This window comes from Glycine soja, chromosome 7 (genome assembly GCF_004193775.1).
Source record: "Glycine soja cultivar W05 chromosome 7, ASM419377v2, whole genome shotgun sequence".
Taxonomy (NCBI): Eukaryota; Viridiplantae; Streptophyta; class Magnoliopsida; order Fabales; family Fabaceae; genus Glycine; species Glycine soja.
In genome coordinates, this window is record NC_041008.1 from 12764594 (window position 1) to 12836682 (window position 72089).

At 33.3% G+C, this 72089-nt stretch overlaps 1 protein-coding gene and 1 long non-coding RNA gene across 2 annotated transcripts; one reads left to right on the forward strand and one right to left on the reverse strand.

Moving 5' to 3' along the window:
- Positions 1-4384: 4384 nt before the first annotated feature.
- LOC114418750 lies at positions 4385-7672 on the reverse strand. The gene is made up of 3 exons (XR_003668089.1): positions 7604-7672; positions 4792-4847; positions 4385-4575 (listed from the first exon to the last, which is right to left on the reverse strand). It is a non-coding gene; the product is annotated as an uncharacterized LOC114418750 (long non-coding RNA).
- Positions 7673-15742: 8070 nt separating this feature from the next.
- Positions 15743-24193, forward strand: LOC114419765 (probable WRKY transcription factor 12). Its single transcript, XM_028385541.1, has 4 exons — positions 15743-16314; positions 16521-16597; positions 17249-17410; positions 23860-24193. The coding sequence occupies exons 1-4, from the start codon at positions 16003-16005 to the stop codon at positions 24020-24022; spliced, it is 714 nt and encodes a 237-aa protein (XP_028241342.1). The 5' UTR covers positions 15743-16002; the 3' UTR covers positions 24023-24193.
- The last annotated feature ends 47896 nt before the right edge of the window (positions 24194-72089 follow it).

Consider the following 72089-nt stretch of genomic DNA (forward strand, 5'->3'; position numbering starts at 1 on the left):
TAAGATTTTTCACTCCCGGTTGGGAATTTTTTATTTAAGAGAGGAAAACTTAGATCTTAATGCTTGTTAATTTGTTTTTCGTTTTTTTTTCTTTTTGAGAAATTGTTTTTCGTTTTCAGTTACTAGGTCAATTCGGCTGAATGTAAAAAAAAAAAAAAATAGTTGATTTCGTCTCTCTCTATTTTTCATAACCATAAATCTTAATTTTCTTTTTTCATAACCAATTAACCTTATTGAAAATGTGAAAATTCTCATTGGCATAATGCTTAGCCATGGAATTAGAGAGTTAGCTAGCTTAATGAAAATTGAGATGGTTTGGTTTATTAAATAAAATAAAATATTTGAGCAACGTATTTTTTTAAAAGTAAATGGGACTTGAATATTTGATAGAAATTATACGTATCATCTATCATTATGGTGAAAAAAACTCTCCATTTAAGAGAACTTGAACTATTAATTCTATTAGAATCATGTAAAAAATTAGTATGTGCGGTAAAATTCTCTTTAAAATTAATAACTTAAATTAGTTAGAAATCTCAAATTAATCTATAACAACATGTGTCATTTCATTCATATTATACTTCAAAGATTTTAAGTCTCAATGTTTATGAATGAAAATAAAAAAAGAGAGATGACAACATTTTACAAGCATGACAAGATGATGAGATAATTTATTCCAATAGGAGTGTATCCGCATTTATGGAAGTAAGATATAAGTATTATAATATATATATATATATATATATATATATATATATATATATATATATATATATATATATATATATATATTGTCTTATTGTAGCAATTGTTGAAAAAACAAAAAAGTGAACAACATAAGAACATTTCGTTTTCAACATTAAAAGCCAGGCGAGGCAAAGAGATCTGAATGAAAAATCTACTTCACTTTTTGGATACAACCCCCTTTCTGCTGAGGATTCTATAAGTCAGAAGAACAACATAAAATGTTAGAGTATGGAAAGGGCAAAATAATATATATATATATATATATATATATATATATATAGAGAGAGAGAGAGAGAGAGAGAGAGAGAGAGAGAGAGAGAGAGAGAGAGAGAGAGAGAGAGATTAAACTTATATTGTGGAGTGAGTTGGGAGGGTCTTTTCAAAGAGAGAGACAAACTGTAGATGAAGTAACCGGTGAGAGAGCAAGTGGAGAAGAAGGGAAGGATGATAGTAGTAGAGAAAAAATGGTTATAATTACAGGTTTCCTTTCCTTTTTCAGAGAAGGGTGGTCTCTGAGTGGACACATGTGCACGTATTGGAATATGATTTGGCAAGGATTTGAAAGCCTGTGTTTTTTGGTTTCTTCATTCTTTCTTTCTTCAAACTATGTCAGACATTTTTTGACATGTATGCTAGTTTTTATGTACCCCACCACTTATTTATCTTTAGACTGCTAATATATGCCTCCAAACCCTTCAAATAATATCCTAACTCGATCTGTCTTTGTTCCTTTTCATTTAAGATACTCATACTAAATGCAATTACATATTTAATATTTGTAAGGGTTTATTTAGTTGAAAACAAGAAAAAGTCACAATTAAAAATGCAAATATTAGCCATCATAGATAATTGTTTTGTTGTTAACAATTTATGCAATTTCTATATGAAACTAATCGAGTCAGAGGGTCAAGGTTGCATTGAATCGGGATCATAAGGGGTTATTATTTCACGTGGCGGCACTTTCTTTTGCATTTTCAATAGGGGTGTTTGAGTATTTTATTTAATGTTTTATATTGCTTTATGAAATACTTATATTTTTGGTTCTAGTATATCTTGTAGCATTGATCCATCCTATTTTTTTTAGTAACATTTACTTTACTTATAAAAATAAACAAATAAATAAATAAAGGAAATCAAGGGTTACTCAATTTCTTATGTTAAATCCACTGAAAATCTAATAGCTGTAAACATAGATACCTATACTATAGAGAACATATACATCAATTTAAAAAAGAGAAACTACATCTTTTCTTATAAAATAAAAAGAGTAAATAATATATTTATTGATAATATAATTTTTTAAAATAATTCTTATCTAATTACAAATCGTCAAATATCATAAGTTTCATATTTTCATATATATAATACTATAATTAATTTTAAGATCATACCAATAATAAATTTTTATTATTTGATAGTATAAAAAAATTCTAGATTCACGTTGTATAGATATTAAACTTAATAAAAAAAGACTTTTTTTAAGTCTAAAAGAAAAATATTTTGGTGGTACGGAAAGAAACAGTAGTCAATGAAAAACTATTTGTCTTCATTATAATTGAGGGGAGAAAAGCAACAGTAAAAAGTAGTAGATTTTGATAATGGAAATTTGACCTCCTACATGCTTGATGGAAATTAAGATGCTATTCTTAGTGTTTTTGACTGTTTCTCACACATTTTATGAAACAATATAATTGATCTAATCGTAATCATGCTTACTTAATTAAGATATATGAATGAAGATATGCTTTAAGGGATGAGGACTACTTAGGTACTTAATTATTTAGTATAAAATGTCCTTTTCTTATGATTGATAAATTCTGATTCAATAATACTTCGGGGAATTTTGAGTATAGTGCGTCTACTGTGTAGCATTATAATTTACATCTTCTCTGGGACCTGCATTTTACGGAGAGTTTGGAGAGAGCAATCCCTTTAAGCTATCTATAAGAAGAAAGCATTATAACATTTTGGTTTTAATAATGGATCTGTTTGGTAAATGCTGGATATGGTTTTCCAATTACAAGATTGGATTCTTAGTGTTGGTAAAAAAAAGACATTGATAGTTCAATTGTATATATGACTCATCATATATGAGGAAATTGAAAATCGAGACCTTTCAAGAAACAAAGCTAATTAAATGAGTTTATTTTCCCACGATATAGGAAAATGGTTTCTCCGGCCACTTCCTCTATCATAGGATTCAGCATAATGCATATGTGTAAAAACAGGTCAATGATGTACCAAAAGATAGTAAAAAGATTGAATGATGATATTTTATTTTTGTGAATAGAAAGAGCTAGTGATTATACTAACACTTTTATATATCAAGCACTTTCATAATCTATGGTAATTACATTTCTCTTTTTTCTTTCCAAGAAGACGTTAAGGTAGGCGGGTAGTTTTTGGTTTCTTGCAAATCATAGGTTGGAAAATTTGATTTTTCATATTTAATAAGAATTTAAAAAAATAACATTTTTTAGAAAGGATATTTTTTTATCAATTTCTCACAAAAACTTTCTCGTGAGAAGGTGATAATATTACTTTTTCGAGTTTAATCTTTTTTTATTATTGTAAAAATATCATTTTATTTTTTATTAAATTATTTGTGGTAAATAATTAAAAAACATTAAAAATATGCCTAATTCTTTGATATTTAAGAAATTTATTCAAAGATTTTCAATGATCGTCAAATAATTTTTTTCATTCTCAAAAAACATGATCTTAGGATTCATGATGATCCCATGATTCATAATTCCCAAGTATGGAAAAACTTCTTTCCTACTAAAGGTTTCCTAAGTCTCTAATAAAATTTGGTATTCACCAAACTTTTCTCAAAAAGAAAAAGAGAACAATAATTCGATACATTCCCAAGTTTAGCACTCCATGCATTGCGTGAATTCAAGCTTCACTACTAGAAAAATTGGATTTTAAGTCGGTTCTTATGCCCATGTCACGACGGTTTTCAACCGTTGTTAATGCTAACGTCGTAAAATGTATAAGTTATTTTATGACGGTTATGAGAACCGTCGTTGTAAGTTTTGAATATTACGACGGTTAGAAATAACCGTCTTAGTATGTGCTAAATATTACAACTTAAAGTCTATAAATAATTTTGGGATATTAAGACAGTTACGAAGACGGTTGTTGGCATATAACCGTTCTTATGTCCATTGTCTACGAAGGTTATTGAAAAACCATCTTAATTCTAACAATCATAATTTACATTTTAAGATGATTTTTATGACCGTCTTTGTATGTTATGCCAATTTACGACGGTTACGTGAACTGTCTTAGATGGCATGTCAAGACTGCATACTAAGACATTTTACGGGAAACGTCTTTGTATGTTATGCCAATTTACGACTATTATGGGAACCGTCTTTGTAGGTCTATATTATGTTATCATTTTATGACGTTTTCGTGAACCGTCTTTGTATGTTTAATTTTTTTTTATTTTCTTCGTTTTATTGATGCATTTTTTTTTACATTGATCTCTGGTATCAATAAATTAAATCAGACCATGCAAATTGAATAATAGCATCAAATGAAATATGAACAATAGCATCAAATGACATGCATCCTACATATATAAGTCCATGCAAATTGAATATCCTTTTTTGAATTAATGATCCTCTAATGTATCCAACATACAAAGTTGCGAGCCATAATTGTTCTAATTCTTTGATGAAACCACAGGAAAAATGTACTTGTACATAATACAAATCAAATTTAGCAATTGTTTTTCCTAAAAGTTAAAAAGTAAGTTGTCCATTTCTGTCGAACTGTTGTGATGGCCTCCACGTCAAACGATGAGCCATCAGAAAACCACTACAAAATTAACATTAGATAAAATTATTAGTAACTAAACAAATATTAACCAAAGTTACAATTGTAACTCCATGCATTATGTTTACATTGTGACATAATATCCGCACTCAAACCCTCCACTTTGCACATTACTCTACATATAACATTTTTAATGGTTACTTAACATGCAACACTTAAAGATGTACAAACGGTTCATTACAAACAAGTACTGATTACCTTGGGTTCAACCCACCGAGGTGCACCTTGATTAGACATGCCTTCAAAAGAACAAACTGGAAAAAAAAATGTTAAAAGCCCAGAATATTGGGTTCAAAGAACAAGCTGGAAAAAAAAATGTTAAAAGCGTCTTAAGCAGGGGCAACAGAGGCAAACTTGTATAAAATGAACACACAATAACAACAATGATAAAGCATAGGTGCAAAATCTAAAAAGGAAGCACAATGTTAGAGTTGGGAAAGAAAAAGAAGCCTGAATTTACGTAAATCGAGTGTGATTACTGAATTACTGGATGGAATATTGTGATGGAAACATGTAACCATTTGGACGAAAGAATTCTAGCTCAACAGTCTTTTTGATACAAAATGGATATAAAAAAAAAATAGGTTGATAAATTATGTAGCTTGATAAGGAGGGATTTAGATTATGCTACATTTAGTTTATATTAGTCTGTATGACACAACACATAACATTAATTAAATGAATTAAAAAAAGTTATCTGAACATTAAAAATTCATGCAGTTGGAGTAAAATTTTCAAAAGTCGAAACCCCAACAAAATACCCAGCTGAGTTGGTATATATAAATTAAATACCTAACTATGACAGATCATACACGGTGAAGGTTTTTAGTAAACAAAGAAAATACATCTTTGTTCTGACGAGGCTGTGCAGTTCTAATTCCTATTTTTTTTTTACAAAAGCATTTGTAAGAAGCATCTTCCTTCCACTTGACTGGTCCCACAAAATTGGTAGTAACATCTACATAAAATCTATCATTCTACTCTCATATAACATTGCTATCCTATAACTTAAAAAAAAAAAAAAACTATTCAGCAAACATCATGACATGAATGATGGTGACCAGTTGGATGAACTAGTGTTTCACCAGCAGTCTTTACACGAGCACTGGCCATTGGAGAAACAATGAAATCCAAAAGAATCTCTCAGAAATATATCCCTCTTTGTGGCAATAGATGCATATTTTAGGAATGAATGGCAGTCCCCACAAAGAAGGAAACTTTACAATCCGAATAGGTTTTCCAGGCTTGGTCATCAACATCCCATAAGTTGCTGCCAATTTAGCATTGTGATGGAATAGAAAATTTTTCTTGTGATACTCCTCTACTTCATGGAGAACAAAGCTCGTGTCAGGTTCATATCCAATTTTAAGGCACTCTGTGATCATAATTTCCAAACCTCTGTGTATATCTTTCTCCTGTGGATGTGATCCATCTCTCGCATAAAATGTATTTATTTTCTTCTCACAAACGATCCAACTTTGAGCTGGGTGTTTGCAAAACCCCTTTTCTTTCATATCCTCCCTGACCATTTCAGAGCGGTCCCATCCTAGAAGCAGAATACAAATTTGAAACAAGTATAAATGTTGAAGGATCTTTAGGTTCTAGGGATAGAATATTCTGAGCAGCCCATTTTCCAATCAACGCATTCTTATGCAATCTACAACCATCAAGCAAAGCACGCCAAACAAGAGCAGAAGGCTGGAAAGGCATGTTATTGATAGTTTCTAGTGCTTCTTGCAGAAGACCCTAGTAACCCAAAACACTGATGAAGGAAGCATAATGCTTGGATGTGGGCTCAATTTGATAAACAGTTCTCATTGAATTAAACAAACTAAGACAATCATCAACCAAATTTAAGTTAGTTTTTATACATCAATTCCTGTACATTTTTGGATGAGAAAGAGAAAAGCCTCAATGAAGCCCTAAATCACATACAACTTCTTAAGAGGGAGTTAGCAAGAAAGGATGCAGAGGTAGGATTTTTAAAACATTGCTAATCATGTCTCTTGGATTGAAGTTTGTCGTAACAGATAAAGATTAATCTTTTTGGTAGGCTGTTTGACAGATTAGACAAATGAAACCTCATATTTCAGAGCTAAATTTGCATGCAGAAGCACAGGCCATGAAGTACAAGCAGAAATTTAGTAATTCTGTGGAATAAAATCAAATGATCTTGGTTGCTCATCTTTAATTAAATTTCCTTAATGCAGTCACTAATAATTGATGATCAGCAATGGGAGGAGATTCCAGAGAAAGTTAAATTTGTTACTTTCGAGTCTCAAGACAAGGTAATCTAAACTATGGACTAGATAGCATTGTTATTATCCTGGAGCTTAAGTTAACCTGAATTGCTTGCTCATTTCTGGAACAAGAGGTTATTAAGCTAAAGAAGCAGTTGAGTGAATTCTTTGAACAAAGTCAACTTAATAAATTTCAGATTTATTTTGAGAGGTGGGGTGGGGTTTGAGAATCAAATGTCAGATGGTAAATAGGGAGGTTATTAGCTTTTTGTCTTTGTCTAAGCTAAGTCACTTCCTTTCTTTGTGAGGCATCCACTCACCAAACCATTCAGCTTCATTGATTTAGGTAAGCTTCAATTTTATTCTGATCTATGAATTTTAGACACTACAGCCCCTAATCCTGTCAGTCATAGTAAGTCTCATTTCACCAGACTACATAGTATTAATCCCATCAGGACGAATCTAAGAATAAAGCAACTAAACTAAACCTCAAACTTTAGGTCCACTGACAAAAGAAATTAGTTTTTCTTAGTTATTATAAGGCAAAAAGGCATCATATGTTGGGAAGAATGGCATCCACCATCTAGCAACTTTTAATTTTATTAGCTAACTATTCAGACATATATAGGGATAACAGATGGTCACTACAAGTAGAGACTACATTACAAAAGGAAACAAGGCAGTCACATCTTCTCAGACAAGAAAAAGGACAATCACATCATCGAATAACATAAGCTTAACCTACCTAAGTAAGTAATTAACTCACTAACCTGCTTTCTTTGAAGTCAGACCAATGTCTTTGTTGCCGACGTTGGATCGAAAGCCCTGCTGGCAATCCTTGATTCAGAAGCGGAATTTGTAATAGAATCAATATATAATAAAAAAAATTAGCAGAATATAAAAAGTATTCTTTGATATTGCATCCTCGATCGTCTTTAAGTCGAGGTGTACATGTATTTAATCTTTTGGCCTCATAATGCTCAGAACAAGTCATGAATCAATTGATAAACACCAATGAATATACACGAACACGAAGATACTTGAAATCATGAGCAGGTTGACAAAGAAGCAGTAAGGTACATAAACTATATCAGAAAAAAAGTAGATATTTTCTATAAAAAAATAGTAGAGACTGTGAATATGGGGAATTTTTGCAAACAACAATATAGAAAGATTTATTTTGGAAATATAAAATCGGGTAGCGCTGAAAAGGCAGTGACTTTACCCCACTTGCAGGTAAGGTTGGAGGTCGCAGTTGCTTGTCGTTGTCCACGGTTGGACTCCCCCAACTTACGAATGATGAAATCAACCCGACCGATGGAACCCTCCCGACGTTGGATCAAAAGCCCTGCGAAAGCCTTGCTGGGAAGGTTGAAGTCGTCAGAAGGAACGAAGAGGCTGTGGAACAAAATCAAGCAGGGGTGAGGTTTGAAGAAAGGGCAAGAGGTGCTTCAACCTAGAGGTGCTGAGCTTTCAGCGCGAAAGGGATGACCGTGGGTTAGAAGAAAAACCTAGAGGCGCTGATGTTACACTACACACTTTGTCGTGGCTGCGACTAGGTTTAAAGAAAAACCTAGAGGCACTGAGGTTTCAGTGCGAAAGGGCAAGAGGTGCTTCAACCAACAGGTGTTGACACTAGGGTTAGAAGCTACAACCAAGGTTTAAGCGCGAAAGGGGAAAGAGGTGAGGTTCAGCGTGAAAGGGAAAAGAGGTGAGGTTCAGCACAAAAGGATTTGTTTTAATCCAAACCAATTAAGACGGTTTTTTTTAAACCCGTCGTAAAATTAATTGTACATAACATTCTAAGGCGGTTTTAAATAACCGTCTTAGATTTAATGTCATAAAATCCTATTATTGTTCGAATAATTATAAAAAAAACCACCGCACAACTTTCTAAGACGTTTGCCCAGCAACCGTCGTAGTGTTCGTGTCGTAAAATACCATTTTTCTAGTAGTACTTTTTGACTCATAAAAGTGGTAATAAAGCTAAAGACACACTATTCGTTATTAGTTCTCCATATGATTTGGAAAATGAAACAATCATAAAAATTGAAAAAACCTAACGGTTTTATCCATCACATGTTCGAATTCCTTATCGTGTATGAACCCTATTGTCTTTCACAATTCACTTATGCTCTCTCTCTCTGACACACAGTGTGTCTGTCTGTCTTTCAATGGCTCAACGTTTAATTAAATGATTAAATATAAAACAGTATACAAAGGCATTGGCATTATATAACATAAGGAGAATGACTCCAGCTCTCACACTACGTGGGTTAAAATTAAATGTAAATAATGGGACATTTATGGGTGAAAAAGGATGAGATAGACTCAGGTATAAAGTGAGTATAGAAGAAGGAAAATGATGTGAAAAAAATATCATGACATTAAGATGTTTGGTATATATGAAAAAATTCAAAAGAGAGAAAATGTTGCGAAAAAATTTATCACAATTTTTCTCACCCAATGAAATTAATTATAAATATCTTGTGTATTATCACAACTTCTGGAAATAATTAAAATTTGTTTAGTTAACTATAAATATTTCAGCAAATGTTTATATATGCTAAAAAAGTTCTTATATTTGATTTCAATAAAAAAAATAATTGATGTATAAGTGTTTATTTTAGAAACATCCTTTTTAGTGAAGTGACTATATTAGATATATTGGAACCATTGAAATAGAAAATGTCTAACTCCTAAAACATCTTATAATTTTGATCATAAAAATATATTAAACTTTGATAAGATGGACTGATAAATTTTATGAGCAAAGCAGGTTATGTATTTCCAATGCGTATTAAGGTATAAAGCTATGAACATAGACACAAAAATACGTTTTAGTTTAACCCACGTCCAATGCGCATAAGTGGACTTTCGTCCGATGCTTTCAAAAGAAATAGCATCCAACAGACTACGAATATAATGAAATTGTGTCCAAAGATTTTCATAAAACATATAACGTCCAATGTATTGTTTCCTTTTGTCCAATGTTTAATGAAAACCTACATTCTAATTTATATATTCACTTAAGTTTTTCATCCAAAGTTATCACATGACAAGCTCTTTACTCCAAGTTTTGGATGCTAAGGTTAATTGCTCTTATATATTCTTGATTTTGTGTATGCATATGTTATTCCTTTAGCTTTTTCCAAATATGCTTTAACATTTGAATTTCAAAAATTTAATGAAAAAGCAAAGTTTAACGAGTATAAGTATAATTTTTTTTTATCAAAAGCATTGTTACAAAGGGAGACTCATTCTAAGGAGAAGATTTGTAACACTCCAGAGAATATTACCTTTTGTCGGCTTATATTACAAAATTTTGAAAACTCAGAATGTGAAAATATTATAATTAACTATGCATAACAAAAAAACTAAAACTTAAACATATGTAGCATAATAAACAAATTTATACATAGCTTTTGGTAGTTATGTGTCTTACAAAACATGACCAAGCCACATAAAATATAAAATGAATTTTCATACATTGAGAGATATAAACAATGCTCTTCAATGCAAACTATGCTAATATCATTCTAGTGGCTCAGTTTGCAAAAGACTCTAATGCAACCTTGATCTTGTCAGTTTCATCACCCACACCCACAAATGGTAGTCCCACAAAATGGTGATAAAATAGCAAGGAATTTATGTTCATTGTCGATTAATGACTTTGATTTTAGCAACTGAATGATCCCTTACTATTCTCTTAGTGAGAGATTTGCAAGCGACATTTCCCTTACTAATTTGTGATTTTCTTATAGTATATATATCATATGTTTTCCCTCCTCTTCCATTTCGTACATCTGTCTTCCGATCCCTTTAATTTGTTGAGCTCTCAAATCTTCCACCTTATACCAAAATTAAGTCATTCATCTTTCATATGATCTTTTGTTCTGCCCCGCCCCTGGTGCATGCCCTTTTCTTCCTTACCACCTTTCACCACATTATTGCCCTTAATGTATACTTTGTTATTGATTTTTTTTATGTAGGTGGATATATATTTCAGTGTCTCCCTACATTTTTTTCTTGTGCATGTCATTCTCCTTTGTAAGTCAATCAGATGTGACATTTTCAAGAGTATACTACAAGAAATTTGTGTATTAGTGAGTGACAATTCCGTCACCAATACCTCTCTAATCTAGTCACCAATACCTCTCTAATCTATGACAAATGATGTTTGCGACAAAATTTTCCCTCTCTAAAAACAAGTTGCAAAGTAGCGACAAACATTATCCCTCACCATTCATTCTCTAATTGTGTATTCCTCCCTCGCAATTCCTTCACAAAATTCCTTGCAAATTGTGGTTGAATGCAAACATTTCCCTTGCTAATTAGCAACAACTAGACCCTCATTAATCCCTCACAAAGCTCTTGTTAGTAATTTGCTGCTAGTCTCTCACAAATCCTTCACTATTCCCTCACTACTTATGAAAGTAACTCTCGTATATTCCCTCACAAGGAATCCCTTGCTATTCCTACATAAAATGTTCCCTCATTATTAGCACACTATTCCCTCAAAAATGTCCCCTTGCTATCCCTTGTTGTTCCCTCGCAAATGACAAAAAAAAATCAACATGCTTTTGTTGAGATTCCCTTGCAATTTGATCACAAATGAAAGATTGGGCATTGTCATTTTTGCGCATGTATCCAAATTTATATAGAATTAAAAGAAATATTTTATTTATTGCAATTTACTATATATTTGAAATTAACATGTAAAATAATTGAATCTATATAATTGAAGTTAAATAAGAAAAGGATTAAACCACAAATAATTAAAAAGTGCAAGCAACAAAATAACAATATATATAATTTTTCCCTATCTAATGTTGAAATACACACATAGTCAAATACTAGAGTACATTGAAACCACTGGTAAGTATATGCAAATTCCAAACTAAGAGCGTAGAGGCGAGTGTCACAATAGGAGAGTCAAGAGAGGCAGAGGCATTTATGTCCCAAAGCTAAGGCAATCGAGTGTCGCAGTAGAGAGTCAAGAGAAGCTTACTTAGGTTTTTACTCAAATTTAAAAACTAAAGAACTTAGAGAGAAGATGAGGAAACATACCTCAGTGGAGCAAATGCAATTCCGACCTGACAAACGTGATGGTGTGCGACACGACGTGCAATGGAGGTGACAACATGAACCCTAGGAGCAGAGAACAGGGGGAACTGAAGTCTTATTTTTAGTCTAATTGCTTTTTGGTTAAAATGCAATAATGTGTGGGATAATTGAATAAGATTGCATCCAATGAGCCTATGGTCCAGACAAAAAAAATAAATTGGAACTAGTGACCTTTTATAATAGCTTTTATCAATCATAAAAAATAACATTATATCACAAATTTAAAATATAATCTATATGTTCAAAAATAGGTATTTATTATAAATTTTAATTATAATATAAATTTTATATTTAAAAATATTTTTTTTATTATATATGTTATTCATATAAAATAAATATTTATTCTATGTAATGTACACACTTGTTAATTTAAATTTTATATTATTTTATATCAAACTTAATTTATAGACTAATTTAAAAATGTTAAATATTATTTGATATTTATCTTATAAAGTAATTTAAAAATATAATATAGATAAAAGTATATAAAATTATATATGTGATATGATATAGATAATCTACATATTTTGATCCAAATTATTTATAAAAATATAATATTTTTTATATTTTATATAACATATAAATTACATTAATATTTATATTTAATATATATATATATATATATATATATACATGATTATTAATCTATGTTTTGTACACATATACATAATGTGTATATTAAGGAAAATAGAAAAGGTTATGAATTAATAATTAATTAAATAATAATTATTAAAAAAAATTGTTAAAACAATTTTAACTTCAGTGCACTCCGATAAATTAAAAGAAAAAGTAAATAAATTTTCAGTGTCGCCCTTTGTATATGAGTTTATAAACATATATTAATTAATAATTATTTAAAAAACAATAGTTAACTAATTAATCAACAATTACTTTTAAGAAAACACTTTACATCTAAATGTTTAGATCACTTATAAGTAAACATCTACAAAGACTTCCTTTATCAAATTACAAATAATTTTTTGATACATTATATTCCTTTTCTAAATTAATTTTTATTTCAATTTTTGTTTTCATAATATTATTAATAAAGTGTCATTTGTATTATATCAAATAATAATAATATAAATATATTTACAAATGGCAACATTTTTTTATATATCATTCTTTTGTTTATTTCATACTTTCAATTAGATTTTTAAATTATGATATGATCTAACTACAAAATATTTAATTTTTCACAAAATTAAATAACGGCAGAATTGTGAGGGATTAGGGAGGACTCAAAATTTAAAAATTTACTTTAAAATTTGAGACAGATTTGCGGGAATAATATTCTTTGCAAAGTGGGGAGGGATTGGCAAGGGAATCTTCAATTCTCTTGCTATGTTAAATCTTATTTTTGCAATGCATTTAGCGATAGATTTGCAATAAATATTTCCTTCACAAATCAGCGAGGGAATAGCGTGGAAAATATGTCATCACTAAGTATAAATTTTGTCTTCATTATTTTTATATTAACTTTAGCCAGGGTTTTTTGTGAGGGATTTTTCCCTCACAATATTATTTTTTAACTAGACGAAGGATTAACAAGGGAACCAAGTGACTTGACGATTCTCTCACTAATTAGCGACAAACTTGTGACACAAGGTTTCTTTCACCAAGCTGCCACTAATTAGAGGCGGATTAGCATTGGAATTTTTGCTCACTAATTAGTGAATTTCTTTGGTGCCATTAAAAAATCTTGCCGGTGGATCAATTTGGAATTTGAACAATTTTACCATAGATAGATGTTGTATAAGTTAAACAAATTGAATTTCAATCACTAATAATAAATTAATATATTTAATGCTCTTTATTTATTATTTGTGGCAAATGTTCCAGTGTACATCAAATGATTAAGTGTACCCTAGAAGTCACAAACAAATAAAACATACCTTGAAGTACAAGCTCAAGCAAAAAATTCAAGTCAAGAAAATGAGACTAGATCCAAGCAATAGATGAGAGTAAGATCTACTATCTCTAAAGTTCAAACTTAAAGTACAAAATCAAGTCAAAAATTTAACACAAGTCGTAATTAGACTAAGTGTGTATTTGTTTCTCTGGTGTACTTGTGGCAGCATGAAGCTTGAGACTGCTTCATTGCATAAGTAGGAATGTTGCTTCTCAAAACGTAAGTTTGGATTTACCATTCCACCAATCCAAACACTTTGAACTAGTTAATTGATATATGAGGAAAAGCATTGGAGATCAAGTCTCACATTGGTAAGTTAAAAACAAGTTAAAGAGTATACAAGCATGAACATCATGAATGCAAACTGCCTAGGCATTCTTAGAAAAACAAGTCGCTTAATTAGGCTAAGACCACTAAAACCTTCTCATACTCTTGATTAAGGATAACACACAAATTCCAATAAACAACATGATATAATAAAATTGATTTTTTTAAATTGTTAAACTAACTGGAGCTTTCTAAGAAAAAAAAATGTTAAAACACATTTTCTAATCCTTTCTAGCACATACATACATTTTCTCAATTATTTATTAAAATTTGTTAAAAATCACAAAATTGTATAGATCTTACTATTTAATGAATCTCATTCATAATTTTATAACTTTTAATAAATATTAATTATTAAAAAAGAGTGTGTCCAAAAGAATGTATTGTTAAAACACTTCAAAAAATAATGCTCAGCTTAAAGGACCATTAATAATTCGTGTACTAATAATTTTACCAATTAGGAATGCAATTCAAATTCAGCAATAATTGCCTAAAATATAAACCAAATTGGGTACTCACGGAGGAAAGTATAACATTGAGGTCAAAGTAAAAAAAAAATGGTTTCTCATTTGAATGGTTGCATTAGCAACTACGGTTTGGAAACAACGTGACAGGATCTCCCATAAAACTTTACGTGTTACACATTACCATAAAATTAAAACCAAAATTGGCTTCAGCGTTTCTAGATCATCTGAGTGCAAGTTGATCACGAAACTGGTCATGATTGAGTGTGCTAATCAAATTACAATTACATTAGTTTCTATCAATCAAAACATTTAAACCAATCAGCCTTTAGTTTTTTTTTTCTTTCGAAAATCTGACAAATTTAATATATTACTTCATGATAATTTTTTATACGTTTTGTGTTATTAATTTCTTGTGCGTTATTAAGTTGGTTCAATCCATGGAGCAAGAAAAACGCACCTTTCAACACCTTTAACTCTATTATATCTTCTATTTTTATATGTAATTAGTCTTTTTAGACAAAAAAATTTGCACACTTTACACAATCTTTTTCTATGAAAATATTAAAAATTGATATTTACACACCAGAACTTCCTACAGCATTTTTATACTAATTAACTCAGCACAACAATTATGGTTGAAGTGTATATTTAGTCAATCGGTTTGTAATTAATTACTACAATTTTTAATTTAATTAATATATATAGAATGCGTATATCAACCTGAAATTGTTCTAATTTATAAAATTGTCATAATTTAATCAATAATCTCAAATTCAAATTAAATCTAAATGTATAATTACATTAAATAATTAATAAAAAAACAAATTCATTCATATTAATCTTACTCAACTCAAACACAATTATATCATAAAAGATACATATTATCTCTAAAACTGGCGGGATGTGAAAGAATCATTTTCATATAAAAACGACAATACCTAGTTTCATTCTTCTGGCACTGTTTGAGATAGATTCCAAATGAAAAACACTTGTAGGACAATGCACGTGTAATTAAGAGAGAGAGAAAGATAGTGTGTACAAGACTTTGAATAGACTCCCTTAAGAAGAGGGGGAAAGGAATAATTTTCCAAGAAACATGCCCTTCAGAATTTAATTGGCAAACACAAACACCTCGTTGTTGACCAAACTACACACCTCAGAGCCCCAGTCTTCTGAATAACCCTCTTTTCATATTCTCCAAGGTCATATGGCCTAGAATTTGTGCTACACCAAAACTAGAAGATCCAGCTAGATAACAAGAAGATAAGACCAAGAAAAAACCAAAATCAAGGTGTGGTTTTCAAAACCAATTTCAAATTATCAATAAAAAGGGGGTATGGAAGGAGAGAGAGGTGTCAGTCCCAATTTTGAGCTCCAAGTTTCATTCACAAACACCCCTCAAGCGATCCATGAAATGGGTTTTGTTCAATTTGAAGAAAACCAGGTTCTTAGTTTCTTGGCACCCTCTGCTCAATCCCAATCTTGTCAGCTCTCTCAATCTCTAAACGCCGGCAGCAGCGGTAGCAATACTGCTGTGGCCGCTACCACCACATTCACCGTCACTGCCACCACCTCCGGATCCGGAGCAACAATTGGTTTCAGCCATAATGACCTTGTCTCCAGAACTTCTTGGAATAATAATGAACAGGTGGTTAATTACTTTATGATATCTACGTATCCATACCTATCTATTTATGTATTTATTTATATTAACTTTATGATCTACTACCTTATAATTAATTATCAGGTCTATTCATTTTGTTTTTATGTCCTTTTCAATTTTAGGGTATTCTTTTGATCTCTTTCCTTTGAAACAATTTTGCTTATATGGATGGTACCGTGAACTTTATTCAGGTGCGAACACTGGATCCCAAAGCTGTCAATGACGAAAATTGCACCGGAAATACTAGTGATGGTGGCAACAACACATGGTATATCCTCCTTGCAACCACAACTTTCTGTTTCTGATTTCAATCTCTCTCTCTCTCTGCATGCACGTAAATATTTAATTTAGATACCCAAGAAGATATTCCTTAGGTTTCTGTGAAGAATCTGAAGGTCTCTCTACAATATATGGAAGTGACTGCTTCTTTTTTCTTTCTGAACTTGCTTTTGTACTCCAAGTAATTCTCCCTCACTTTCTCTCTCTCTTGGGGTATGAGGAGGTGCAAGAGCTTGGTACTCAAAAGTCTTGATACTCATTGATACTCGAATCCACTAGTCCATCACAGACTTCACATATTCTTCAAATAGATCATCACCTTTTCTTCTCTCTTTTTTACCCCTCATATTTACTTTATTGTTAACTTCGTAGCTTAAGGTTAATTAATCTTGCTTTAAAGTAATTAAGAAAAACATGTTTAATTGAGAAGACATATAGAGTGTGTTTGTATAGACGTTGTCATATCCACGTTGAACGGAAAAATTACACTTTCAAAAGCAAAAAACCAAAGCAACTATGTTATAGCTTTGTCCTGAATGTTGATTTCGTGTTGGATTCAACTGTTTTTCAAGTAGACTTAGTTGGAGTTCGAGTTATATGAAAAAACTAAAATTATGATACTGTGTATATATGATGGTAGGTGGAGAAGTGCAGGCTCAGAGAAGAACAAGATGAAAGTGAGGAGGAAGCTGAGAGAGCCACGGTTTTGTTTCCAAACAAGAAGTGATGTAGATGTGCTTGATGATGGTTACAAATGGAGGAAGTATGGTCAGAAAGTTGTGAAGAATAGCCTTCACCCAAGGTAATATATATAATCCTTGAATTAACCCCTTGCTTTCTTGATTTATATATAGTTTTGCAAGTTCTTTGAATAAATTTGAAGATCATAAATCTTAGAGGATGCAAGTTCCTTATGAAGTTCTCAAACTTAATAGATTTTATGCAGTTTCGTTGTTAGAAAAATTGAGGTGTCTATATTATATTCTTGAATAAAAATCGATGGTTGCTTATATAAGTAATAATAATAATGATTCTTAACAATTCTTAAGAATTAATACAAGACAATTGTAAAAACTTATTTTGAGTTTTTAAAAAGAATCGCAATACTGGAGAAAATACTTGTTAAACTTTAAATTTCATGTGGCATTTAGGACATTAATTGCAAAAGTGAGTTAAGAACTTCACTAGCTGATTAATATGTTCTAAGTAAATTATATATATGATTATAACATCTACTAAAATATATTTATTCATATAATTAAGCATTTTCTTCCTTTCTTTTCCTTTAAAAATATCTTTGTCAAAATGCATATATGAAATCTATGATTGAGTGCACTGGCTACATGATAGGCATTATACCCGGAGAAATGAAGGTAAGATGTCTTTTTTTATGGAAAAATACATGTGTCGGTGGTGGAACAGCCAAATGAATCTAAATTCACAGATGAACCAAGTGCAATTATCCTAGATTTTGTCTCAAATTTTAATTAAAGACTGAAAACACCCAAGAGAGAGAGAGAAACTTAGCTAAAACTGAAGGAATGATTCAAGATGTTACTTTCAATGGACTTGTGAGCACAGAAGATTGATGGTACAGACTGAAACATAGGCTTTTTTCTTCAGGTAATTAAAAATATTAATTTTTTGGGGAAGTAAAAAGGAAAAGATATATTCGTGAGAATATTTAGTGGATTATTATTATTAGAGTTTTGACAATAGTGCACGCTATAGGGTCCCCTCCTTCGTCCTCTGTTCCCAAACCATCCAACGGTCATGGTACTTATCTGACCAACTTCTTCCACCCATGGCACCTATCACTAAAAAAGGCTTCACTTGCTCCTAAAGTTTTTCATTGTAACTCCTTTAACATTTACCTAATCTTTTCGAAGCCAATTTCTCTCATGGCGAATGTGAAAGAAAATCATATACTTTTCTTTTCTCTTTTGCAAAATGTGCCCTCTTATCATTTTATAATCGTTTCTTTCACACTATTTTTCCTTTTTTTTTTTGCCTTAATTATCATATTACAATTTACCATCATATTTGATTAATTTATAAACTCACAATCACATTACTTTCCTACATACTAGTGTATTTCATTTTATTACTCACGTAATATTATATCATTACTGTTTAATTAGGATGTAATTAGCAAAACCAAAGATATTAAGGTACCAGCCCGGTTAGCCTACAATAATTGACAAAGAAACCTTGTTATGACAAGTTTGTAGTCAAAAGACATGCATTATTACAAAATTTAATCATTTTAAAATTAAAATAAAGAAAAGATTTACTTGGCCGTAATTAAAAATATGTGTTACTACCATTTTAATTTTATAGAGATATTTGTTACAAACATATTTTTGTTTTCCTTCCAATTCAATGAGGTCCTAAACACACGTATGTAGCACCTTGCTTTACAGTAAATGGAGCATTGGATCATGTGTACAGTGGGCCCAACATGTATCTAAACACACTAATGATATGTTTAGATGAGAGAAGAGATATAACAAGAATAATGATGCATTTTTTTATTTAGTTGATGAAGAAAAAATTCACTTTTAAAATAAAAATAAATTTTTTGTTTTTCCATTTTTCTTTAATTCAAATTTCAAAATTTTCTTCCTCCCCTCATTTTCTTTCCTATAAAGTTAATTAGAAGGTAATAGTACCCATGATCAAAGATACAAGAGAATTATGAAAAGAAAAAAAAACATTCAGCCTCTACATTTTGTTTGCAAAAAAAAAGAAAACATATTAATATGATAAATTAAATTTTAGACCATTAATTTTTTGGGTGTATAACATGGGTATATTTTCTCAGTCTATAGACTAAAACAAATCTGTTTTGAAGAGTAAAGAAGGACAAAGTTTTTTTTTTTCTTTCAAAAAATTTAAATCTTTAAGAATTGAACATGATGTGGTGACAGAGATTTTTAAAAGGCTACAACAATGACACACATATACTTGATGGATTAATTTAAATATAAAAAACCTTAAAAGATTTTTTCTGGTAAAAATCTTTTAAGACTTGTAGTATCGTATTAACCATTAAGATTTACCAAAAAAAATATTAATCTTTAAAGAATCAAGTGGAGAATTTACTCTTTAAAATAAAATAGTCTTTTAATTTACCTCTTTTGAGTTGAAGCAGAATGACAAAATTTAGCTTTAATTTTTATTTATTTATAATAATTGAACACTGAAAAAGTCTACAATACTCACATATCTTACTCAATCAAATCAATTGACCTTGATAGATTTAACTAAAACAAAATAACAAGCAGAATTAAAGAGAAAATTAAGAAAAAGTTGTGGAGGTGTGTGTCAATTAAGAGATTCAGAGTTTGATAGATGTTTAGACTTTAATTAATAGAATTGTGCAGGCATGGATAATTTGATACGTTTGCAAGAGGGGAGTTATTAGTGAATAGGCTTCTTACACTATCATCAAATCCATGAATATAATAGATTTGTACGTTGATTTTATAATAATTATTTTTCGACTTATACTAACAATTTTTTTATTAGTTGATGATATAAAACATTTTACACCAATAATTCATTACACTTTTACTTTTATTTGAAAAAATTCGGTTTAAAGTTAGAAATTGAAGAATTGTTTTTAATGAAAAGACTATAAATTGAAGAGGCATATGCCTCTTCACTTATTCCTCTTTTGATATTTGTATTTAATGAAAAATCTGCACATATCTAATCCCTCCTTTTTCTTTTATAAAAAAAATTATTTCATATTTATTAAGAAAGATAATCTATTTCATTAAGTTGTGTTATTTTTAATTAAATTTTTTTTCTAAATTACCTAGAAATTAGAATTTGATAATAAGCACAACTTCATACTAAATAAAGGATATTTTAAACATAATCTCATTAAATAAGATAAAAATAGTTAAATTTCATTTATATTTGAGAATAAAATATTTGATTTTTTTTCTTATAAAAAAGAACAAAGAGTAACTAAAAAGTAATAACATTTGGTTTGAAGGTAGAAATTGGAGAGATAAAACAGAAAAATCATTAAATACAAATATCAAATTAAAGAGGGATATGTGCATATTTTTCATTCGCAATACATATAATGTTAACCTGTCAACCTAGATATGCTTGTTTGATGATTTTCACGTATAATTTAAAAACCAAAAGTAAACTACCTAACATATATACCAACACGACCTATTTTTCAACAAATTTGTGACGATAATGAAGCAAATACTAGTATTTGATGAAAACAAAAGTTACTTAGACTGAAGGTACTAATAATTTAGAGAAAGACCAACGTGGTGGCAACAAACATATACTTGACCCAAAACATATATCATGTATATGCTAATGTTGCGTGCATGGAAGAAAGTTCTATAGTTTTACTGGACTTATACTTTATGAACCAAAGCAAAATAGTTAAAGTGGTATATCCATTATTAATTACAAACCCAATCAAGAAAGGTGTGGTAATTTAAATTTGCTTCGGTTGCAGACCATCATTACAAAATTGTACTTAAAGGTATGTACTTAGAAATGGAATTAGGAAGATGAAAAAGTTATTTTTGGAATGGTCACTTCAGGAACATAGGAACTTAGGAACATTAACGTGCCATGTGTTTGAAAAGCATAAAAGATGACAGTGGGACTTGTTTGAATCTAACAACTGTAGTTTAACAACCGAAAACTTCCCGAAAAGATGCCGTACCAAACTTGGATTAAAGAAAGGAAAAATATAAATAAAGTAAGATAAGCTAGTATGTCGTAAAAAGGAATACCTGTCTGATCATCTTCATAACGAAAATATATAAAAGCATATTTAAATTTTGTTTTATGTCTATTAATTATTTTTTTAACATTGCCACGTGAATACACATTACATAATTTTAATTTTTAGGAATTTGTTTAGAGGGTGTTTCAGAACAGTATTGATTAAAAAGGAAAAATTAATGAAATTTAGATAAATATAAAATATTTCGTACATTAAAAACATAAAAATATTATTACTTCATAAGTAATTAAAAATATTTAATATATAGGAGATACTAAATACTTGTCCGAGAAGATGGTGTATGATTCTGAATGTAAAATCTTTTATACAAATATTCAAACAACATTTAATCATTTAATTATATCAGTTTGGTCATTAAAAAATTATATTGGTTAAAAAAAGTTAATCAACCCTATTTTTTTTCGCCCTCATTTACCTTACTCTCATCTCAAATTCAATTTTTCATTTTTTTTCCGATCACCCTCCTATGTTCCACACTCCTGACTTAAAAGTAACCCTCTTCAAAATCTAATCATCCTTTTTTTTTCAGTCACCCTCCTCCATCTCACTCCCTCATTTCAAAACCTAACAATTCTTCATTTTTTTCGGTCACCCTACAATACACCCATTCAAAACTCCAAACACATTTTTTTCTAGCCACCTTCCCCTTGTCACACCTCCATCTCAAAACCCGAAATCCCCATTTTTCTGTCACCCTCCTTTGTCCCACTCCCCATCTCAAAACTCTAACCTCCTATTTTTTTTAGTCACTCTCATCTGCTCTACTCACCAATCTCGAATCAACATACAGTTTCTTGAAAAAGAAGGAATGAAGGAGAAAAGCATAATTGATTTTCTTCTTAATTTTTTAAATGAAATGCTGACTCGACTAATTGCTTAAATTTTATTAGATGACATTGTAAATTGGTTTATAATTTCAATGCATGCATATTAAATTTTACTTCTTTACTAATGTTCTTAAGAAACTTGTTGATAAAACTCTAAATTTTAATAATATTTACAAGACTCAAATTATGATAGTGATCTTGATGGAAAATCAAGTGCGGGGGTGGCTGTGGTTAGTCCAACATTGATTAGGAAAGGAAAGAAATGTGACTTAAATATCTAATATCTTTAAGATTTTAGGTGGATATGTAGTGTTCAATTTCTTGGTAGTCTTTCTTATTAGTCCATTAACATTTCTGAGTGCTCCTTATTACTCCCCAACAAGTGGTAATATGTCCTGATACGAGGGGGAACAAGAGAAAGGTTAATTAGTGAGGTTGGTCAAGTGGTGTGTCTCGTTGGTGAATTAGAAATCAAGGGGAAGATTGTTGAAAAATCATGGGATAAAAAAGGACTCAATGAAAGATATGTAACCCATATACCTAGGATTTTATAAAGCATTTATTGGCAAGTTGAAAAATCATAATTTGTTTAATGAATTTGAAATGTTTTATAAATCAGTTATTCAACATGCTAATAAATGAAGAATAACATAAAACAAATTATGATTTGTTATATAAATTATTTTTTATTTGTAAAAAAAATTATAGATTTATCTCATTATAGTTATTCATTTATTTCATTAGTTTTGAATTCTTATCTTTTTTAAAAAAAATTGAATATTTTAAATAAAATATAATTAGTGTGAAGTATAATATTGGAGGAGAATAAATGAGAAATTTTTATTCAAATATTGAGGTTAAAATAGAAAAATAATAATGAATTATAAGATCAGATCCTACTTTAAATACGAGTAGTATTAAATAAACACTATAAATCAATAAGATAAGTTTGTTTTTAAATTGTCAGTTATTTTAATCAAATAAACTTATAAATTATTTAAATAAACTATAAATCAGTTAAAATGACTAGCTAGCTAAATACATTAATTACATGCAACGTTCAGTCATTACAGTATATGACATTTTTTTTATAGTGTATATGTGTCTCTAGGCAAAGAATATTTAACAATGATTTATTTTTTAAGGAGAAAACATACAGAAAAGGGTTGGCTCCGGAAAACATACCCCCTTATATGAGGCTATTACACATTTACACGAATAATTGACGTGAAATATATTGTAAATACTTAACAGATAGTGGATTTTTTTCCCCACAATTGCTGCATAACTAAATAGATAATACTTATATATATATATATATATAATTTTGTATTGTGTGCATTTCACGTCTTTTTTAGTTAGTTTTTACTTGTTATTAAAACATATGTTTATATACTTTAACAACTACACTCTGAGATGATATGTAACATAGCATGTCTATATGCAAATCATGTTATTAATAAGTAATAATATGAATCATTTTCAAAAGTTTTAAAATTCATAAATAAGAAAACAAACAATTTTTTTTAGGAAATTAAAATCAAATTTAATCACATTTGCATAGAGTGAATTCATATTTTACCCTTTTAAATATTATATCCAATTGACATCTCAATTGTGTGATATGAACAGAAGTTACTACCGCTGTACCCATAACAACTGTAGGGTGAAGAAAAGAGTTGAACGACTATCTGAAGATTGTCGTATGGTAATAACTACCTACGAAGGCAGACACAACCACTCTCCTTGTGATGACTCAAATTCATCGGAACATGAATGTTTCACCTCTTTTTGAACAATGTCATTTCAATAATAATTATTATGTATTATTAATAATTAATTAGCTGTGACAATTTTTCATGGGGGATATTGCATTGTACTTATATTGTTAATTTGTTAGTGAGCTCAGTCACTCTTTCATGGATGAACTCATTTGTATGTTTGTCTATAAAAATTAAAAATGTCATTTATGTGTATATTTATTTTCTATATATTAATATAACATATTTCTTCAATCCCTGCCCCCATATATATGCGTTAAATTTAAGGTTCTTCAACTTTAAAGAAAAATCATTTTGTTAATCTTACATGTGTCTGACGTCCTTAACATGATGATTATGAGTCTTTTCCTGTTTAAGGCAATTTCATTAGGTAGATTTGTTCACGGAGCACGTGTAAATATTTAAACAACCTACAATATATAGTTTAATGTATAATGGGAAAGTTTGTTTAAAAGGCTTTGCAAGCAAAATGGCTTGGGTGGTCTAACTAAGGAGCTTTTCAAGTGTGTTCTAGATGTTGAATGGGAAATTAATGAAAAAATGATATTGACGAGTTAGTACATTTTATGTTGAACTAGAGCAAGTGAAAAAAACTTGGAGTTGGAATTGAAGCATAAGATCGGAGAGTCCATACTACATGATCGGAAGAAAATGTGATATGCAAGCAGGGAAAAGGTTCCAACACTTTGCAAAGGGATAGAGAAGAGACATATAGGAATCATCATATCGGAACATATGCACAAAAGGACAAAAAGGGGTATGAAACCAACAATATGAAGCTAAAAAAAGGACATTTCCAGGATAAATTCTATGGCTTTAAAGGCTTTTGATAGCTCACATGGCGATTGTGAGGTGGAGCAAACCAAGAGAAAAACATGATGCAAGCACTACATGGGAACCAAAGGCACAATTGGGAAATAATCCAAGATGAGAATCCAATACAAATATGGACCAAACGCAAGTTTAGGCATGTGGGCTAGATAATGTGGCCAAACGGGAGAACAAGTGTCGTTCAATCGGCAATTACTTAATGTGTGGGTGTATTTGCTTTTGATGCACTCCAAATACATTATAGATTGGACAATCTTTAATACAATTAAAGTACATTAAAAATAAATGCATTAAATAATTACTCATTCATGGCTCAAACGGGAGATTGGAAGGATAAATCTAGTTGAAGGGGCAAGGAATTAGTGTTAATATATGAGGATCCTAAGTTATAGGCTTTGTTTGGTCTAGACAAAAGAATAAAAGAAAGAAAGTGAAAGAAAAGGAGGAGAGAGTGAGATGATTTTTAGGTTATTTGGTAGGACAGAAAATGAAAAAAAAAACAAACAATACACTTTTTTAACTTGATAAATGATATTTTAATCATAATTTTATCATTCAATTACTAAACACAAAATATTATTATTATGCCATTAAACTTGCCTTGTAATTTGGGAATAATTTTAAGTTTCTTTTTTCTCTCATTTTCATGTTATTTGGACAAATTACATTTTTATCCAATGTATGTAATAGCTTGGTGAGATGGGATACACTACTTGGAGGGGTTAATGAGTGAATTAGAATGTTCGGATTAGGGATGAGTACATGGATCTAGATTCGTGGACCGGTCTGTTAAGCCTACAAACTGTGTGGAACCTGCATAGTAACCTTGAATTTTAGGTTCACCCATTTAGTTTGTTGGCCTAATTTGCCAAGTGTATGGACTTATGGGTATTCATTAAAAGTGAGAGAAAATGTCAATTGAAAAGAGAGAGAAAGGAGAAAACCCTTGAGGATGTTTAGTTGATTTGTATTTCAATTATTTTGACTATTGTTAAAATTTTAAGAATATTTAGTTTTTGTATTTATGTGATGCTTGAATTTTGACATTTATTGAATAAGTTGTAACCTTCATGATATTTTATTATGTTTAAGATTATTTGAATTTTATGTTAAGATTACTTGTATTCTTATTTTTAATATATTCTTTTAGCTAATAAAAAATCTTATATTTTAGATTAAAAAATAAAAGAAAAAAATCACTCTAACTTTACATTTTTTAAAAAAAAATTCAAAAAATATAATTTAGGCATATAGACGGATCCATTTATCTGCGCGTTATGTGGGTCAAATACAAATTTTAAGAAAGTTAATTTATCTCAGGGACCTGATTTATCTGACCCATATAAAACATAAGTTTCATGGATCGAACCTTAAACTCGCTGGACCGGTTAGTATACCCACTCTAATTCGGGTACGTAGTGGAACTCACCGTGGTTATTATCTATTTATGCAATCACTGCCATAAATATAATGCAACCATGTTATGAGCTGCAGGGGAACATGAACATTCACGAACCTTTTGTATTTGTCCTTGGTATACCTGATACCCTTCTTTAATACATCAATATAGTTTTCCTGATTAAGAAAAACGAATCTCTCATTTACTTTTATTAGAAATCACCCTCATTAATATGACATTAATTTCAGGTAATTGAATAAAAGCAAATTAAATTAATTAAATTCTCTCGGGTAATTGAATAAAAGCAAATTAAATTAATTAAATTCTCTCGGGTAATTGAATAAAAGAAAATTAACTTTTTTAATTGATATTTTACTTGAGTTTAAAATGCTGGTTTTTTTTATTCTCCTTGATTTTAAAATACTGTTTTTGCTGCCAGGAAAAGAAAACAATAAAACATATTGTTATTATTATTTGTATTACATCAAAATAAATTATTATTATTATTATTATTGACCGAATCAATTAAATGCATAGATGCACAATGACCTTTAATACAAGTATGTATCCATTTATCTATGCATAAAGATTATTGTCAACCCGTATAAACAATACGGATTATCAATCGAATGTTCATACGAATTATAATTTTTTTTTAAAAATTCAAATTAATTTTTTTTCTAATATATTTAATATATAAAAATTAATTGTCACAAAATTTATTATGTAAATTTACATGTACATTAATATACATTAGAAATTAATGTACCAAAATTAATTATCATAAAATTTATTATGTAAATTTACATGCGTATTAAATATGCATTAAAAATTTTAGTATTATATATAAAATATTAATTATTTTATAATATAATTGGTCTATGAACTCAATTGGTTAAAGTGTTGTATTAATAAATTTGTCAGGGATAATTTTGGAAAAACGGAAAAAGCGTTGGGTGCACAAGCAATTTGCTAGATGCACAAAGCAATTGTCCAATTGCTCCCACAAGTTATTTTTATTAGTTAATATATGACAAAAAAAAATTTGCTCTCATGAAAAATTGTAGATTGCCCCCACCAGGTGTGGCCATAGCCCAAACAAACATAAAATAATACAAAAAATGACATGCTTAACACTTAAGGCAACTGCTTGAGGCATCCAACATTTTTGCTAGGACACCCAACAATTTTTTGAAAATGCCAAAAATACCCATATTGATCACAAATAGGAGGTTTGGTTTTTCATTTCTGTAATGCCTTTTTTTCCTACAAATTAAATCTCACACTCTTAGTTTAAGTTGTTTTCGTTAGCTTCTTTAGTCTCCTTTTTTGAGCATTTTTTGTCTTCATAGGTGTACGTGTATTGTTCAAGAGGATACGATGAAGTTGGGTGGTTATTCGTCGTTGAAAAAGAAGAGATACGTAAAAAAAATTTAGAAACATACGGATGTCAATCCGTATGACTCATACGGATCATCAATCCGTATGGCCATATAGATTATTGATCTGTAGGTTTTAATTTATTTTTAAAGTAAATAAATTTTTTTGAATTATATATTTAATTTGTTTTGTAGTGTAATTTTTTTAATAGTTTTAGCAATTTTAGAAATATTGATTTGGTGATATTATTTTATAGTGGTATAAAAAAATAAAAATATGTATTTAGTAATTAAATTGGTAAAAAAAATGATAATATATATAAACTTTTAAAAATTGCTAAAACTAACATTAGATTGCTAAAAAATTAAGTTAGTAATTAGATTGACAAAAGTAATATTAGACTGCTAAAATAATTTTGTGTATACATTTAACTGAATTATGTATTTACATGTTTAAATGAATTATGTATTTTAATGTTTATTACAGTGATTAATAATTAAATTTTAAATTTTAAATTTTGATTTCAATATTTTTATAACTACTAAATTTAATATATTTTTGAGTTTAATTTCAATCATTATCTTAAACTAACAATCTTATCATATTTTAAATTTTGGTTTCAATACTTTTTATAACTACCAAATTAAATATATTTTTAAATTTAATTTCAATCATTATCTTAAACTAACAATCTTATCATATCTTAAATTTTGGTTTCAATATTTTTTATAACTATCAAATTTAATATATTTTTATTTTTAAATTTGATTCCAATCATTGTCTTAAACTAACAATTTTATCATAATTTTTTATTTTGGTTTCATCATACGGATTGATGATCCGTGTGGGATTTTCCAGAAAAATATCATTTTTGTTTGCGACATTGCTTCAAACAACAACATCAAACCAATATCAACAACATTCAAAACAATACAATCATTCATTCAGAAAAGCAACAACGACAACAATGAAAGAGTAGCAACACAATGCACAAAAAATAAGTATGATAAGGCCAACAACAAAGGATTAGGAGCCACCAACAAGAAAAACCACAAACGGAGGACCAACACCCGTGAAGGAAGAAGAAGAAGCACCAATGGAGTGAAATGACACAGGGAAGAGGAGGAAGAAGAACCACAATGATGCAAGAAGTGGAGGAAGAAGAAGAACGAAAACGACACATGAAGAGTGACTTATACTGACTCGTACGGACAAGTCAATTTTGTTTTTTATAGGCAAAAGGTGAAGGGCATTTTAGCCCTTTCACCTTTGTTGCTGGGTGTCCCAACCAAAATGCTGGGTGCCCAAAGCAATGGCTAAGAAGCCCAAGCTGCATAGTGATGCAATCCTACCCCGCAAGGGCATTGGATAGAAAACTCCAAGTAGATTGGGTCAGAGATGCAAGAGAAGGCCCTAGGGTTCTTATGAGCCTTAGGGTAGATTTTCAGGCCCATGGGCTAAGTATGAGCCCACTTATCTTTGTAAATATTAGATTAAGGTTTCATTATTTTTGGGCCTTGTATTTAGGGCTCCATAATGTAGGTAGGGTACCTTAGAAATATAGGATTTTTCAGCCCTTGTATTTTAAGGCACCTAAACTAGTTTTTGTATTAGGGGTAGTTTTGTAATTTCACATGCACTAAGTGAATATTTGATGTGTGTTGGGAAATAAATTTAATTGAATTGGTAGAATCTCAATCCAATTAAATTTTAGAGGGGGAGGTGAGCATTTGCTTACTACACCCCATTGCCACATCATATAGTCACACTTTGTGCATGTCCTTCATGCTTTACATGCCTCATGACACCTAAATACACTTAGTAGAGAATCTTGGAATTGATCTTCGATTAGTGGGCTGAACCATAACTAAAATTTACTAATCATAATTAGTTAAATTTTGGCTCTAAAGTTTGGCTCCACAAATTCAATTTCAAATTCAAGTGAAATTTGAATTGAAATTCAATTTTCCTCCAATTTTGTGTGACACTTAGGCTATAAATAAAGGTCATGTGTGTGCATTTTTTTTAACTTTGATCATTTGAATATTAAACTTCAAATTTCAAAGCTCATTTAGAGCACAAAATTTCGTGCTCTTCTCTCCCTCTCCCTTCATTCATCTCCTTCTTCCTCCAAGCTCTTATCCATAACCTTCTATGGTGGTGAGCTTCTTCTAGACTCATCTTCTCCTTGAAGTGGCGTCTCCTCTCTCTCTTCCTTTCTCCATTCTGCTGTCATTCATCTTCCAAGAAGCAAAGGAATCCATTGATGAAGAAGATCCTAGACCTACAAGCTCCAATGTGGGAAAACTTAAGTACAATAGTGTTTGCTTGTATAGAGTTATTTCTTTATTGTATTAAAAACAGGAAACACCTTAGTTTCTTTTGGTCTATTTATTGTTTTTATTTTGAATCCCCACATTTAATTATTTAAAGTCACCTTTTTTATTTTGGTTCCATTTGGTTTCTATTTGTCAATTATATACATGTTAGTTTTTACTTCTGAAACTACAACTTAGAATTTTACTCATTATAATAAATTACCATAATCTTTTTGCAACAATATTTTCATTTTTGTTTAAATAATATATAATTATTATTAAAATAAAATATTTTATATTAAATTTTGCAATGATATACATAGTTAACAAATGACTATTTATTGTAGCAACTTTTTGTTATTAAGAAAAATATAACGATAATTAATCTTGGTAACAAAAGATTTTATTGTAACAACTTTAGTTGTTACGAAAAGATATCATATCATACCGAAATATTAATTGTTAAGAAAAAATTATCTAATTATAGAGTCTATAATTGATGACAAATGATGTTTTTGCAAGGATTTTAGTTGATGAGAACTCATCTTCTTTTTTTATAGTAACACTAGTTGTTAAGACATGTAAATACGACAATAACTTCAATGGCTGCTACAAATTACTTACGGTAGCAACAATTGTGTGAAAATGATAATGATAATTACCGTTGTTAAAACGTAAGTAAAGTGAGCGGCATCAAATGTGGCTGTAGAAACTTTTAGCAACAGACTTTTAAGCAGCGACCTGCAAGGAAAATCTTATCACGGCCAAAAGTTATTTTCGCAATGACATTTTAGATATCCCAACAATAAATGTACGTGGTTGTAAATAACTTTATTTCTGATAGTGGCACTAAGGGCTAAGGCACCGCACCTGCACGGCTGCACAACGTTTTAGTTTCAATTTCATTTTTCATATTTCACATATAGTAACTTATCAATTACATTTTCGTGTGTTTGTGTCCCCATGAGTTTGACCCTCTCTATCCCAAACAAAGCAACTTCTAAGAGTTGCCCTCATTTGTGAAGGTAAGATTTTTTTTTTACTAAAAATAGTATTTTACACATGTTTTATACTTTTATAGTTTTATTGGTTATGTTCTTTAATTTACAATTAAGGCAAACTTGAAAGCTATTTTATTTTGTTCTCCCTTATTATTTTTATCTTAATTAGTTTTATATTTTTTTGTAGTGTACTAGAAATGAATTTTTTTTAAAACGGATTTCATAATACCAATAGGATCATCCATGAAAAAAGAGATTCTTAGAAGTTGATTTAGAAAATCTTCCTACTGATTTGGGAGAGAGGAAACAACATTATTACAAAACCTCTTTACTACGACTCGCTAACAACATCGGTTGATAGACCACCATCCTTGAAAATAATGGGATGGCAGTATCATAATTAAGTTGTAAGTTTAAGGACGGTCAATAAAAAGACCGTCGTAGTGCTTCTCTGTACAAAGATGATTTTATCCCACCGTCTTTGAATGATTATATTTTTATCATTTTTTTTTCTCTCTCTCTCTCTCTCTCTCATCTTAGCGGTGGCAGCAGAGACCTTTCATTTTTGTGATTTCTTTCCTTATTCTTGCTTCTCTCTCTCTCTCTCTCTCTCTCTCTCAGGCGGAGAATAATTGATTTCATTCTCCTTCAAGAACTCCTCAAGGAGGCATTTAGCTCTTTCATGATCAGAACTCTCGCATTCAATCTCATAGAGTGTTACAAAATCAAAATTGGTTTCATCCACCTCCAATTTCAAACCCTTCCATGATAAAATTTATACATGTACTGATCTAAACATGCAAATCAATTTAAATGACATATTCAAATCAAACAGCAGAAACTAAATATTATGAGCGTACCTCCAGCCATTGCAGATCGAACATGAAGCAACGCATACACGAACCTGAATGCAGCTTTGTTCTTCCAGACCCTTACTTTGAATAGATGGTGTATTTTTCAGAATAGAAAAGTGAGTTTGGTGATACAAAATTGAGAGCATCTCATCCTATTTATAGAGTCTGTCCATCACAAAGCTCAACCAATTCATTATCAGAACGTGGGCTTGAGGATAGGTACGTGAGTTTGTTACTAAAGGTTGCTGAGATAAAGGTTGAATGTGGAAGGAAAATGGACCAGATTCAAAAAAAAAAAATTCCCAAAAATTGCAACAGGAAAAAATATAAAAAAGGAACGTGGAATGTGGGCCGAACGTGGGCCATTCCATCATTCCAACCCTTTTTCAGGTCCAAATTCCTCTTGCACCCTCTTCAAAGCCCTAGACTCCATCGACCCCAACTTTGCTGGCTCCGCCAAGCATTCGCGTCCTCCTCCACGCTCCACCACAATTCCCCATTCCCAAAATTTCTCATTCTCCCTTTCCTCTCCGAACCCTCGATCACTCTCACGTGCTCCTATATTCACTCCTCCACCGTCGCTCTCTCGAACAACCACAACACCATCTTCATCACATGGTCAGTTTTTTTCTTTCTAATTCTCTCTCTTCCTTTTTTCGTTTATCTGATTTGTTCTCATGCACCAATAACTAAATCCGCGAATTTCAAGTATTTTTTTTGTTGAATTTTGTTGCATCGGAATTTTTGAGCTGGTTTCGTATTTGATCTGATTGTTTAACTTGAACGATGACTTTTTTAATTATTTGAAAAGGAATTAATCGTGGCATTTTCAAATCTGATTTTGGTGTTTCGATTGAGTTTTTCCCAAATTGATAGCTTAATATGATAGTTATATTGCAGATTTCAGTTTACAACAACATGTGATGCGCGATGTGTTTGATCTACGGAGAAATCGGTTTTGTGATCTGACATGTGGATTGATTCAATTTTTATTTATTTATTTATTTTTATTTTATGAGGCTGAGCATGTGGATTTAACTTCTTTTATGTGATAATTATGCATGGAATTTTCAAATAAGGCATATATTCTTTTTCTATTTTTGTTTTTGGTTGCATATATTCTTATTCTTATATTAGATTTATTTTGGTGATGTTTCTTATATTAAATTTATTAATGAGTAAATATGATTTTATTTTGGGATTTAAGTGACGACAAACATAACGAGGCTTTTTATTTTTTATTGATGCTTACTTATTTTGGATGATACTGGGTTTGTTGAGTGATTGTGCTAAATTTTATCAAGAACTAATGATGTTGTTAGTAATCCATTGTTGTTTTTGGGATGAGAGGAATGTTCGTAGCCGGCAAGTGTACCGGATCGCATAAGTAGTATAAAACGGTAAGAACCGAGTATCGAACTCTCAGGAAACTTGTGTTATCTGGCAAGCTATTTCGATAAATAGGCGTCTAGTATGAAAATATGACTGTGGTTATGAACAGGTATTTAAACTATCTAGGCAAAAAGAAAGAAAATCACGCAAGAGAAATACTGTGTAAAAACAAGTAGAGAATGCGTTGGTCTTCCTCATAGGTTCCTGATGCTAAAAAGGATGTTCTCTATTTAACAATGCTCATGCGTTCCTATGTTGTCTCCTGGACTGTTAGACCTCAATTTCTCATGATAGCCTAGCCTAGTCTTGATCAAGCCTCGTCCGCAGATTCCTCTTGTAAGACTAAGCTCAACCAAGACCGCATTAATACACACATACACAACTAAGTTCTTGTACCCTGATTCCTTGTGATAGCACAACAACTTAGTCCCGTACTATCAAGGACTTTAGAATCAAACCAGTTTCCAATGTTGAATGACCCTAACAAAGCATGCATCTACGTGATCAAGGTAAAAGCACACTGGAATGAAAAATAGATAGCACAGAGAACACACAAAACATCATTACATAGATAGAAATATATTTACATCAGGTACCTACAGGGAAGATCCAACAGAGGATTTAGCTTTCCATAGTCCGGAAACCTCCTTTACAACAAAGAGAAGAACAAGATGAAAGACTGCAAAAACACAAGTGGTAAGGATGTCTCCTTCACCTCTAGGATCTCACAATCACTCACAAAATCATCTCAAGCTCTCAGAACGGCTTCCGCTTCGAACTCGCGTCTCTGCTGATCTTCACATAGCAAAATCTCTCAGAACTCTTTGGAACTTGGACCTTTCTCTCTCTAGAACCTTCGTGCATGCAGAGCTTCTCAAGAAAAGTGCCAAACTCGCTTTGCAAATCTGATTTCAGGCTTAAATAGGTGGCCTTGTTCGTGCTCGTGCGCTTAGCACAGATCTGGATTGCTTAGCGCGCATAAGTGGATTTTGGCTTAGCGCGCTTGTTTCGCTTAGCGGATGAGCTGAAGCGGTGCGCTTGATGACCTGGAGCGGTGTGCTTAGCGAACTTGACAGCTCATCTTCTTTTGGATTATTCCTCACGCTTAGCCACTGAAGGTTGTGCTTAGCGAATTCTCGCTAAGCCAGCAGCTTGGCTTAGCGAAAGAGTGAAAAACAACATTTTTCCAAAGTTTCCTATTTAACCTGAAATTGAGAGAAATTGATTATTAAACGCACAAAACAAAAGTATAAATTATCTATAACCTATATTTAACAAAAAGTACTTATAGTATTACAAAACAACCATAAATTGGGAAAGTTTGATACAATATACATAAGTTTTATACACAAAAGTTAGTCGTATGCATCGACTAACAACTCCTCCAAATATACAGTTTTGCTTGTCCTCAAGGAAAAGAGAACAACTCACTTGTCCTCAAGTGGTAAAACATGCAGTGATTATGTACAGGGGTGATTGCATCAAAATTCATTGATTGCATGATGAGAAAGATGAAGCAATGTGTACCTATCCCTTGTTTTCACAGAATATTCAGCTAGACAAAGAGGAGAACAAAATGTGAACAATACAATTAGATGAGGTTAATCATAAGATAGATTCAAGGAAAGTAGCTCAAACCACAGTCTCACGGCTGCTGTCTCCCTCAAGCACAAGTGTTTAAGCTATTTATTGATAACAACTAACAGGAGGTCCAATCTTTGCATTTCATCTCATGTCATCAAGTTAGAAATATATAAATAGAATCAGAAGGACTTTCTTAGGCTTGTAGTGAGGTTGTGGCTGCAAAAAATTCACTGGTTTTTCTAGGATTCAAAAGTTTAGATTCTAAGAGAGCACAAGTCCTAGACTAATCCTGATGATCTTTTCTTGTTTTGTACAAATAACCTTTTCACTATTCCCTTTTCTTAAGTTTCTTTTGACCTTATTGTAACAGCACAATTTTTTTTTACATACAACTTATTTGTTGTGTGTGCTGATGCTTAACCTTTTTCTTTTCATTCTTTTCAACTTTCTCCCCCGAATTTAGAGTAAATTTTTCTTGAACCGTATGCTCTCCTAGAATCTAAACAAGGTATTAGGAGATAATCATTTAAAGTTTAGGGTTCAGTTAATGACAAATCAATAAGCTTTATACAAGGGAGCAAAAGATACAAGTATCATTCAAGGTAAGCTAAGTGGTCAAAAGAGCTTGTGTCTATACAATTCATGGCCTTCATCATGTTTTGAGTTATACAAATCATTCTAGAATTCAGAGATTTATGCAAAGATCATTACTCATAGTTAGTCGTTCACTCACAGAGTAAGGTCACATTCTTACCGGTTTTTGGTTCAAGCTTTTCTTTCACAATCAGTCTGTCTAGTGACTAACCATTCTATTATAAGTTCACACTCTTGTTCTTTCTTTGTTCAACATGCACATTTGCTCAAATTTATGAAAGGAAACACACATCTCATCATAAGCATGCATTCAATTTAAAACAAGGCATACAACCATTTTCACAAAATAAATAAACTACTTCACTGCCATACCATCAAAAGTTAAGTTAAACTGTTCGCGATGCTTCAAGATGAGCAAGTATACTACTCATGCACAAGACTAACAAAAAGTAACTAATGTACTAACATCAAAGTTATACTAATAATTCAAAAAGCACAAAAAATAATCAACAGGAATTTAAAATTCCTGTGATTGGTCTTGGGTGTCCTGTGTCTAAACCTCCTCCTCATCAGTCAAATGAAGTACAAGAGTAGATACAAGAGAGGCGTTCGGAGACTGGACTGGTGTGGTTTGATCTTCAGGCATTGAAGGATCTACTGCCTGCTATGGAGAAGTGGTATCAGCCATTGGTGCTGGAGTGGCCTCAGGAGACTTTTCAGGAGTGGCTGCGGCTTCCTGAGTTACAACTACCCTCCTCTTCCTGATCAAGGGCTCAGGAGTGGAAGACTCTGATGACTCATCCACTGGCTGATGTGGTACCTAAGCGGTGAGATCCTCGTCGTCCCTGTGAGGAAGAGGCTGAGTCCCTGGCCAGGCTACCCATTCATTAAATTTCTCTACTGTAGGGATGAAGTCTGGAGGTGCTACCAGCTGGAGACTTTACAGCAAAATAATCTTCCCCTGATGTATGCTTCGAAGCATGGCTTCGAAACGTTGAAAATTTGCAGGAGGTAGGGTAGAAAGAGCTGTTGCAATACGAGCTGGAGGAGGAGCTGCTGATGTAGAAGCTAGATGAGGAGCTGCTGATGTAGAAGGAGCCTCAGCTGGCCTTTCCCTTGGTCTTCTGGCCCCCCTAATAATAATTGTTGGATCATCATGGTTCCAACAATTCTTCCTTATGTAGGCCAAATTAATGACTGGACTCAGATGTTCAAAGACAAGATTGTCGGAGGCAACTTCTATGGTCCTGCATAAAGCTGTGATAAAAGTAGGAAACCCGAGTCTTGAGGAGTTAGACTGGGCCATAGAAGTAATCTACCCAGAAATGAGGGCTCTGACATTCATTTCCAGCTCAGTAACTAGGCCAAAGATTAGCCTAGCTCGATCCACAATCAGATCCGATGTGTGGGAGGTCGGAGCTAGGTTGGAGTAGGATAGAACACTCTAGACCTGAGCAAGGGTGGTTAGATCATTTCTAAGGATCTTCCCCGGGTGACCTTCAACATTTAGAATAAACCATCATCCGGGTATGCACAGTGCAACCTCAATTTCTCTAATGTCAGTAGGCATCTTGCAGTATCTTGAGTAGGCGGGTAAGTATTTCCGCCTGTCATGCGGACGACCCGGGTTCGATCCCCGGCAACAGCGCCAAATTTGATCGAGGCCGTACCCGAATCAAATAAACATGAAAATGCAGTAACTAGGAAGTGATCCTAGGTCGTTTCCCAACGAGCAGTGACAAGCCAAATGTTCATAATATACTTGCATTAACAGTAACGATGGGGGGGGGGGGGGGGTTTGGTTGTTTGGTAATTAAAGAGCAGAACAAATAAAATGGAATACGAAACTACTAATATTAAAAACGGGTTGTTTCCTCTGATTCAGAAGCCACTCTCTTATCCTTCCTGATGGCTGTGGTCCTGGAAGCAGGGAAATTTTTTTCTAAGAATACTCTCTTAAGGTCATCCCAGCTCGTGATGGACCTTGGAGCAAGGTAATACAGCCAGTCCTTTGCCACTCCCTCTAATGAATGAGGAAAAGCCTTCAGAAATATGTGATCCTCTTGGACATCTGGGGGTTTCATGGTGGAGCAGACAATGTGAAATTCTTTCAAATGTTTGTGCGGGTCTTCACCTGCAAGGCCATGAAACTTTGGAAGCAAATGAATCAGTCCAGTCTTAAGAACATATGGGACATCCTCATCAGGGTATTGGATGCACAAGCTTTCATAGGTGAAATCAGGTGCAGCCATTTCCCTTAGAGTCCTCTCACGAGGTGGAGGTTGTGCCATGTTCTCAGAATGTGCAAAATCAGAATGCTCAGAATCAGAATGCTCAAAATTATAATGCTCAAGATCAGGATGTTCAAAATCACCAATAACAGAATGCACAGATTCACCAGTTATGGAATGCTCAGAATGATCAAAAGGTATAAAATGATGCCTAACTAATCTATGAAATGTCCTATCTATCTCAGGATCAAAGGGTTGTAAGTCAGATGGATTGCCTCTAGTCATACACTACATTCAGCATGCACACAACTAGTTGCCTTGTCATGTAAATAAAGGTGTAGGTTTGAACTACAGCTACCCTCAAATGATATCCAAATGACTTGAAATTTTGTGACCAACCTTATAAAATGATGAGAAGATAGCACAAAAAATTTCAGACAAAAATTCAAAGTCTAACTATGAAATCTAAAATTGGTAGGTTAAGAAAAATAAGTGAATAAAACTTGAAAAATAAAAAACTTTTGACAGAATCGATTTTTTTGGACGATGGAGACCTCAGCCGGCCGACGGCCAGCTGTCACGATGTAGGAAATTTTTTTCTACCCCAAATGCATATATAATAATTGCGATTCTGATAACCGGAGCAAAAGTTATGGCCGTTTGAAGTTTTGACAAACACAAAATTTGCTAGTTTTTTGGAACTTTCAAATCTGACCAAACTAAAGGCTCTAGCTATTTTTCCCACAAAATATGGATTAAAAGAAGTTACCACAAAAAAATTCAGCCAAAAATAACAACCCTACCTACTAAAACAAAAAATCCCAATTAATTCAGCATGGGTGGTCGCTAAAATCCGTCTCTAATTGATTTCTACTACTACTCTGTTTTTCCGCAAGCTGATTTCTACTACTACTCTGTTTTCAAGCACAATCTTCACAGCAAAACACCCAAGACTGAAACAGGGGAAACGCTTAATGGTAAAACTGAAACATAACACACATTAAACAAAATACCAAGACACTAATCAACACTAACACACATACTAACACAATACTAACAATTAAACATAAAACACGAAAGGATTAAACACACAACACTAGCTAGCTATTATGAACCTTTGGACACTGCTCCCCGGCAACGGCACCAAATTTGATCGAGGCCGTACCCGAATCAAATAAACATGAAAATGCAGTAACTAGGAAGTGATCCTAGGTCGTTTCCCAACGAGCAGTGACAAGCCAAATGTTCATAATATACTTGCATTAACAGTAACGATGGGGGGGGGGGGGGGTTGGTTGTTTGGTAATTAAAGAGCAGAACAAATAAAATGGAATACGAAACTACTAATATTAAAAACAGGTTGTTTCCTCTGATTCAGAAGCCACTCTCTTATCCTGGGTTATGGAGAATTCGTCCCTAACAGTCAACCACTTAATCCAACCCTATTTCAATTTACTAAGCGAAAATCAACTTAGGGTTTTCAATACGTGATTAGGCACCACATACACCAGTTAGCCCTTCGTCCATTAAGCATGAACGCAAGTTAGGCTCAGAGGCAATTAATCGAACACGAAGCGTGCACTGATTAATATTCACGAAATTGGGATAACTGGTGAAGGGAAAACTGCTAGGAAACCACATTACAAACAAAACCTCAAAGAGAGTTGGGCTTCATCCTCAAAAGGAAACAACACCAGAAAATCTAGCCTTCCATGGATTCAAACAGAAAACGCAAATGAAACATGAAGCAGAAACGTAAATGAACAAGAACGTAAATGAACAGAAACGTAAATGAACAGAAACGTAAATGAAAGTAGAAGAAGAAGCAAGAATGAACTCGTAATTAGAAGCAGAAAACGGAAATTTGCATTAAGAACGAAAACTGTAACAAGGGCACAGAAAAACGTGAAAACCTAAAACCAAAGCTCTGAATAATGAAAATAGCATAGCAGAATAGAATGCCCTGCACGAATCCCAAGGCAGCTATTTAAAAAGAGTCACTCAAAGTCACTGGGCCCTATTACAATACTCTGGCCCAAAACGAAATAAACACTGAACAACATAAAATAAAATTGCGAAATTTCCTAATTAGAAATTAACTAAGGTAAGCGCTGCTTTATTTGCCCTCTTCAAGTCCACAACCAAAATCCGGATTAAGCCCAATGTTTCATTAATTCCTGAAATTAGATTAAAAACATCAAATTAGCTAAATGAGCCCAAATAATAAAACTGTCTAATTAATTGACAATTAAGACCAATCAATAATTAAAATGGTGCAAAAAGGGTTTAGAAAATAGAAGAAAATGATGGCACATCAGAGTAGGATAGAACACTCTAGACCTGAGCAAGGGTGGTTAGATCATTTCTAAGGATCTTCCCCGGGTGACCTTCAACATTTAGAATAAACCATCATCCGGGTATGCACAGTGCAACCTCAATTTCTCTAATGTCAGTAGGCATCTTGCAGTATCTTGAGTAGGCGGGCAAAGATTCACCCTCAGCAAGCACCACAGGTGTTTCTAGAAAGGCATTGAGGCTGTCTGCATCAATCCTTATTAAGTGACCCTGGATTCTGACTTGTTTAGGTGAAGGCCCCTTGGGACTGTAGAGGTCGGTGTAGAACTCCTTCACCAATGCGAGGTCAATGCTACAATCAACTAAGTTGGTGAGGCGCTTGTGAAAGTTACACCTCTCCAGCTCGCCCTTGAATTCATCCAGCTCTGTGTGATAGATTTCCATTTTCCTCTCAGCTAACATGTGTCTTCCCAACACATTGTCAGTATATCTGGTCCAGGCCTCAAAGGAATGGAATCTCTGTGTATCATATTGAGTAGTGGGCCTTGAACCAACGCTCTTTCTTTTCCTTGAAGACATCTGCAGACAAAGGAATCAAACATTTGATTAGGACTCAATTTATTAAAAATTAAAAGAGAAAAACTGAAAAATAACACTAAAAAAAAGACAATGGTCGCTTAGTGAGACAATTATCGCTTTGCGGCATTATGTAAAAGGCACACCCCCGCTCAGCGAAACATGGGTCGCTTAGCGGGTTTCACAAAAAACATCACTGGGCTTAGCGACACAGGAGTGCCGCTTAGCGGAAATTGCTATGGTCCAATGTTTGCAAAATTGGCTTAGCTTGCGAGGAGCCCGCTAAGCCTAAGGTCAGCCGCATGGATTTAATGCTTAGCCAATGGTAGGCTGCGCTTAGCGGCACTAAACTGAGCAAAAATTTCACTAAGTTATGGAGGCTTAGCAAACAGGAACGCTCAACTCAGCAAATGCCGTAAGGATTTTTGCTTGGCGCAGGAGATTCTGGCTTATCGCGCGGCCAATCAGTCAAATTTTTTTTTACTAAGTTACCTGGGCTTAGCGAATCAGCCTCGCTTAGCCCAGGTACTGTACCAGGCGGATGAATGTTCATCCTCAAGAAATAAAGTTGCTTAGCGCACAATGCGCGCTTAGTGAGTGCTCATATAAACACCTATGTTCAGGGAAGAACTCGCTTAGCGTGGTAAGAGCGCTCAACGAGTTCTTCAGGAAAACGCTTATATTCAACGAATATTGATGAACTCGCTTAGCGCGGTATGCGCGCTAAGAGAATTCATTGCGTTTTCCAGAAAAAACACAAAAATAGTGTCACTTTTTCCTCCATATTTCAGGCCTCTACCAAGTAGATTGAACATGCATAGCCCTGAGTACAGTTTTCAGGCACAAAATGAACCTAAAGGTTTCAACTTTAAACCATTCCTAAGACAACAAAACCCTAAAATTTTAAACCTACCCTAGAGTTATCTAACCTAAGGTTTGATAAAATAACAAAGATAGAGATCAAAGAACTTACTTGTGCTGCGAATGCTTGATGAAAACAAGTAGATGCAGAGTAGAAGAAGCAAAAACGCACAGGGAGCAGTTTGAGAGAGAAAGGGAGCAAAAGGGAGGCAAATTTTCGAAGAGTGGGTGTAACTAACCTTACACCCACTAAGAACGTTTTTTTCTTTTCGCTTAGCGAAGCGGTTCACTGAGCGAAAAGACAAGACGTTTGGTTTCTCAATTTTTCTTCCCGCTCAGCGGTCCCACGCTTAGCCAAATTCAAAATTCAATTTTTTTTTTAATTTTTTTTCCGCAGAATTTGGCTTAGCGTGAGAATGTTGTCGCTTAGCAACATATGCAGATTGGAAAACCTGAAATTCCCGCTAAGCCAGGCTTTAGTCTGCTTAGCTAAAATTATGTAATTTAGGTACAAAGAAGCTGGTGTTGAGCGGTCAATAGCATCGTTTAGCGCATATACTGCCGCAAGCGATTGAGCTCAGTGACCATGAGTGGCACTAAGCTGCAGTGAATCTAGTTTAAACCGCAAGAGTATCCGCTTAGCCAGTAGATTACGCGCTCAGCCCCATGGCCCTCAATTCTGACCACAATGAATCGCGCTTGACCGCAATTAATCGCTCAGCCCCATGGCCCTCAATTCTGTCGCTTAGCGGAATTCAACTCAAATTGATTTTGGCTTAACCAAACCTTGGCTAGCTTAGCGGAAATAATCAACCTCAGGTGCCAGGGTGGTGCGCTAAGCGCTTGAACTCGTAGCTTAGCGCATGAGTGATTATGTGCTTAGCGAGAAGCAAACGCTTAGTGAAAGGACTAATTTTCAAAAAGATTTTTTTTCTAAGTTATAACTTAGTCCTTTCCCAAGAAATTAAAACGCTTAATTTTACATTCAAAGAGAGGTTGATATGCTCCATGTAAAGATTATTAAGCAAGTTCCTAATGATCAAATGCATGTAAAAACAAACACTACAAAGATTAAAAATGGATTGCCTCCTAGGAAGCGCTTCTTTAACGTCATTTGCCTGACGCTTTTACCTCTCAAGGCAATCTCATGTTTTGGTTCTCACCTTAAGAACCTCTTGACCTTCTCCCATTACCTGCAAACAAACATTGTGTTTTGGAGCAAGCTTGTCTTCCACAAACAAGTCGAAATCAATTTTCTGGTCTTCAAAACCTAACTCCAGCTTTCTCTTTCCTATGTCAACTATGCAGCTTGCAGTCAACATGAACGGCCTTCCCAAGATTACAGGGATGCCAATATCTTCATAGATATTCATGACCACAATGTCTGCTGGGAAGATAAAATGCTTTACCCTGACCAACACGTCTTCAGTCACTCCATAGGGCCTGGTAATGAAGCGGTCAGCTAATTGCAAAGTCATTCGAGTGGGCATAATCTCCAACTCTCCCAGTCTTCAGCACATGGAGAGTGGCATCAAATTAATGTTGGCTCCCAGATCAATCAGAGCCTTTCCTACATTGACTTCTCCTATTGAAAAAGGAATGGTTACACTCCCAGGATCTTTGTGCTTAGGTGGAAGGATCTTTTGGATTATAGAACTACAATTTCCTTCCACTATGATGTTTTCCTGATGAATGTACCTGTGCTTGCTTGTCAACATATCTTTAAAAAATTTAGAGTAGAGTGACATATGTTGCAGAGCTTCGCCAAAGGGCATGGTTATTTCCAGTTTCCTGAAAATATCCAAAAACCTTGCCATATGATGATCTTTTTCTTTCTTGGAAGGTACCACAGGATATGGTACTTCCACACTTTGTTCCACAGCCTTTCTACTTCTACTCTTCTCTGCAACCTTATTTTTTTCATTTTCATTTTTCTCATTTTCTATTTATTTTTCTCTTTCTTTTTTCTTGGTCCTCCATCTCTTTATTCTAGACCATTATTTTCTTCCCTTTTTCCTGTTTCTCTTTACCCTTCACATCATTTTTCTTAACCTCAACACCTGTCTTTTTACTCAGTTGTTCTTTGTCTACCACATTTTCTTCATCCTCAACTTCCACAAACCTTTGGCTCCTGGTCATCACAATCTTGCATTCCTCCTTAGGATTATTTTCCGTATTTTCTCAAAAGCTATTTGATGACTTGTCAGCTATCTGCTTGACCAGTTGTCCCATCTGTACTTCAAGGTTCTATAGTGCTAACTCAGTACTCTTATTATTCGACATCGTTACCTGCATAAACTGAGTCAAGGTATCTTCCAACTTAGTAGTCCTCTGAAAGATGTTAGGCCCTTTGTTGAATTAGCCTGTTTGAGGATCCACCTTGGTCTTTATTGAACTGGTTGCCAGGGTGTGTCCTCCACTGTTCTTGCTAATTATAAGGACATTTCTGGAAGCTTGAAAACCCTCCTTGAGTGTACCCTTACCTCTACTGATTCCCCATGAAATGAATTTCTTGAGTGTTATCGTTAGTGGGAATGCATTGGCCTGTCTCATGAGCTTCACCACAAATGGTACAACCTGTGACCTGCAAAACAAAAGAATGTGTAGGTTGTCCAATCGACAGTTTAGTTGGCAGCTTACCAAGTGTTTCCGTTAGGATCTCAAGATGCTTAGATAGCAACTTGTTCTGTGCCAACAAGGTGTTGTGTGATGTTAGTTCCAATAGGCTTTTCTTTGAGGGTTGATGGGTTCTGTCCCTCAGGATAGCATGATCACTGCCTGACATGTTCTCTATGAGCTCAGTTGCTTCTTCTGGGGTTTTTAGCTTTATTTTTCCCCCAGCAGAAGCATCTAGTAATTGCTTGGTTTGTGGTCTCAACCCATCTATGAACATATTCAGTTGGATTGGATCGAAGAATCCATGGGTGGGAGTTCTTCTCAGTAAGTCTCTGAATCTCTCCAATGCCTCACTCGAGGATTCATCAGGGAACTGATGAAATGAAGATATTGCTGCCTTCCCTTCAGTAGTCTTAGATTCTGGAAAGTACTTCTTTAGGAATTTTTCCACCACTTTTTCCCAGGTTTTAAGACTGTTGCCTTTGAATGAGTGGAGCCACCTCTTGGCCTCTCCTGCTAGTGAAAATAAGAAAAGGCTAAGTCTGATAGCTTCATCTGGTACACCGACAATCTTAACAGTATTGCAAATCTCTATAAATGTTGCCAAGTGTGCATAGGGATCTTCATTGGGTAATCCTTGAAATAAATTCCCTTGTATCAGATGGATCAAAGAATGTGGGTAGGTGATGTTGTGCGCTTGCACTTCAGGACGTGCAATGCTAGTGAAAAATTGTGGTACAGAGCCACTTGAATAGTCCTCAAGGGTAGTCCTCTGATCATGCTCATCTGCCATGGTAACAGCTTCAAAATATTGATTAGCGGATTCCCTTGATGATGGTGAATCAGGTGATAATGAATTAGAAAAATGAGTCTCCTCCTCAAGAATGGACACAACTGTTCTGTCTTGCAACAATTTCCTTCTCCTCTCAGCCCTGTTCCTTCTTAGTGTAGCTTCTATTTCTAAGTCCAAAGGAACTAAAGTGCCTGTAGGAGATCTATGCATAAATAGTACTAACAGAGCAGTGGTTATCCAGTTCAATTAGAGAAGATAAATATAAATTGAAGTACAAATATTCACAGAAACAATCAAAGAATAACAAATAAAGAATAGACACCTAAAAATGAGCTAACTTCCCAAATAAAAAGAAGTTCCCTGGCAATGGCGCCAAAAACTTGTTCGCAACCGACAAGTGTACCGAATCGCACAAGTAGTATAACAAGGTAAGAACCAAGTATCGAACTCTCGGGAAACTTGTGTTATCTAGCAAGCTATTTCGATAAATAGGCGTTTGGTATGAAAATACGACTGTGGTTATGAACAGGTATTTAAACTATCTAGGCAAAAAGAAAGAAAATCACACAAGAGAAATACTGTGTAAAAACAAGTAGAGAATGTATTGGTCTTCCTCATAGGTTCCTGATGCTAAAAAGAATGTTCTCTATTTAACAATGCTCATGCGTTCCTATGTTGTCTCCTGGACTGCTAGACCCCGATTCCTCATGATAGCCTAGCCTAGTCCTGATCAGGCCTCGTCCGCAGATTCCTCTTGTAAGACTAAACTCAACCAAGACCGTATTAAGACACACATACACAACTAAGTTCTTGTAAAATGATTCCTCATGATAGCACAACAACTTAGTCCCGTACTATCAAGGACTTTAGAATCAGACTAGTTTCCACTGTTGAATGACCCTAACAAAGCATGCATCTACGTGAGCAAGGTAAAAACACACTGGAATGAAAAACATATAGCACAGAGAACACACAAAACATCATTACATAGATAGAAATATATTTACATCAGGTATCTATAGGGAAGATCCAACAGAGGATTTAGCTTTCCATAGTCCGGAAACCTCCTTTACAACAAAGAGAAGAACAAGATGAAAGACTGCAAAAACACAAGTGGTGAGGATGTCTGCTTCACCTCTAGGATCTCACAATCACTCACAAACTTATCTCAAGCTTTCAAAACGGCTTTCGCTTCGAACTCGTGTCTCTGCAGATCTTCACACAGCAAAATCTCTCAAAACTCTCTGGAACTTGGACCTTTCTCTCTCTATAACCTTTGTGCATGCAGAGCTTCTCAAGAAAAGCGCCAAACTCCCTTTGCAAATCTGATTTCTGGCTTAAATAGGTGGCCTTGTTCGTGCTCGTGCGCTTAGCGCAGATCTGGATCACTTAGCGCGCATAAGTGGATTTTGGCTTAGCGCGCTTGTTTCACTTAGCGGGTGAGCTGAAGCAGTGCGCTTGATGACCTGGAGCGGTACGCTTAGCGAACTTGACAACTCATCTTCTTTTGGATTCTTCCTTGTGCTTAGCCACTGAAGGTTGCGCTTAGCGAATTCTCGCTAAGCCAGCAACTTGGCTTAGCAAAAGAGTGAAAAAAAGCATTTTGCCTAAGTTGCCTATTTAACCTGAAATTGAGAGAAATTGATTGTTAAACGCACAAAACAAAAGTATAAATTATCTATTACTTATATTTAACAAAAAGTACTTATAGTATTACAAAACAACCATAAATTCGGAAAGTTTGATACAATATACACAGGTTTTATATACAAAAGTTAGTCGTATTCATCGACTAACAAGGAGGCTAGAAGATATTTGGATGTGGATGCTTACGTTCAAGGATGCTGTTTTTGGGATTGTTGTGGAGGTAATTAGCTTTTGATTTTTAATCCATTGTTGTTGCCATTATTGATTGGGGACTATTGCACATTTATGCCATGTCTTGTTAAGTTTTACTATCTTCTGAAATAGGGAAACTAATTTTAAAAGTTAATCTAATATATTTTAAGAAGCAATCAAGATATTATTGGTTATTTTCATATATTCGAAGAAAATCATTCCTATTCTTTAAATTCCTTCTAAAAAGATTTTGTTCTCTCTTTCTCTAAATCTCACCCTCTAAATTGAATATATTGATTAATTTGTAGGGAACCTTTGTGGAGGGAATAAAAGAAGAGGTTGTACTCTCCCCTATGCATGCTCTGTCCCTTATAGTTGCCGGAGAAGGTAAATATTCCAACTAATGCTGAATTATTATATAATGTGTAACAGTCTCTAAATTTTATATGTTTTTAATTTTTTATATATTAATTTATCAATTTACAGGATGCACTGTTGTTCTTATGGTGTGTAACATTCCCATTCTCAAATTTTGTTTAGTGAAGTAATTAAATTTCTCTATCTTGTTTATGCATTGTAGGTAATTGCTAAATTAACAAATGGAAAGGCAACTCATATTCCTTATCGAGATTCAAAGCTCACTCAGTTGTTACAATCATCCCTTAGTGGCCATGGACGGATTTCTGTTAGTACAATTTCTATTTGAATTTTTTGCTTGTTGTAATTTGTAAAAAATTTGCATGGCAAACTAATGTTTGAAAATGACACTATGGTTTGGTTGTTAAAGCTAATGTGCACAGTTACTCCTGCTTCTGGCAGTAGTGAAGAGACACACAACACATTAAAATTTGTACACTGGAGTAAGCATGTTGAAATTAAAGCTTCTCAAAATAAGGTTAGTTTATGTGAAATGCTGAGAATGATAACCACTTGGCACAGTGATTTCATGCTTGTAACTTTTAGCTAATTCCCTTGTGCTAGATTATGGATGAGAAATATCTGATCAAGAAGTATTAGAAGGAAATTTCTGAGTAAAAGTAGGAGCTGCAACAGTTGAAGCGTGGCATGGTTGAGAATCCCAATATGGCCACATCTTCACAAGAAGATATGATTACTTTGAAGCTTCAGGTTTGTGCTGATGCATATATCTTGGATCATCTAATAAGTGTCACTGTACTTGGTGGGAGACTTTATAATATGCCAGAATAAAATGTTGTGTCTTGAATCTTAACCCAATGATATTTACTTTCCTCACTGTATTTCAAAACTGATATCTTTATTTGGTATGGTGTTCCTTCACTTCCCCATAATAAGCATTTCTTCATTATGTAATAGCTTGAAGCTGGGCAATCCAAATTGAAGTCAAGATTGCAAGAGGAGGAACAAGCTAAAACAACATTGATGGGAAGAATTCAACGACTAACCAAATTAATCTTAGTTTCTACAAAGAATGCAATGTCATCAAGCATTGTAGAAAGGCCTAATCATAGACGAATGCATTCTTTTGGGGAAGATGGGGTTGGTTTTTCAGAAGGGTACACTAGTATGTGCAACAGTCAATTATATGCTTTGGAATTTGATCTTTTAATGTCCCGACTTTTAATTAATGTGTTGTTTCCAGATACAAATTTCCAGTTTCTTGGAATGGCCAGTAAAATTATAAATATTATTTGTGATAATTGATAAGGTTGATTGTTTGGATCAGGTAATTGGGGTTACAACACCCAAAAAGAAAGAGAGGAAGCTGATGCTATCCCCATAATTCATGTTCTTGAGCTCTCTGACTTCAGCAAGAAGTTGAAATAGAGGAAATGAAAATTGATGAAATTCTTGGGAAGTGTCTGGCAAATTCCTTACCAATGTTCATAGTCAAAAGGTTCTTTAGGTATAAGTACATCTACAAAATCAACTATTTGTAGAACCAAGTAGTATATTCTGCCTCTCATTCTCTCATAAGCTGAAAATTTTGAAAACTAAATACTGTTAAAATATGGTCTATGAAGGGTGATATATTTAGTTTTATGGTTGCTGCATTGATGTTATCTGACTATGATTTATATTGTTGTTTATGTATTTTGCTAACTCTGTCCAATATACCAATTACAGTGATAACATGGACGCTACCAGTAACAACCATTGTTTTGTTATTGTAATTATTGTTTATGTATTTCTTATATTTCAATAGGGTATTTTGACCCTCTATAATTTGGAAATTTGTGATATTTGAGAATAAATTCGGCCATAATATTAGTTGTTTTGTTTTTGTCAATTATTCGAGAATAATATATCACCCCAGGGAATGTCAATATTAGTTGTCAATTATTCACTACCATAGGGTTAAAAAAGAAAAAATTGGGAATGTCAATTTCAATGTTAATGCTCAATTATGTTTACAGTCAAACTACATAACCAACATCTTTTTTTTTTCTTGCAATGAACTGGAGCTTAAACCCCAGGGAAAACTTGCACTAACTATAGTGAAAGCAACTGCTTTAAAGAATATGGAAATGATTGGAAAGTCAGATCCTAATGTAGTTATGCATATTCAACCATTATTTAAGTATAAAACCAAGGTTATTGATAACAACCTGAATCCTTTTTGGAATGAGAAATTTGAGTTGATTGCAGAAGACAAGGAGACCCAATGACTCATTCTTGAGGTTTCCCTACTAATACTTTGCTTCCTTTTTATGCTGCTCTCTTTTGCCTTCTTTTATGGGATATGCTGTGACATTTTTTATTTCACAAATACATGCCCTTCAATTATGCTAATTACTTTTTGAAGAATTTGAAATTTTTTTTATATATAAAGATGAAAATCTGGTTAATTGATGATTGTCTGCTTGTGATTTTGATATTAGTGTAAAATGATTAGAAGCATATTACATCTTCCCAAGTATGATTACTTTTGTTTCACAACTCAGATGATTTGAGTCTCCTAATTCTGCTTATGGACCATTCTCTTTTTGAAATTAAATTTTCCTTGCAACACTAAGATGGTCGTTAGAAAGTGGACATTCTAAGACGGTCATTAGCTAACGACCGTCTTAGATAGTATACTTTCTAAGATGGTTCTTAGTGGGACCGTCTTAAAAAGTTAGACTTTTCTACGACGATCGTCTTATAACCGTTGTAGAAAATTTGACTTTTCTACGACACTGGTTATAATGACGGTTACAAACCGTCATTAAATATATCTTTTAACCGTCGTTAATGTTTTTTCTTTTTTTGCAGTAGTGCAAATATCATGTTCATCCTAATGATCAGGATAACATTTGGAAAGCTTATTCGAAAAATGAACCTTGTTAATCAAGAAAACATGATTTTCTAAGACAACAATTTGGGACTCTGGTTCGAAGGTTTAATCCTGACTGATTTTCTAAATTTCCAAATTGGTTAGAATATAGTGTATTAAAAGATGTGGTAATTCTTCAGTCAGATGGTCAATTTTTAAAGTTAAATGAGATTATTGATGTTTCTCAAATGTTGAAGAAAACTAACGAGCATATGGTATATCCAATGGTATACTTGTGAAAATAGCTTTGATTTTTCCTATAACAACTACAACAGTTGAAAGATGTTTCTCTGCAATGAATTTTGTGAAGAATAGAATGTGCAATTGCATGGGAGATGAATGACTAAAAGATTGCTTGATTACATGCATAGAGAGAGATATATTTTTTATAGTATTGATAATGAAAAATTATAGAACATTTCCAAAGTATGAAAATGTGTAGAGGACAATTGAAAATTGTATATATATAAGTATTTTAGAGTTCTTTTGTCATGACATTATGTATTTCTTGCCTCAAAAATATTATATATTAATTATTTCTTACCCACATAAAGAAAATTTTCTGGATCCCACTGTATTTAACTCAATGCAAAAATAAAGAGTGATAATTAAAAAGATAATTGAAAGTGTTCATTGATTCAAAGCAATCCATCAGCCCATAGATTAAACCAAACAAAATAGTCGTATGCTAAAGGAGGAAAACGATAATTAAAAATGATCATTGATTCAAACTAATCCATCAACCTAAAGATTAAACCAAGTAGAATTAAATTAGATTGTTTTATGTTGATCGGATAAAATCCAAATATTTTTTAAAATGATTTTAATTATCCTGAGAGGGTTTGGTAGAGAAGAAATTTTCCAGCATTTCAAGATTCCTAAGAATAATTTAAATATGTTTGGTTAATCATAAACATTCCTAGAAATATTTACACATTTTTCTTGAGAATTAAATAGAAAAATACAACTTTTTTTATAGATAACTATTTTTATTTACAAAAATACATTTTATTAAAATAATTCCATTAAATATATTTCTTTACTCAAATCTTATTATAATATGTTTTTACCAAGTTCTTCACTTGTTTGATCTGTAAACAAATTCCTTATGTTGTGTCAAGCTCCTTCTCTGGTGTGGGGTGGGGTACTTGAAAAGAAGCTTCAATGGTAAAGTCAATGTTTTTCTCAAGTGTGTATAGTATGAATATAATATACATTACATTCTCTTGTGTTGTCCTTTGTCTTATAGATGTCAACACTGAATGGGTTGGTAATTGTCCATTATGCCTACTAAGGGTGACATGTGTGGATTGGTGGTCGGTTGGATTATGCTGACTACATATGGGTCGCATATAGTACATAAGTCTCTCAAACTCTAAGTCTGATGAAGGAAAAAGAGCTTGATTGTGATTCTAATGGTGCTGGTCTGATAAACTAAGGTGAACAAATGAGTATTTTGTCTAATGTGATAACCACAATGGAACAAAATGACTGACATGTTTTACTTGGTCGATGTGTTGTGAAAGAAATAATTTATGGCCGGTGTATATTAAAATAAATATGTTTCCTTTGATGAGTAATAATAAGTAAATTAATTAATCGATATGACCTCAATCAAGCATTGTGACATATGAGTTCAAACAAGGTGATGATTTTCCATACAAAAGAATCATGACCTTTCGATTTGACACAATGGTCTAGGTGCCTTTTGATGGTGCCACATGTTTCAACATTTGTGGTTTTAAATGAACATGTCTCTTCTTATGAAGAGTAAAACCCCAAATGGCAGAATTACATAGGGCTAAAATCCTTGATGAAGGGTGGCACTTCAATTTTTGTGCCTCATAATGGGTTTGTAACTCTCAATGTCACCAACTATGGTGAGGAGTTAGAAGGTTTTGGTTGAGTTTTCCAAGCTTTATAAATACCTAGTTGTTTCCTCTTTCTACTCCTTTCAATGTCTTACTCTAGTTCTAATGGGGGAGTCTCTGGTTGTCCACCAGAAATCCATGTTAGAGAGGAAGGTTCTGGGAATAGGGAAAGATGAGACAAATTTATCATTCGGCTCTTCTATTTCACACCCTCTTTTTGAAGATGATACTTTTGAAAATTTGATGAAGGGAGCATAGATAACCTCTAGTGTTAAGGTTGTTGCTGGAGAAACCGCCGATGATGACATTAACATCATTCCTGTTGAGTTTGATGAGGAAGAAACTGAGGAGGATGTTTATGAGTCATTTAGGAGTGAAACATATTTAGGAGATGGTGGTGATCTGGTTGTTGTTGGTGGTGTATTAGAGAACATTGTAGGGCCTTTTTCCCTTAAATCTAAGAAAGTAAAGGGTATAAGTCCTAGAAAACCTAGGGAGAAAAAGAAATACCCTCCAATCATTCTCCCAGGTTACTTAGGTCACTGGAAAGGTTAAAACTTACTCATCTATTTTCTAAAATGTTAGATTGATCACTAATTTGAAGAATAAGATAAATTTGACTCAATGAGGCAAGACATAGTTCTAATTTTATAAAAAAGTTTAAATATGTTTTTAGTCCATAATAAATTAGTTAAATTTTGTTTTGGATTTCTAATAATTTTTTTCATCGAGTTCCTAATAATACAAAAATTTTATTTTGTTATTGTTATTTTATTTTAGTCCTTATAAAATTTTGTTCATTTTCTACTAGTCCCTTTGAAAAATACTCGATAGAGACTAATAGAAAATGATCTACATACTATAGAGACAAAAACGAAAAAATAGATATATTAGAAGGATTAAAACATAAAACAAGGACCAAAAATTAATTTTCTTATTTTATTAGGGACTTAATGCAAAAATAATTTTATTAGGAACCAAAAATAAAATCTGTTAATTTATCAAGGACAAAAAATATATTTAAGTAAAAAAAAAACTCTAATTTGGTGGATAAATTTTCCTTAGTTTGCAACTGTATGTTGTTAGTGTAGTTAGAAATCCATGTATGGTACATGCTCCATATTATAGGAATTTTCAAAATTTAATTAACTCAAGGGAAAACTACTAGAATAAGTATTATTTTAAGTTTAAATTCAAATTATCTTTTGTTAAAAGTAACACAAAATAAAAAAAAGTTAGTAGGAGTGGGAACAAAGAAAAAAACAAACAAAAGCGAAGTTGAATTCCCACTTAATGCTTGAAGTGAATGTGATCATTAGTAGCTATTTTGTGTTTTCTCTAATATAAAGAATTTAATTTGAATTTTACATAAAGATAAATATGACCATTAAAAACACTCTTATAAGATAAACTATATAAAGAGGTGACTAATAAATTTGTATAAAAAATTAAAGAAAACATTAAATACTATACAAGCATATATATATATATATATATATATATATATATATATATATATATATATATATATATATATATTATGTGTGTACATATATACAACGACATTGAACGCTCAAAGTGCACTAAATTCAACAATTATCTAAGAAAATCATAAATTTAGATAATTAAATAAAAAATAAAACTGGACTTTTAGTAGGTTAAAAAGAAAAGATAGATCCATATCAAGATGGAGCACTAAAGGGCGATATGCTTGTCCTTGTTATAACATGGATACATGGTCTTCATGGTTACTAAATGGAGGAAAATTTTCTTATATTGGAAGTCATCGATTTTTGCCACATGATCATTCTTGGAGAAATAATAATGCAAAAGTATTTGATGACAATAAAGAAAAACAATCCGCCCCTAAATCATTTTTCGGGGATGATATAATTGAACAATATCAACGTTTAGACCAGGTTAGTATTTTTAATTGCTTACCCTAAACTTCAATTGACAACCATTTCCTGTTTATATTAATTTATTAGTTGACACTCATTCAAATAAAATCATTTTAGCGTTATTTTAAATAAAATTTATATTCACTTTTAAATTAACGGTAACAAATTAGTTATATTAATGCATATGTTTAGTTATCTATTATATTTATCTATTTAAATAAAATTTTAAAATTAATGTAACTATATTTTAACTTGTGAATTGCATATCAAATTCAATTCTTAAATTTTATAATACAACAAATATTAACAATAAAAACAAAATCTTATTCCATTCAATGAGATTACCTATACAGATCACACAATATTATTTGGCTCAGTTGAAAACCAATTTTTAAATTTTTTTATAATATTTATAGTTATCATGTAAGACTCTCTAACCAAAATTTGATTTTTTTTAATTTTATAATAGTTGGAATTATAATTAATTACTTGATAAAAGATAACTCTAACCAAAATTTTAACTTTTCAAATTTTTTATAATAATTAGAATTATAATTAATTATATAATAAATAAATTTAAATCTTGTTAGTGTAATAAAATCTTATTTTACTTATCATACAAACTCTTTAACCATAATATATTGATAGCCTAATAAAATTGAAACTACCTATTTGGTCAAATTAAGTTATATTAATTCAAATCCATTCAAAATTAAAATTTTAATATATTAACAGAATAACACATAAATCAACTTAAAAATAAGAAGTTAAAAATTAAAAAAAAAAAAAAGAAGTTAATAGTGGGTAACTATGAAAGGTAGAATAAGTATAAAATGTGGACACCGAAGAGTGGTTGCACATTATCCCCTTTAATAAAATATAATGTAAAATTATGTAATATTAGTCATTTAAAAAAATGAGATTTTTATAATTAATTCAGTTAGTATTTTATTAGGTGAAAAGGGATCATAGAATTATACATAAGTTTAGTTAAATTCTAATTTAAAATATTTAAAGATAGAGTATCATTGAACATATATATATATATATATATATATATATATATATATATATATATATATATATATATATATATGTATGTATATAGGTACCTTCAGAAGTTGTTGATCACAAAGAAGAAGAAGAAAGTGACGAACAAAATTATTGATTTGACAAAAGATGAAGAAAGTGATTACATTGATGAAACTAATAATAGTGATGATGATTATTAGTATTCTATATATTATTTTAATTTTTGTACACCAAACTTTATCATTAGTTACTTTTCGTATTTTTTTAGTCATATATTATGTTTGTTGCTTGCTATAATAATTTTTATTCTGAAGGTTATACGTTGGTTTCTTGACATTTATTTTAAATAACAAATTATACGAATACAACCGAATTTAAAATTATAATTTATATTTTAATTTGATAGAAATAATAGATGAAAAATTTGATTTAATAGGCTAATATTAAAAGGTAGTTAGTATTTTAACTACCCTCAACTCTTACAAGGTGGTTAGTAAAGAAAAAAATAGAAGAAAACCATGTGATTAAGATTTTACTCTAACAATATTTTAATGGTTTATTTTTTTGCAAATGGAAGTTAACCACCCAAAAGTTGTTGTTAGTGAGCTCCTCACATTTTATTAAAATATCCGTATCATCAAAGTATAATATTTTATTCTAATAATATTTTAAGGTCACAAATAAATTAATATATGTGTTTTAAAACTCCAATAAATAATTTAAAAGATAATAAATAATTTAAAACAATTTTACAGAAAAAATTTAAAAATTCAACGATTAATGATAATTAATTAATACAGAGAGAATTATAATTGATGAAGTTTGAATAAATTGTGTGATAACCAATATATAATTGAAAGATTTTAATATTTTAAGTTTTTTTTGCATATAATAATTGTATATTAATAAAAAAATTTATTTAATAATTAATATTTTGTATAGCTTGATATTATATTTATAATAAAATTATTTATTTTAAATATGTATAGTAAAATATACCTTAATTTATGTTTTGCACTTCTTTAATTTCTAAAGTTTAACTATATATAATGTTAAAATTTAGTGTGGTTAGTAAGTTTTGAAGAACTTATCAAGCTTGTTTGTTACACAAGCTTATTTTAGTAACTTATTTTGACAAATTACTTGAAGCAACTTATAAAAAATAAATTAGCTTATATGCTATTAGGTTTTATGTCTTCTCAATTTTATCGTTACTAATTTATTTGAAATTCCTTTTTACTCTTTCATTCAATTTTTAAAAAATTATTTTACTTATTTTAACATTCTCAAAAAATACTAGATTGACATATTTATTTTCTTAGTTATTATAAAACTTGGAATATATCATCATCATTGTTGACCAAATCAATTAAGTGCACATGTGCACAATAACCATTATTCATCAATAAAAAGGCAAAAGTAACATAAATTACTTAAAAAGATATTGATGATCTAACATAACTCTAGAGTTAATCGTTAATACAAATAAAATGAAATTCCAAAAAGATAAAAAAAAACAAAAATAAGTTAATTTTCTATAATAAATAATATAATTATTTCTAAAACTAACATTAATAACCCTTAATTATATTCAGTAATGGGTTTCAATTGTGTCTATTTACATAATAGAACAACCTTGTGTGTTATAATCATCAAAATAATAAGTTGCTTTTAGAAAGTCCTCTCCTAACCCCTCTTCTACATCATATTGATATGTTCCTCGATGAGGGGAGCTTGGAGGAGAAAAATACTTTGCAGCTGCTTCCACATGATGGTTTGAAGGGTTTGAAGAGTCATCAATAACATGAATAGTATGCTTTTGAGAGTTAGAAGCATTCTCACTAATAGATTCTGTTGTTTGGTCTGAAGCATCCTCAACAACAGGTTCTGATGTGATCTTTTTCTTTCCACGTTTTGCAAGTTTTGTAAGTTTTGAAATAATAGTTTTTCCATAGCTTATGTAGTTTTTAGTATTTTGGCCTTTTTGTTCTGAATTCATTCCTCCTATCTTGTTTCCTTCGTTCGGATCCTGTATATCAGCCAAATGAAAATTTCCATAAATGTTAACAATATTAAATTATATTAAACTACGCATGATACGTCACTAATACATATATAATATCAGTTAAAAAACTTTAACAACATGGACTATACATAACATCTAATAAAACATCACAAAAATATATTAGTAATATTTATTCATAATTTGATAATATTTTTTGAATATTATAAAAAAAATTAATGATATTTTTATTAAATATTTGATAAAAAAAATATTGCTGAAGTTCTCCATACATATGTAGTAGCGCGTAACTTAATGTGAATAATATTTTATCCTCTTTATACGCATGATACATAACATGCAAGGGCGGGGAAGTATAAAAGAAATTTTATACAATGCAAAAATAGGAAACAATAATATATAAACTTACCATGGAAATAGTAAACTATAATTTTTCCTCCTTTTGTTTTATTTCCTGTTTTTCGTTCCTCTATTTGCGTCTTTTGCTCTATTGTTGTTCGTACAATATTTATAACACAAGCCAATAAGCTTTCAATTTTTTTTTAAAAAAATCAAACCTGTGATCAATCTCAACTAATTTAACTTAATTATTTCAATTTATTGTGATTAAATTAAAATCTTTCATTTACTCACAAACATGTGATAATTTTTTTAAAGTATCAAAAAACATGCATGTGTGTCTTAAATCATACTTAAATTACATTTCATATCACATTATAAATATATCAAAATGTTATTTTAATATTACATTTAATCATTAAAATATTCTTAAAATTATTAATTTTATTATCTAATATTGTCTTAAAAAGTATAAGCTTTGTCAAATAATTGTATAATATTAATAAATTTTTATTTAATAGTTAATATTTTGTATAACATGATATGATATTTATAATGAAATTATTTATTTTAAAATATATATCATAAAATATACCTTCATTTACGTTTTGTAATCTTTTATTCTAAACTTTTGTAGTGTGTTTGATAAGACTTTTTGAGGAGTTTGTAAACTTCTTTGATTAGCATATACGCTACTAGGTGTTTTGTCTTCTCAATTTTACTTTTACTCATTTATTTGGAATTCTTTTTTACTCTTTGATTCAATTTAAAAATCATTTTACTTATGTTAAAATTCTTACAAAACACTAAATGACATTTATTTTCTTAGTTATTACGAGACTTGGAATTCTACTTTTTATTATTTATTAGTTTAATGTTAAACTATTTATTTAATGAATTAATGCATTGTTTATTTATAATTTTTATTTAAAATATTTGATGTCTAAACAAAACAGGTAAAAATTGGAATTATATTTTTTGTTTTAAAATAATATTATCAGTAAAAATTAAATATTAAAAAATTGATTTTACAAAATATAATTTTATTTAGTTTAATTCTACTTTTTCAAAAAAGAAAATTTTGATTTAAAGCAATATTAGTTTATTAAAATTTTGATCTTAAAAAATATGAGTAAAATCACCACTTTGTTAGTATTCTTTTACAATTAAAATCATTGTCCTACTTTTAAAGATGATAAGTTATTAAAAATAAATTCAAATATTAAAAATATTAATATGTCTTTTTTACATCATTTGACACTTATCAGCTAGCTTATGAGTTAATTCTATCAAACACTTTTAATTAAATCGATTAGTTTATAAGCTTTTAACTTTTCAACTCCTAACTTATAGTCTAAAAGCTTTCAACTAATTTATCAACTAGTTTAACCAAATATAACTATGTTTTAAAAAGTTGAGTTGACCTAATCTTGCCCCGTATACTTTGTGTCTTTATTGGGTCAAGTATGGACAATGATAAATCTGACCTAACTGGGCCATGCTCACCTTTAGACTTTCTTATGAAAACACTTCAAACCCAATCCAATTATGTTTTATTGAATTGGGTCTTAAAATACATCAAACACACCTACTAATCATGGTTGATGGAGCATTCATATGTGATAACTAATAAAACATCATTATTTTAATATTATCAAGAGATAAATGTTAAAACTAACTTGAATAATATTTATAATATAAAATTGAAGAATATATATTAATAAACATGAAATCATTGTCTATATACGTGACTTGTTTTGTGAAATTATTATGCTTTGTATCAAATATATAATATATAATTTTCCGTCTTATTTTCAAAATGTAAAACTTTTCAGTATGATCGTACTTTTCCAAACAACATTTAAGCAAATACTATTATTTGTTGACCAAATTGTTGTGATGCAGTTGGAATATTCTTTAGAACAAAAGAAATATTTATGGCCAAGTAATGTGAAACCTAACAACGTTATTATAAGCAGGTAACTTTATAAGAGAGGTATGAATACACATACTCAAGGTACTACATTAATATGACACATGATTGTTACATCATGGGAAAACATATCAGTTGGTGTAGTATTTTTGATAGTAAATATAAAGATCTTTTCTTCATGGAATTGTTTGTACTATACATTTTTGTGTAAAATAAAAAATTAGGCAAAGGTAATTGTTAGTCATCTTATACAGCTAACTTTTATATAGAAAACATTTTCCAAAACTTGTATAATTTCCCCAATTTATAGTTATTTTGTAGGGATTTGTAAATAAATCTTGTTTTATTGTTATAGCTGTCTCTAGAATATTTTCCATTTGATTTAATGATGAAATCTGTTCAATTTCAGGTTAAAAGAGTCTAAGTCTTGAAGTGCTAAAACTGGTAGTTCCGCTCAACTCACCATTTGGGCTCAGCGCGCATCCAACGCTAAGCGCAGCTTCAGCGCGCTTAGCGTGACAGAAGAATCTGTCAGAGCATAAATATCAAGGCTGCGCGCTAAGCGCGAGATCCGCTCGCTAAGCGTGATGGTTGTCTTTAGCCAGGCTCAGCGCATGACTGGCGCCAAGCTCAAATCCACTTACTTGCGCTAAGCGCGAGGGTGGCGCTAAGCGCGACGTCGTGATTTTAGAGCCTATTTAAGCCTAAATTGTCAGAATTAGGGTGACGAATTTTGGAGACCAGAGCTGCATACTTTTGCACAGAATTCGAGATAGTGCTCTGGAGGCAGCAACTAAGCATGGAAGCTAGGGTTCATCACTTTGAGAGATTAGAGAGTGTTTGAGTGATTGTGAGGTGCCAAGAAGAGGAGGAGGGATCCCCCTTCTTGTGTAAGCAATAATTGCTCTGTACTTTCTGTCTCATTTGCATTAGGGTTCCTTGTATGGCTGGTTAAATACCTTAGTTGGGGATTTCTAAGAAACAATTTATGTAATTACTTTTAATATCTAATTAATTGTGTTTTGTGTGTTCAATGCTTCTTTCAATGCTTAATTACTGCATGCTCTTGGTCTGATCACCCATTTGTGTATACTGTTAGGTGACTTTAGCATTGGGAAATGTACTGTTGCCTTAGAACTTGATAGAAGCAGGACTAAATAACTACATTACTAGGGATGGATTGTGGGGTTTTGGTTTTTTGAATATGTTGTGATGATAATGCTATTTAAGTTAAGCCTAGTCATACAAGAGGGATCTGCGGACGAAGCTTAGGTTAAATTAGTCTAAACTTACGAGGGATCGAGGTTTAGTACTTTAGGCTACAACTTAGAACACAAGAACATGATTAATTAGAGAAATATCCTTATATGCATCAACTTGTTTGTTAGAGAGACCCAACGCTTTTTACCTATTGTTGTCAACTTTTACTTACTTGCATTTACTGTTTTTACCATAGAAGTTGTTTATTTTTGTTTTAACCATCGATTATTAATGTTGTTCCAACAATGCCTTACTTCTGAATAAAACTCTGTCTAATAAGCAAGTTCCCTGAGTTCGATACTCAGATTACTCTGTTTTAATTTTAAATACTTGACGACCCAGTGCGCTTTCCAGTGTTTCATTTCCCTTGAATATATTTGTTGAAAATTGGAGAAAAAGGAACCATATGGGAAAATGAACAAAGTATTTATGGCGCCGTTGTCGGGAAACTTAATTCATTTGAAGAGTTCAACTCAGTTTTACGGCATTGCCTTATATTTTTCTCTTTGATTCATTGATTCTTTTTGTTCATATTTTAGTTACTGTACAAATTCATTGTTCTTTTGAACTGGATAATTGTTGTTCTATTTCTCTTGTATGCAAAGAAGATCTACTATAGGTGATTCGATCCCCATCGATTTGGAGATTAACGCTACTTGCAGGAGGCGCAACGCAGAGAGAATTAGGAATTTTTTGCAGGACTTAGAAGCAGCAACAACTCTAGGAGAAGAACCTCGATCTTCCGAGTCATCTTCTACCTTTCCTATTCTAGGGAAATCTCATACAAATTTAATTGAAGAAGTTATCATGGTTGAAGAGCCAAGGAGAGTGACCTTAGAAAAGTTCAAGTGTGCCGCAATTTTTCACCAGCATTGCATAACCAGAGGTTCAGGCACAAACAATCAGATATCCTCCTTCTTTGATACAGCTGATTCAAAATAATCTGTTTCATGGTCTACCAAATGAAGACCCATATGCACACTTGACCACTTACATTGAAATATGTAATACTATTCGATTGGCTAGTGTGCCTGAAGATGCAATTCGATTGAGCTTGTTTTCATTCTCATTGTCTGAAGAAGCTAAGAGGTGGCTTCACTCGTTCAAAGGCAATAGTCTTAAGACTTGGGATGAAGTGGTTGAGAAATTTCTGAAGAAGTATTTCCCGGAGTCTAAGACTGTAGAAGGAAAAACAACCATCTATTATTTTCACCAATTTCTAGATGAATCCCTGAGTGAGGCCTTAGAAAGATTCCGTGGTCTATTGAGAAAGACACCCACTCATGGATTGAACCAATTCAGCTCAACATTTTTATTGATGGGTTAAGGCCATAGTCCAAGCAGCTATTAGACGCTTCTGTTGGGGGAAAAATAAAGTTGAAGACCCCCAAAGAAGCCATGGATCTTATTGAAAATATGGCTGCAAGGGGCATTACTATTCTCAGAGATAGAGCCCACGTACCAACAAATAAAAGTCTTCTAGAACTTACATCGCAAGATGCGTTGTTGGCACAAAACAAGTTATTGTCTAAGCAATTGGAAGCATTGACCAAAACACTATGTAAGTTGCCAACTCAAATACATTCTACGCAATCTTTACCATCTACTGTTTTGCAGGTTGCAGGGTGTGCCATGTGTGGTGGAGCTCATAATTCTGGCTGTTGTATCCCCAATGAAGAACCAACTCATGAAGTCAATTATATGGGGAACTAGCCAAGACAAAATTTCAATGCATGTGGATATTCCGGGTTTCAGCATGGCCAACCATATAATTCACAGCAGGGACAATGGATGAATCACCTTGGAAACCAGTTCAACAAAAACCAGGGTGGTCCATCTAACAGGCCACAACAACATGGGCCTAGTCTCTATGATCGAACAACAAAGTTGGAAGAGACTCTAGCTCAATTTATGTAGGTATCTATGTCAAACCATAAGAGCATAGAGTCAGCCATTAAGAATTTGGAAGTCCAAGTGGGACATCTGGCAAAACAGTTGGCGGATAGGCTGTCAAGCAACTTTAGTGCTAACATTGAGAAGAATCTGAAGGAAGATTGTAAAGCTGTATTGACAAGGAGCAAAATGGCCAGTCAGGCTGATGAAGGTGGAGCTGAGAGAAGGTGGAGGGATATAAACAAAAGTCGGCAGTTGAGATGACACTGAAACTAGTTTCTGATCTTGTTGAACTTGAGGAAGTTGTGGAAGATGAAGATGACCAACAAGAGAGAGAGACACCAATAAAAGATAGTCAAGAAGGAATAAAGATGAAGGAAGAACAAGAAAAAGAAAAAGAAAAAGAAGAAATAGAAAAAGAAAAAAATCAGAAAAATGAAAAAGAAAAAGAGAAGGTTGATGAGGAGAAAAAGAAGAGCAAGAGTGAGGTTTCAAGAGAGAAAAAGAGAGAGATTACTTCAGCTGAAGGCAAGGAAGTACCATATCCATTGGTACCTTCCAAGAAGGATAAAGAGCGACACTTAGCCAGATTTCTTGACATCTTCAAGAAGCTGGAGATCACTTTGCCTTTTGGAGAAGCTCTCCAACAAATGCCCCTCTATGCCAAAATTTTAAAAGACATGTTGACCAAGAAGAACCGGTACATACACAGTGATACTATTATAGTGGAAGGTAAATGTAGTGCAGTCATTCAACGCATCCTTCCCCCAAAGCACAAAGATCCTGGAAGTGTCACTATACCATGTTCCATTGGCGAGGTTGTTATGGGTAAAGCTCTCATAGACTTGGGAGCTAGTATCAATTTAATGCCTCTCTCCATGTGCCGACGACTTCGAGAGATAGAGATAATGTCCACATGCATGACCCTCCAGTTGGCAGATCACTCCATTGCTAGACCATATGGAGTGATTGAGGATGTGTTGATTCAGGTCAAGCAGCTTGTATTCCCTGCAGATTTTGTGGTTATGGATATAGAGGAGGATCCTGACATTTCCATAATCTTGGGACATCCTTTCATGTCCACGGTTAACTGTATAGTAGATTTGGGGAAAGGCTAGTTAGAATTGGGTGTGGAGGATCAGAAAGTCTCATTCGACTTATTTGCAGCAATGAAGCATCCAAATGATAAGAAAACTTGCTTTGATCTGGACAAGGTAGAACAAGAAATAGAATTAGTTGCTACAACCATGGTACTACACTCTCTTTTGGAAAAAGCATTGATTAATCATGTAGAATGTCTTACTAAAGAGGAGGAACATGAAGTGCAGACTTGTATTAAAGAGTTGGATGGTGTAGGAGAAAATTCTGAGGGACATACTACATTTGAAGAATTGAAGAACGATGGGAAAATAGAAAAACCAAAAGTAGAATTGAAGACCTTGCCTGCACATTTAAAGTATGTATTTTTGGAAGACAATGACTCCAAACCAATGGTTATTAGCAGCTCGTTGAAGAAAATAGAAGAAGATCAGCTGGTGCAGATTTTGAAGAGACACAAAGCTGCAATTGGATGACACATATCTAACTTGAAAGGAATTAGTCCATCTTATTGCATGCACAAAATCAATATGGAAGCTGATTACAAACCAGTGAGACAACCTCAAAGAAGACTGAACCCAATCACGAAACAAGAGGTGCGTAAAGAGGTGCTTAAGTTGTTGGAAGCAGACCTTATTTACCCCATCTCGGATAGTGCATGGGTTAGCCCTGTGCAGGTTGTCCCTAAGAAAGGAGGTATGACAATCATTAAAAATGATAAAGATGAGTTAATATCCACAAGGACTATCACCAGGTGGAGAATGTGCATTGACTATCGGAAACTGAATGATGTCACTCGAAAGGACCATTATCCACTCCCTTCATGGACCATATGCTTGAAAGACTCGCAGGGAAATCCTATTATTGTTTTCTGGATGGGTATTCTGGCTATAATCAGATTGTTGTAGATCCCAAAGATCAAGAGAAGACTACTTTCACCTACCCTTTTGGTGTATTCACATATCAACACATGCCTTATAGTCTGTGCAATGCCCCAACTACATTTCAGAGGTGTATGATGGCAATTTTTTCTGATATGGTGGAAAAATGAATTGATGTTTTCATGGACGATTTCTCTATTTTTGGGCCATCTTTTGAGGGGTGCCTATTAAATCTTGAAAGAGTATTACAGAGATGTGAAGAGTCCAATCTAGTTCTCAATTGGGAGAAATGCCATTTCATGGTTCAAGAAGGAATAGTGATGGGGCATAAAATTTCAGTAAGGGGAATAAAGGTGGACAAGGAAAAGATTGATGTAATTGAGAAACTTCCTCCTCCAATGAATGTTAAGGAAGTGAGAAGTTTCTTAGGACATGCAGGGTTCTATAGGCGATTCAAAAAAGATTTCTCAAAAGTTTCCAAACCACTTAGCAATCTGTTGAATAAAGATGTTGCTTTGGTGTTCGATGAAGAGTGCATGGAAGCATTTAATGATCTGAAAACCAGATTAGTGTCTACTCCAGCCATTACAACACCAGATTGGGGACAAGAATTTAAGTTGATGTGTGATGCGAGTGACTATGCAGTAGGTGCAGTGCTTGGACAACGGAAGGGAAAAATTTTTCATGCTATATACTACGCCAGCAAGGTTCCAAATGATGCACAGGTGAACTATGCTACCACAGAAAAAGAAATGCTGGCAATTGTCTATGCACTTGAAAATTTTAGATCTTATTTGGCAGGTTCAAGAGTTATCATCTACACCGATCATGCAACTATTAAATATTTGCTCAACAAGGCTGATTCCAAACCCAGATTGATAAGATGGATCTTGCTGTTGTAAGAATTTGATTTGGTGATTCAAGATAAAAAGGGATCGGAAAACGTTATAGCTGACCATTTGTCTAGATTGGTGAATGAGGAAGTCGCATCGAAAGAAGCTAAAGTGAGAGATGAATTCCCTGATGAATCATTATTCTTGGTGAATGAGAGACCTTGGTTTGCCAATATGGCCAACTTCAAAGCTGCAGGAATCATCCCAAAGGACTTAACTTGGCAGCAGAGGAAGAAATTCCTACATGATGCTCGATTCTATATCTGGGATGATCCGCACTTGTTCAAGATAGGAGCTGACAATCTCCTACGAAGATGTGTGACACAAGAAGAGGCCAAGAACATATTATGGCATTGCCACAATTCTCCATGTGGCGGCCATTATGATGGAGAAAAGACGGTGACCAAGGTTTTGTAATCTGGATTCTTTTGGCCCACTCTTTTCAAAGATGCTCACCAGCATGTGCAACACTATGATCAATGTCAGAGGATGAGGGGTATATAAAGAAGAAATGAAATGCCTCTATAGAATATTATGGAGGTTGAGGTATTCGATTGTTGGGGGATTGATTTTGTAGGTCCCTTCCCTTCGTCTTTTGGCAATGAATATATACTAGTGGCTGTTGACTATGTCTCTAAATAGGTTGAAGTAGTGGCTACCCTGCATAATGATGCTTAGATTGTGGTAAAGTTTCTGAAGAAGAACATTTTCTCAATATTTAGGGTGCCCAGAATTCTGATTAGCGATGGAGGGACACACTTCTGTAATAATCAGCTATAAAAGGTGTTGAAGCAATATAATGTGACACACAAAGTAGCATCACCTTATCACCCCCAGACTAATGGGCAAGTAGAAGTATCTGAAATTCTGATACTGGGGACAGATGTCGTACAGGATGTCACGACATCACGCTTCAGAACATGCAGATTATATTTGGGAGTATGAACAGATTAAACAAGTGAATAACACAAGAGAATTGTTAACCCAGTTCGGTGCAACCTCACCTACATCTGGGGGCTACCAAGCCAGGGAGGAAATCCACTAAAATAGTGTTAGTTCAAGGTCTAACAGCCACTGTTTACAACCTTCTCACCTAACCACTACCCGTGCGATCTCTACCTAAGAGCCACTCTTAGATATGAGAAACCCCGCTCACTCCCTCTCAAACACTCTCCCGTGTTTACAATTAATTCAAATACACACCAGAGATTGCTCTCTGAACAATAGAGATCAACTCCACACACTAGAGATCAACTCTACACACAAGAGATCAACTCTACACACTAGAGATCAACTCTACACACAAGAGATCAACTCTACACACTCAGGTCCAACACTTGATGTTAGGGTACCATCAAGGTGGCTCACAAAACACTCAAGTCCCAAAACTCACAAAATAACTCTTCAATCCCGGACTTGGTGCAGAACTCGTGCAGCCTCCATGTTTTTATAGCAGTGTGCGTTTCTGGGCTGCAACTTCTTGTGCTGGATGAGATCTATCATTCTTCCTGAAAATCTGCACTTAAAGATCTAAAAGATGCAGTTTGATCTTTTAGTTTTTATCTTTAATCTTTAATCCCTGAACGAACTCTTCTACTTTGAAATTCGACCTTTAATTATCTTTTAATTCGTTCCTAAAGATAGATCTTCTTATCTCTTGCTAACTGCACAATAATCTGTTAAAGATATAACAGAATTATATGTCCAGTATTATCGGGCCGGATGTCAGGACATCGTATCGACATCGTGGATCCTGCAGCTTCACTACTTGACTTTTATCTTGCATTGTACAGCAACTCCAGTATTTTCGAACAGGATGTCCTGGACATTGTATCCGACATCGTGAATCCTGCAGCTTCAATTCTTCATTTGACATTTCATCTTGCCTTGTGCATTGTGCAGCCCGATCTTATTCTTTGACATAACGTTGGACATCATGTGCAGCAACTCCAGCTTTCCTTCATTGTCTAAGTGCTTATGTTTTAACAAAATCTTAGCCAATCTTTTAAAACTCAGTAGAGCTAAGCACTAACAATCTCCCCCTTTGGCAAATTTTGTCTAAAACATACTTAGACACTTCCTGAGCAGGTACGAGCAGTTATGCAAGTGGGATCAGCAACTTTCATTATCAGAGTAATCAAGCACAGCGGAATCTATAGTTTAGACAAGTTGCAAGTCGTTTCCAGGATGTCAAGACATCTCACGTGACATCAGCTTTCTGCTCCTGCTCCCCCTGTCTCCATGCTTACTGCAGCATCTTCTATCAGCTACTAGTCTTTTCCAGGATGTCAAGACATCTCTCGTGACATCAGCTTTCAGCTCCCCCTGTCTTCATGCTCTTACTGCAGCATCTTCTATCAGCTACTAGTAGCTTACATCAGTCATCATCAGCAGCAGTAGTCTCCCCCTCAAAGTCATATACATACAACTCCCCCTCAAAATCATGAATCATGCATACATCGTATCCTACTGCCATACATCGTATCAATCATGCATAATACGACTATTGCATACATAGTAGCCTACTGCTCAAAATCATGCATAATAATAGCAAGCATAATACTATTACTCCCCCTTTTTAGACAGAATTTGACAAAAGTAGAATGCATGAACTTAAGGTGCAAATATTACAGACCCATAGTAAACCATTGTTCAAAGGGACATGCCCCTATAGCTAGTAAGAGTAAAAAGCAAAAATAAAGTTCTGATGGTCATGGGGTGGCTTCAGAATCATCATCATCGGATTCTGTATCTTCTGCTGCATCTTCCTCTTCCTCAGCTGCTTCTTCTTCTTCCTCAGCTGCTTCTTCTTCCTCAGCTGCTTCACCATCATCAATGCCACTGTCTGTGAGTCTTTCGATCAGCCGTTCCAGCTCCATTTTCTTCTCTGTGGTGGCTTTGATGGTTGCCTCCAGCACCTTGCATGTGTCCTTGAGTTCAGCAATCAAGGCATCCTTGGATACAGCACCTGAAGCAGCAGCTTTCCCTGATGTCGAGACAATGTCTGGGACATGTGTCCCCTCAAACAATTTGTAATGCAGGGATAAAGGAGATTCTCTCTTCATCACAGAGTCAGTGTAGTTTAAAATATTTGGATGTTGACTCAACATAATGCCACACAATACAGTTGGGAAGGCAATGGGTAATTTGACAGCAAATGATTCTGAATGCTTAACAGTTTGATCAAAAATATAGTTTCCAAAATTAAATTTGGACTTGGTTCCAACAGCATACAGAAATGTACTCAAACCTGTGGCAACAGTGGATGTATGATTAGTGGGTACCCAGTTTGCAGCTCCAATCCTGTGCAGGATTGCATATTTCACACTTAGCTTCCCTGCAGACAGCTTCCCTTTCTTTGGCCAATGCTGGACTTGTTTGGCAGTGATTTCCTTGGCAATTTGATGCTCAGAGACAGCAATATCCATCACTCCATCTGTTGGTCTGCCCAGGTATTTGTTGATCACAGCAGGGGAGAATCTAACACACTTTCCTCTGACAAACACTCTTTGATAATCATCACTTTTTCTGTTTGTTATGTCAGAGGGAATGTTGACAATGAATTCCCTGACTAGACTTTCATAGCATTCTCCCAACTTGGTGACAGTTTTCAGTAGTCCAGCAGCCTTGATGAGGTCCATTATCTCCTTGCAATCCAAGGCATCTCTTCCCAGTTCTCTTTCAACCGCAAGTCTGCGTTGATATACATATTTCCACTTTTCAACATTGCCAATGGAGTGGAATGAGATGTTGTCCAATGGTGCATCAGGGACATTTCCAGGCACCTTTCTCCCAGATTTCTTGGCCCTCTTTGATGTCGAGACATCTAGTTCGACATCATCATCAGAATCAGATGAGGAAATTTCTTTCCTCTTCTTGGAGGGGATTGCAACTTTGCTCCGTCTGGATGTGGTAGGAGTGATTGGAGTGCTCTTCTTCTGTGCCATAGTCTTGATTCGTCCAGACCTCTTAATGGGGGTTTTTCCTTTTCGGCTTTGTAATCTTTCTGCAATGCCAGGTGCCAACTTGTTGGCAATGGGTTCCTCATCAGATTCTACCTCTTCAAGGTCAATGAGGTCACCTGGAGCAGGTTCTGGTGCCCTTGGTGCAGGGGTCTTCTCTGTGGCTTGATCTTCTTCTTCTGTTGATTCCTCTTCACTGGGTGAAGGGAGGGCTTCAGCATTTGGAACGGAAGATGTTGGAACATCTTTATCAACATCAGGAACAGCAACATCTGGGGTGGAAGATGTTGGAACATCTTTCTCAGCATCAGGAACAGAGGCGTCTTTCAAAATGCTACTCACAATACTGCGGATCTTCTTATCCATCTCCGGGTCTACTTCCCTAGGACTTGTTGCAATGCTAGGGTTTTCAGAAATCTTCACTCCCTGTTGTCGTTTGGGAACCAGTTTTTCAGGAACAGGGGCTTGACCAGGAATCATCTGTATGGGCTGGATATTGAATTCAGGTCGTTCCTGGTTTGATGGTGCAGAGGGTGAACCAGGAGCTGAAGTTTCTTTTGGTGAGGTAGCCATGGAAAAGCAGAGCGTTTGGAATGATTTCGTAAATCTCAGAGAGCTGTTAGGGAATGCTGAAAACGAGATTACCACGAAAATATAAGTTTGAATGAGGAATGTAGAGGGGCGTGTGAAGCAACGGTCGAATTTGTTTTGGCTTAGTAGTGAACGTGCTATTAATGTTAAGTGAGACGTTTGAGCACGTTCAGATAGCAGTAGCTGCTATAATTCCTCTAGCAGACAAATGCCCAGCTTGCCCCTCAGTTTTTCAAACTGATTTGCATCCAATGCCTTTGTGAAAATATCTGCTATTTGTTCCTCAGTGTCAACATGCTCCAGTGTGATAACTTTATCATCAACAAGCTCTCTGATATAGTGATGTCTAATGTCAATGTGCTTGGTTCTGCTGTGTTGCACAGGATTTTTAGAAATATTAATAGCACTCAAGTTGTCACAGTATAATGTCATGACATCTTGTTCGACATTGTACTCCTTGAGCATCTGCTTCATCCAAACTAGTTGTGAACAGCTGCTTCCTGCTGCAATATACTCTGCTTCTGCAGTAGATAGGGACACACAGTTCTGCTTCTTGCTGAACCATGAAATAAGATTGTTGCCCAGATAGAAGCATCCACCAGAAGTGCTTTTTCTGTCATCTGCACTTCCAGCCCAATCAGCATCACAATACCCAACCAGCATTGAATCTGAACAATGACAGTACATAATCCCATAGTCACTGGTGCCATTTACATATTTCAGAATTCTCTTTACTTGAGTCAAGTGACTTATCTTAGGATTGGCTTGATATCTTGCACAAACACCTACTGCATAGGTGATGTCGGGTCTGCTAGCTGTTAAATATAGTAAGCTCCCAATCATGCTTCTGTACAGACTTTGATCAACACTGGTGCCAGCTTCATCCTTTGACAGTTTCAAGTGGGTAGGTGCAGGTGTTCTTTTATGGCTGGCATTCTCCATCCCAAACTTCTTGACAATGTTCTTTGCATACTTGCTTTGTGAGAGGAATATGGAGTCTTCCATCTGCTTCACTTGAAGTCCCAGAAAATAAGTCAGCTCTCCAACAAGACTCATCTCAAATTCAGATTGCATCTGTTGGACAAAATGTCGAAGCATCTCATTCGACATCCCTCCAAACACAATGTCATCAACATATATCTGTGCTATCATCAAGTTATCAGCATCTTGTTTGACAAAGAGAGTCTTGTCAATTCCTCCCTTCCTATACCCTTGCTGAGTAAGGAACTCTGTTAGCCTTTCATACCAAGCTCTTGGAGCTTGCTTCAATCCATAGAGAGCCTTCTTGAGCCTGTATACATGATCTGGATGAGTTGGATCTACAAATCCCTTTGGCTGCTCCACGTAGGCTTCTTCATTCAGGTATCCATTCAGAAACGCGCTCTTCACATCCATTTGGTACAGCTTGAATTTGAGGATGCAAGCTACACCAAGTAACAATCTGATGGACTCAAGTCTAGCAACAGGAGCGAAAGTTTCATCAAAGTCTACACCTTCAATCTGAGTGTAGCCTTGAGCAACAAGTCTGGCCTTGTTTCTGGTTATAACACCTTCTTCATTGGTTTTGTTCTTGAAGATCCACTTGGTGCCAATCACATTAGTTCCCTCGGGTCTAGGAACTAGCTCCCAGACTTCATTCCTTTTGAATTGCTCCAATTCTTCTTGCATAGCATTGATCCAGAACTCATCAGTCAGTGCCTCTTTCACATTCTTGGGCTCAATTTTGGAGACAAAGCATGAGTTGGAGACAATCTCAATCTCCCTTGATCTTGTGGTGACTCCTCTGTTTGGATCTCCTATAATCAGCTCCTTGGGGTGCATCTTCTGGATTCTAATGGAGGGTCTCTTGTCAGGTTGGTTGATGTCTGATTCATCTGTAGCAGGATCAGAGTTTTCTGCATTTTCTGCACTTTTAGCTGTATCTGCTACATTGTCTCCCGATGTTCTGACATCTTCTTCGACATCCTTCTTTCTTGCTGGAGTTAGATCATCAACAACCACATTGATGGATTCCATCACAGTTCTGGTTCTGGAGTTGAATACTCTATATGCTCTGCTGTTTGTAGAGTATCCCAGGAATATTCCTGCATCACTCTTGGGATCCATCTTTCTCCTTTGCTCTCTATCTGCCAAAATGTAACATGGGCTTCCAAAGATGTGAAAGTGCTTGACAGTTGGCTTCCTCCCTTTCCAGATTTCATACAGTGTGGTTGGAGTCCCTCTTCTCAGTGTGACTCTGTTGTGGATGTAGCATGCTGTGTTCATGGCTTCAGCCCAGAGATTATAGGGAAGTTCTTTGGCATGAAGCATGACCCTAGCAGCCTCTTGCAAAGTCCTGTTTTTCCTCTCAACTATGCCATTCTGTTGTGGTGTAATGGCTGCAGAGAACTCATGAGTGATGCCTTCAGATGTGCAGAATTCAGTAAACCTGCTGTTTTCAAACTCTCTGCCATGGTCACTCCTGATTCTCTTGATGACACAGTCTTTTTCTCTTTGAAGTCTTAGACTCAACTCCTTGAATACTTCAAAGGTGTCTGATTTCTCT

Coding starts and splice junctions, on each gene's coding strand:
- LOC114419765 (XM_028385541.1), top strand. CDS start 16,003: ATGGAAGGAGAGAGAGGTGTCAGTCCCAATTTTGAGCTCCAAGTTTCA. Junction 16,315..16,520: donor CTTGGAATAATAATGAACAG/GTGGTTAATTAC, acceptor AACTTTATTCAG/GTGCGAACACTGGATCCCAA. Junction 17,411..23,859: donor AAGAATAGCCTTCACCCAAG/GTAATATATATA, acceptor TGATATGAACAG/AAGTTACTACCGCTGTACCC.